The sequence below is a fragment of the Xenopus laevis genome, chromosome 9_10S (assembly GCF_017654675.1).
Source record: "Xenopus laevis strain J_2021 chromosome 9_10S, Xenopus_laevis_v10.1, whole genome shotgun sequence".
In the NCBI taxonomy this organism is placed as follows: Eukaryota; Metazoa; Chordata; class Amphibia; order Anura; family Pipidae; genus Xenopus; species Xenopus laevis.
This window is the reverse complement of record NC_054388.1, coordinates 80,928,255-81,000,343: the sequence shown is the minus strand read 5'-3', so window position 1 is coordinate 81,000,343 and position 72,089 is coordinate 80,928,255. Positions and strand designations below refer to the sequence as shown.

At 38.7% G+C, this 72,089-nt stretch overlaps 3 protein-coding genes across 3 annotated transcripts; 2 read left to right on the top strand and 1 right to left on the bottom strand.

Annotated features, from left to right (window-relative positions):
• The first annotated feature begins 1,026 nt into the window (after positions 1–1,026).
• On the top strand, positions 1,027–3,664 carry fzd5.S (frizzled class receptor 5 S homeolog). The gene is given in 2 exon segments (NM_001085748.1): positions 1,027–1,042; positions 1,336–3,664. A coding segment is annotated over 1 exon segment (1,680 nt). The 5' UTR covers positions 1,027–1,042; positions 1,336–1,489; the 3' UTR covers positions 3,170–3,664.
• A 16,497-nt stretch (positions 3,665–20,161) lies between these two features.
• Positions 20,162–58,723, bottom strand: ccnyl1.S (cyclin Y like 1 S homeolog). Its single transcript, NM_001094965.1, is given in 10 exon segments — positions 20,162–21,748; positions 23,070–23,232; positions 28,797–28,963; positions 31,800–31,919; positions 34,880–34,931; positions 35,685–35,720; positions 37,830–37,930; positions 40,213–40,247; positions 43,904–43,978; positions 58,434–58,723. Coding segments are annotated over 10 exon segments (1,020 nt in total). The 5' UTR covers positions 58,588–58,723; the 3' UTR covers positions 20,162–21,631.
• A 278-nt stretch (positions 58,724–59,001) lies between these two features.
• mettl21a.S (methyltransferase like 21A S homeolog) lies at positions 59,002–66,890 on the top strand. The gene is made up of 4 exons (XM_018239018.2): positions 59,002–59,238; positions 61,949–62,125; positions 63,846–63,957; positions 65,531–66,890. Exons 2-4 carry the CDS (start codon positions 61,979–61,981, stop codon positions 65,917–65,919), a joined length of 648 nt encoding a protein of 215 aa, XP_018094507.1. The 5' UTR covers positions 59,002–59,238; positions 61,949–61,978; the 3' UTR covers positions 65,920–66,890.
• Positions 66,891–72,089: the final 5,199 nt, after the last annotated feature.

Here is a 72,089-nt window from a genome sequence, read left to right as displayed (position 1 = left end):
GAATGTTGTGCAGATAAAGCATAACAGACGTTTGGTTATTTGTATGACAAAACAGTCACCATGAAAGGTGGAAGGAAGAAGATTGTTTATACACAGCTCATTAACTCTGTTTTTAAACACGCAGTTAATTACAGGGAAGTAGCAAGTTGAACAACAAAACAATTATCCGGAAACTGCTTTATAAATTAAAAAAAATATAGATAAGCAAATAATGTTTTTTTATTTTAAGCACAATAAATAGTGAGACGATATTATCAGTAAATATAGGGGCCCCAGGAGGTCCTGATAAATAAGTAACAGGCCAAGTTTTGGAATTTGGGTCCCTACTATAAATGATGTGCAGTATGGCAGCACTTATTGCAAGTCATATAAGCAAATATGCAAACAAAAATGATTTAACAGAGCATTCGTGTTTAAAAAAGACATGCAAGTATAGAGCTATAGTGTAAATAGTCCGGGAGACACGTCCTCCCCACATGCTACTGATAATCAATAAGGTCGGATATAAACAGAGAAGACAAGAGAACAGCAGTGTGGGCGTGGTTATGAGCCAGTGGGCAGGTACATCGCTTCTGATTGGACTATTAGGCCCGGGGGCAAGACTGGACTAGCGAATGGGCGAGGCGCGGATTTGAGCACAGGTAGAGGGATTATGAAAGTTCATTGGGAAGTGTCCGGGGTTGCGGAGTGGTTATTCTCGGTCTCCCTGGGACTCGCTAGTACATTGTTACAGGCGGTTGTGCTGATACAGGGAGGAATCAGCCGGGCGCCGGGTTACAGCGACGCATCCGCTGAAGGTCGACGTCTCCGCGATAGGGAACTGAATGGGAAAGGACAAGGGCTTTTGACGCACTTGTTGTCAGCGCTAAAGATGCTGCAGGTTGTGCTGCCGGGAACTTATCGCTAGACCTGAGTCACTTGCGCCGGACCTCTCATTCTCCACTCATTGTGCAACGCGCCTCCATGTGCTTAGCGCTAGTTCTACCTGCAGTTCTACCTGCTGACTCCACTGTCCAACATGACTGTCCCGCTGCTGCCTCAGGTACTTCATAAGCGCCGACTCACCCACCTTTCTGCTGCCTCCAGACTGGCGGAGGGATCCCCAGATTTGCTCCTTCCTTATTTATCATCATTATTATCATTATTATCCCTTGTTGCAGCTAAGGTGGAGTTGCAGTTGTCACCTCTTACATAATGAGTAGTTGACACCGAGGCTGCAATTACACAGAGCTTGCTGAATGATGCACTTTTACTAGCCAATAATTATCCACATTCTCATCAATAGCCACCAATCTACCACTGGTTTTGTTACTATTAACTCTACTTTTGTTCCAGAAGGGCCCCCGGAGCTGAGTATGGAGTGGGCTGATGGTTGTGTTTGGCTACAAAATGGGAAGAATAATAATCGTACGGAACGTGAGCTGTGTCTCCAGCCTGGATCTGCCTTAACGGGATATCAATGAGAGACCCTGCGTCCCCGCATCACATCATGGGCAGCTTCAGATCCGGCGTCTTTGCACTATCGTTTGTCGTTCTGCTTCTGGACTATTTTGCACCTGCACAAGCAGCGTCCAAAGCAATCGTCTGCCAAGAGATAACGGTGCCCATGTGCAAGGGCATCGGCTACAATCACACCTACATGCCAAACCAGTTTAATCACGACACGCAAGATGAAGCAGGAATGGAAGTGCACCAGTTTTGGCCTTTGGTTGTGATCCAGTGTTCACTTGATTTAAAGTTTTTCCTGTGTAGCATGTATACACCTATCTGCCTGCCCGACTATAGGAAGCCTCTCCCTCCCTGCAGATCGGTGTGTGAGAGAGCTAAAGCCGGATGTTCTCCTCTCATGAGAAAGTATGGATTTGCTTGGCCGGAGAGAATGAACTGTGACCGATTGCCAGAGCATGGTGACCCGGATACACTCTGCATGTACTATAACTGGACTGAGACCACCACCACTCTGCCACCCACACACCCGCCAAAAGTAAAAACACCTACTAGTGACTGTGATGGCGTCTGCAAATGCAGGGAACCTTTTGTGTCCATAACTAGAGAATCCCACCCGCTCTACAACAGAATCAAAACCGGGCAGGTACCTAACTGTGCTATGCCATGTTTCCAGCCCTACTTCACGCAGGATGAAAAGATGTTTGTGACTTTCTGGATTGGGCTGTGGTCCATTTTGTGTTTCATCTCAACCTTTACTACAGTGGCCACTTTTCTGATTGACATGGAGCGTTTTAGGTACCCAGAGCGTCCGATTATTTTCTTATCAGCTTGCTATCTGTTTGTGTCCATTGGCTACGTTGTCAGACTTATAGTGGGCCATGAAAACGTGGCCTGCAACAAAGATCACATTCACTATGAGACCACAGGACCTGCTCTGTGCACAATTGTCTTTTTACTGATCTATTTTTTTGGAATGGCCAGCTCTATCTGGTGGGTAATCTTAACATTCACGTGGTTCTTGGCTGCGGGCATGAAGTGGGGAAACGAGGCCATCGCTAGCTATTCTCAGTATTTTCACATGGCTGCTTGGTTGATACCCAGTGTTAAATCCATAGCTGTCCTAGCTTTAAGCTCAGTTGATGGAGACCCAGTGGCTGGGATCTGCTACGTTGGAAACCAAAACCTTGACAACCTTCGTGGTTTTGTGCTGGCTCCTTTAGTGGTGTATCTTTTTTCTGGCACCATGTTTCTCCTAGCTGGATTTGTCTCTCTCTTCAGAATCAGGAGTGTTATAAAACAAGGTGGCACCAAAACAGACAAACTGGAAAAACTGATGATCAGGATAGGTATCTTTTCTGTACTTTATACCGTGCCAGCTACCATTGTCGTTGCTTGTTATATATATGAGCAGCATTATAGAGAACATTGGGAAAAGACCCACAACTGCTCCTGTCCAGGGGATAAACAGAGGTACAGGCCTGATTATGCAGTCTTTATGCTCAAATACTTGATGTGCCTAGTGGTTGGAATAACCTCAGGTGTATGGATATGGTCTGGAAAAACTCTGGAATCCTGGAAAAGGTTCACAGGTAGATGTTGTAGGAACAGCAAACCCATTAATGCCTCGGCGTACAGTGAGGCCAGCAGAGCTCTAACACCAAGGACTGGCTTGTCAAACTTAACTTTGCCCCACAAGCAAGTGCCACTGTCCCACGTGTAAATGTTCTCTATTTACTTACCAACTCAGACACCGTGAAAACATCTCTTGTGCTTTCTGATTGTTTATTTGCAGCCACTGCTGTTCTCTGTGTGGTTTAACACATTCACATGTAGAATGGGGTAACATATTAGCACATATGGAAGATTCTACCATTGAAATTCCTTATTTCTGTAAGTCTTTATTGGACAAGAGGCTTGCAATCGTGTTGCCAGCCTCTCATAGTGGTGGTCTAATGCACATTCATGGGAGGGAATATGGACAACCCAACAATCCTGATATCTTGTTTATCAAGACGACAGGTTTAATCCAATCCAATTGACCATTTACATTTAGAATGTAAATATTTAACATTTTAAAATTCTGTTTCAGAATATGCTGTATATGTATTAATGCCAGTTTGCTATGGCAGTTTAATGTATCAGGGTGTATGGCTACTGTATGATTTTGAATGGGGAAATACATTTTTTATGACATTAAATGTTTCAAAAATGTACATACCTTACCTTAATTCTATGCATTGCCACCACTGAGGAAGATTCCATTAATCAAAACATTTAATGGAGAAACTTGAAGGTGCTTGTACTTAAGGGCACATTGTTTTTCTCTTCAATTTAAATTCTAGATTTGGGGGGGGGGAAATCCTCATTATTCTGCTGGTTTCTAAAACAATGGCCTGTATTTTTGTGTGATTATATGTAATTTGACTTCCCAGAGATATATAAGTGTTTTTGGTAAGAATACTAGGTTACAGCACTGGGAACTTCTGCAGGTGATTCAAGGGCTGATGGGAGTTGTAGTCAACAGAAGCAAAACGGCAGGCTGTATAAGGGACCAGTATAAGTCACAATCCTCCTTGTGTTTATCCATAACAATAAACAGTGCAACCATAATTCAGTAGTTGTAAATGTAGAGCACTTACAGGTTGTGTGGCTGGTGTATTAAGTAGCTTTACTGAATAAGGTCACGTTATTGTGAAAAAATGGCAAATATACAGCCAGTATGGTTTCTTTTGTTTTATCAGCCCAGACTAATCCTTTCTAGTTATTTGTTGTGCAAAACCCCTAAAGGAAAGGACTTTGATCTTCCCATTGCTTCACAAATAAAAACCTGAGGATATACATATTGTGTGTTCCACTGTGGAAAAATCAGTTTAAAAAAAGAAATGGTATGGAAAAAATATCTGTGTAGGATGTTGTGTGCCATTCAATAGGATTTGTAACCTATAACTGAATCTGGTAATGCAAATACTCATCTCGGGTCCTGCTCCTGTGTTTATTTTCCACTGCTCGTGTATACTGAAGGGGAAGGCTCTTTTTTTACACAAAGGAGACTTTTAATTTTGGTATTTTACACACACACAGTGTTTTGTTTGGTCGGACTTTGCCTCTTTTGTCGGCCAGACTTGTAGTGAAAGATTGAGGAGGCTGAACAATGAAGTCCATACCACTGTGCTGCACGGGGAAACTTTCTTAAAATGGCATCTTGCATGCGTTCCCTAATCACCCTCTTAACTCACTCGCTCCTCATCTGGTCACCTTGCTGGTGACAACATTCTGCTAAAAGAGAATTCATTGGAAGGATCAGTGAGCAGAGCTTTAGAGAGAGACCACTGGCAATATAGTATATATCAATTTACAGCCACTTTTGCAGAACATGCACTGTTTGTTTCACCAAACCTCAAGCCTTCTAAATGCTACATAACAACTAATTTGTCTTTGGGTGGAGGCTGGAAGTCTCTGTTCAACAGCAGCTATAACAACTTGCCTCTTATATGAGATGATTTTAAGTCTAACTACCTAACATCCCATACGTTTAATATATCTGATATTGCCCTGATGTGCCTGCTATGGCCAAATATAGTGAGGCTGCTCTGCAGATAAACAATGTTTGCACTGTCTGGAGTCTGATATAAGCTAATGGTAAATGTGGGGTTTTATTATTATTATTATTATTATTACTCAGATGCATTGCTCACTTGCAACACCAATAAGGAAGTGTAAAATTCCAGTTGTGTTATAAAAGTATATAATCGAATATCTCACAAATTAAATATCATAGATTAATATAGAAGCACCTCACATCTGTCTTTTACATAAAAAGCAATATATCTGACTATTTGGTTAATGCTCATAAATGTGTCGATGTTTCAACCAATGAATTCCGTTTACATGGATGTATTAAGTATACTGACCTACTGATAGCAAGGAAGGGCTGATCTAATGTGAACCCTTCGGTCACAGATCCCAGCATCCCCAGCTGTACCTTATAATAAGGTGATCTTTCTTTTCACTCTTTTTAAATTAGGAAAGATCTCATTATTTGATGTTGTTTTTCGTTGCTGCTCTTGATTGCTTTGGGAACCAGATAAGATTTCATAAGCCCTTTACTCCGTTTCTGTTTGAGAATGGCAAACAAGCTGCACTCATTGTGCAAGATTTATGACATTTTTATTTGACTGGCCAGATGAGTCAATCGCATGATGAAGTCACCAGTACACATGGCTTATTGCCTAGGATAAGAGCCGGCCATAAATGTGCAGTAACCCTGGTGTTAATGTACTGCCACATCATAGTATAACATTGCAGTCTGGTGCATGCTTGTGTGTACGTATATATGATGAATCTGTTTTGTTTGTCCTAAGCAAGGGGGAGTGTGGTCTCCACTGTGCACCTGCCCTACTTGTTTTTTTTTCTTTTCTCCCTGCATTGGTTTGATCCATCCATTTTGAAGGAAGCATTGGGTACAGCTAATGAAATTAGCAAATGAATGAATTCTAAATAAATACAGTAATGAGGAAATATACATTTGTTTTACACAAGATGTGCAAGCCTGTTACAAGATCTTCCAGAATGTAAGTTTAACCTAACGTCCGTCCAAGAAAGTTTTACTCAGCTCTGCTTTTATGTTCATGTCCCCTTTAGGCTTTTATCCAGAGACATTGGGCTGCTCCTACTTGAAAGGAATCTTTAGGAAACTGCTGCTATAATGCACTGCCATCAGATTTAGCTGTTAATCTCATACATATATAAAAGCATGCCTCATGTGAGCATAAGCCATACATCATCTGTATTAAGTAATATATACAGTAATGTATTTTAATTAGATTTGGGACAACCAAAGATACAGCAAATGAAAAATGGAACTGTTATTGAGCCAGAACCAAGTTGGACAATATACTTTTAAGGTCTCTTAATTTAGGCTACTTTATAGGGAAGAGGGGCTGCGTGTAAAAGGGTCCTAGTGCCAGGGGTGCTTCGCCAATGAGGCGAGTTGAGGATGTCGCCTCAGGCGGCAGCGCCCCAATAGGTACCAGGGGCAGCAAAAATGCTGCTCCTGGTACTTTAAGAGCGAATTTCTGGGGGAGGGGGGGCAGCAGCAACTGCTGCTGCCTCAGGCAGCGGAAGGGCCAGGATCGCCCCTGCCTAGTGCACATTCTATTTTTGTTCTCTTGTTCCTACGCCCATAAAACTATTGGAGCTTTGCAGCATTCCTCTTGGCTAAGTAGTGCTTTATGACTTTAATGTAGTCACGTAATAAGAAGCCAAAGCTGGACTGGACGAGGCAACAGAAATTAGGGATACACTGAATCCAGGATTCGGTTTGGGATCCAACCTTTTTTTTAGCAGGATTCATGAGTCAGAATCAATGAGATTCAATGAGTCAGAATCCTAATTTGGATATGTAAATTAGGGTCAGAAAGGGAAATCACGTGACTTTACATCACATATGCAAATTAGGATTCATTTCGGTATTCAGCTGAAATCTTTCACCGAATCCCAAATAGTGTATTCGGTGCATCCCTAACAGGAATAGAAACCCTGCGCTCTCCTATATGAACACAAGGTTAGTGCCATGATGCCAAGCAAGTACTTGTACTGACTGTGTGCCCACCTCCAAATAACCTCTCCTCTAAAATGCAAAATGTAATCTGCTCACTTATGAAAGAGTCAGAAAATATTCACATTTTATATATCTAAATTCATAGAATCCAGCAGGTTTCATTACAGTGGGCTGTTTTTCTACATTTGCTTTTAACTCTAAAGCAACTGTTCAGAAGAAATTGAATCAATTCTGGCAGAATGATTTAAACCAGCATATATGGGGGGGGGGTTACATTTACCAATTTTAAATGTTGTTTAAGGGGCAGATGTATTAAGAATTCAAATTTTTTAATTTTTTTTATGTCAAAACTCTCAAATTCGAATTGTGAATTATCCAAACTGGAATTTATTAGAGTTAAAAAAAACCTCACATGAATTTGAAATTCAACCGTTGATAAATGTGCCTCTAAATGTAATTACTTTCAATGCTCATATAAACCTTTTAATTTTAAAAGTCACTGCCTAGCTGCATTTCTAAATCATTTCACCAAACTGAAATGTAAAGCATATTCTTAATTGTAGGGCAGGGGTGTTGTCATGTCCAAAACATGTGTGTGCTCAGGGTCTCATTGCCACATTAAAAATAGAAATCTTTATTTTTTAAACTTTCCTGGATGCCGCAGCATAAAGCAAACCCCTCTTTTTATTATATATATATATATCCCCAGTCTGAGGCCTGCACCCCAGGTCTAGTGAAAAAGCAGTAACAATCCGGTGAAATCATTACTGAATTGAAAGTCAGTGCTGTCAAAATATCCTTTTAATGTTACTAAAGACATTTCATCGTGATTTATGTCAGATTGTTGATGAATGTCCCCAACACCAACAGATCTTGCAGTTTATAAGACAAGTAAATGTCTACCCAGAAGCCTGTAAATGTATCACCTGCTCTTATAAATAGCAAAATACTAGAGAACAGGGGAAAGGGTGTCATAACAAGCTCATACTGGTTATATGAATTTCATTTTATTACCTTGTCATACATTAGCCGTGTTCTTATGTGAGTGTTTTACCAGGTGAGAGTTCACTGGCGTCCATTGTATGTCAGTATAATAGAAGTCTATGTTGTGTGGGTTTTATTCCTTAGCAGAACTGCCAGCAATTACTGTGGGACGGCCTCTGTCCAACACGATCTTTCTTAGTTAGTTTACAGTGCAGCTATGGACAAGGCAAACAAACAAGCACATTTTTAAAAAAAATCTGATTTTGCACTTGACACCAAATCCGTAGAACAGGGCAAGTTGAAACAAAAATGAATAGAAAAGCTTGCTCCTGTGAGCAGCGCATGAACCTCATAGATAAAAACCTACACTGGAGCACAGTTTAAGTGTAATTACACTGGCGATGTCCAACTCATGCCCTAAAGGTGAACCATAACTACATGTAATCCTCGCTGGATATTGCTGGGAGCAACATTTAACTGCTGGAAAGCTGCTACTTTCAATCCTGCTCCTTACTTTACAGCCCCAACCATTTTACCTGTGAGCCACATTCACTTGTGAAAAGAGTTGGGGAGCAACACAAGCATGAAAAAGTCCCTGGGGTGCCAAATAAGGGCTGTGATTGGCTATTCGGTAACCCCTATGTGGACTGGCAACTTATAGTAGGTTCTGTTTGGTTTGGCAGTGCAACTGGTTTTTATTCAACCAAAACTTGCCAGGAATACAAAAATAAACACCTGCTTTGAGGCCACTGGAAGCAGCAGCCACAGGGTTGGTTAATAACATGTTACTTCTGAGTGATCGCTGTTTACAGCTACAATTATGTCAGATTAACATTTATATTTCCATTTAAATTGCTAATAAGGATCATAGCTGAGCTTGGCTGGTTTCTGGACCAGAAAATCCCTTGTTGAGCACTATGTCAAGGATATGACTAACATTAGGGGGCCCATTTACTTAGTTAGAGTGAAGGATAAGAATAAAAAAAACCACATTTTGAATGTTTTTTTTGGCTACTTCGACCATCGAATTGGCTACTTCGACCTCCGACTACAACTTCGAATTGAACGATTCGAAGTAAAAATCGATATTCGACCATTCGATAGTCGAAGTACTGTCTCTTTAAAAAAACCTTCGACCCCCTAGGTCCCCATAGGCTTAGCAATCTTTTTTTGGTCGAAGAAAAATCGTTCGATCAATGGATTAAAATCCTTCGAATCGAATGATTTGAAGGATTTAATTGTTCAATCGAACGAATTGCAGTAAATCCTTCGACTTCAATATTCGAAGTCGAAGGATTTCCTTTCGGCAGTCGAATATCGAGGGTTAATTAACCCTCGATATTCGACCATAAGTAAATTTGCCCCTTGCTGTTGATTGCATCATAAAGCACTGGCCATTATATTGGATAGTACATGTGATGACATCATCAGTCAGGGAGCCCAATAATCCTGTTGCATTTGGGGATGAGGATATTTGCAACGAACATCTGGGACGGTCTGGTCATTCCTTCAATATTTTGGCACAAGTATACTAATAATTCATTGTAAAAGCGCAGTGAAACAGCAACGAGCACTTAAAACAATTTTCCTCAGGCTGATAAATATTCTGACCCAAAAACATAACCACTTCCAATAACACTGTCCGTCACTGCAAAGAGGCACTAAAGGGAAACTACTACCTGAAAATATTTTGTTTATACTTATCCTCCGTTCTTGGAAATCGAATGCTTTGTATTATATTTTGTGTAAAGATAAAAGTTGAAAATTTTATTCATAGAAAATGTATGAAAGATTAGTTATTTATAAAGACAGGTGTTTATTTTTTGTTTCATTGTTGCTAATAATTGTAGAAAATAAATAATAAACATTAAAACAGCACTGAGCCATTGGGAATTCTCCTGCCTCTTCTTTTTTTTTACATCAGGGCAGCATTCTGTTATTGTCATGATATCGTTGCAGGTCTATGGGACCCGTTATCCACAATGCTATGGACCTGGGGTTTTTCAGATAAGGGATTTTTGTGTAATTTTGGATCACCATACAAGTCTATTGAAAACATCTTTATACATCTAATAAACCCAATAGGCTGGTTTTGCTTCCAATAAGGATTAAAATCTTAGACTTGTTATAATGCCCCACACATGAGCCCACTGTATAGTTTATGTTCCATATGTTAGAAAATGTATGGAGGAACCCAGTTACCAGAAAAAAAATTTAAGGACTTTTGCAGGCTATCACTCTGAAGTAAGGAAAAGATGCCAGCCTTTTTTGGGACTTAGAAACTTTTTCCACTAAAAATATGATGTAAGTAACAGAAGATTGAGGAAGATCTATGCACTCCAATGCACTCCACTTGGTCTGAGCTGGCGAAGGCAAGTCTGGCGAAAGAGTTAACGCTCAGTAAAATCCGCATCTTTGAATTTGTGGAGTAACGTCCATTCACCAGAGAGAAAATTCCCCTGGCGATAGAGTGGAAATGAGCGCTAGCGTCTGTCTTTTTCGCTATCAAAGTTACTCCTGCACCCGTTAGTAAATTGGCGAAGTGCCTAAAAGCGGTAACGCTGGCGAATCCATAACATCTTACATCAAATAAACATGACTGATATGCTAAAGAACTGCTAGCCAATGAGGGGCCAGTGGGCTGTAACCAGCCATCCAAGTTATTCTGTTCCACAAAGCACCCGTAATATTATTGTAATGTTTATGTTTTTTAAAATGCATTTTGCAATTAGACTTTAAAGTAGAAACTGACAGTCCTGCATAGTTTACAATCTATAACGTATTCTTTTCATGAGATGAAAGAGTTTATTTACACTAGTGTATGCACTAGTACCAGTAGAGCGAGTGTATGACCGTCTGCTATTTATCCCTCATTCCCTATTGTTGGGTTTGTCAGAACAGATTTGTATTCCATGTAAGAGAACAATGTGCCCTACATGTAGATACAGAGTGACGTATATTTAAATAAAGCGGCCCCACGGCAGGTGCAAATACAGCGTATGGCTACTGTAACCCAGAGGCATATACTGTTTAAGCAAGGATTTGTGGGTACAACACTGAAAAAGAAAACAAGTAGCTCTCCACAAAGAAACGTGATATTTTATTGTATCGTTGCTGTGGCATGAACCCACTTCAGTGTATGATATGTGCAGCAACATTAGTGGAATGAACCATATGTATCTGGCAAGTGAGGGGAACCTGTTGTATCTTTTGCAACATAAAACAACAGTCAGGCTGCTGGACACAGGGCTTTGTGGGCACAGGACGGTGGCTATTCATTTATCACTTCTTAAAGTCTTTGATTTGTACATAACGCATGAATGATACAGACTGGCTGCAATCTGTCCTGTAATGGACTGTATAATCCCTGGCTCCTGTGATTTATTACATACATTACATCACAGCTGCCCATTTTTTTGTTACTACAGGTATAGAATCCATTAACCAGAAAGATCAGAATCAAATAATTCACAATTCAGTTCTAACTCATGAGATGACGACAAGGTCACTTACTGTAAGTTGTAGCTACCGCAACTGTACTGAGCAAACTCCTAACAGTTCATTATAGGCTATATGGTCCAAATACTGTATAGTAAAGGCTATACTCTTGGATATTATAGCCCCTTTATGTAATTTATTGCAGAACTCCCTGGTGCATTCATTTATTCTTGGAACTTATGACCTCTCCAAAATGGGCATTTTTCTTAGCACCATCTTGTAGACTATAGATCTCATTGAAGGTATTTGTTACCATACATACCCCTTGCAATGAGTGTCAGTGCACCCGCCCAGATGAATTGTTCACAAGGAAAAACTTGAATTACTCTTTAATTACTGCCAGTTTAGATGTGGTGTGATTTGCATCAATATTTGCTACTGACTTGCCCCAAGCAAATCGGGCTCTAATGTGGTTTTTAATGCTACAGACCAGAAGTGACTCAATTGTTACACAGATCCTGCATAATGAAATAAAATTGTAAGCAACTTCCCAAAATGTACAGGTCAACTGTATAAGAAAAGGTAAATGATATTGGTAAATGCGCCACCTAGTGGCTACCCTTCCCCCATCTCCTATTTTGCTTTGTCAGGTGCACAGACTGTGCTGCATATATTATGCACTCCAGCTCCCCAGCTCTCTTCTTCATCATCATCTACTTACAGTATATAGCACTAGCAACTCATACAGGGCTTTCAGATAATGTTTCAACCGCACACCTTTAGTTCACTTCCACTGCGCTGGTGGTGCTGTCTCTCCGTTGACCCGGCTGGGTCCCTTAGCAACAGCAAACATAGAAATGGACACACACACACACACACACACTTTTCCTTTTATTTTGCTACTGTAACACCCACTTGGCCAACCCCCCTGGTGCCAAGGTCGTACCTGCTTACCAACTCGAGTCCTGTGTCCCCTTTGCAAGGTGAAAGGATACTGGGAATGCTTCTCTGGCAGGGCCTCCACCTAATGGGATCCAGGAATACACCTGGGGTGGCCCCATTAGGACAACAAATCAATCACACACTTTATTATATAACAAATATAACTTTTATGCAAATTTAAAGGGGAAGTAAAACTTTACATTTATATTAATAAAAATGCCCACTACCCTAGGAACCTGTAGCAGTCCAGTCCTGGTAATTCCTTGCCAGGAAAAGTCCCGCACTACTCCGTTTTGGCAGCCCAAGAGTCTCTATCCCTTGTCCCCAAAAGAGTACCAGTGTTAGGTATCGCTACCTGCCAACATACTTTCCCGCTGGAAAGTATGTGCTCCCATGTGGCAGGCCCAAACAGGAGATCGCTGGATCCTCATCCTTTCCTACCCCTTCCCTCAGGTAACACTCACCCCAAGGGAGTCACACAGATGGGTAGTCTCACACAGAGCTGACAGGCATCCGCAGCGATGGAATCTTTAACTGCAGGCTCTCCTTGCCGAGCATATCAAGGCTTAAATTCTTCGGGTATTTGCTCCCAACGCTGTCTATAGCGTGAACTCTCCCAACATCCATTACTGTACTGCAGCTCTCAACACTCTCCATAGTGTGAACACGAAAATCCAGCAATCCAAACTTCAACCCTCCTGGTTGAGCTTTCAGGCACTGGTGGATCCTGCCCAGCCTTGGCAGGCCTATCAAACTCTCTTTTAGCCTACATTTTGCCGGATAGGATTCTCCACAGTGAAACAAGGTTCAACAGCAAATCAGTAATGATGCAAGATCAAGATCCAAATCAAGATGGATGTGTGAGCACATGGCATTCTCCTTTTATATTGGTGCACAGTAGGAGGGGGACAGCCAATCACAGCCCTTAAGTCACATCGACCCCAAACACATTTTTTAAGCACATTCCTTCTATAGTTAGAGGAGGATAATGCACTGGTAGATTTTAGGTTTAATATAATATGTCTTCTTTAACACCTGCATTGCCATGCTAAATGCCTGATGTTTATTCAGATCATTTCATTGGCACAAGTTGAGGTTGGCCAGACAAGTGGAGGATCCCAGATGAAGGCTTTTGCACACAGGCATTGACTTGCTGCATGTTGGATTAACTCATTCACTCCTATCTGCTGAAATGTATAACATATTACATATTGTATGAACAAGATGGAGGAAAATATAAAGCACTCCTTTACACAAATATAGTTCATTTCTACAGTTGTACAATACAAGGATATTATAAATTAAGAGAGTTTTTTTTTTAGGGCCAGGAGATTGTGAGAGGGGTCTGGCCCGTCGGGGGCCCATTAGGGCCGGGGCTAGGGTTGCCACATTTTCTGAAAAAAAATACCAGCCTTCATATATATTTATCTTCTTTCCCTATTAATAACATTGGGATCGACCATCTGTTTTATCAGTCAGGCTGGTAAAATACCGGCCAGGTGGCAACCCTAGCCGGGGCCCACCGGGTTTTTTTCCCGGTGTCCCGCCGGGCCAGTCCGACCCTGCATGACCATATATAGGCACATGGTTGAATGCTGAGATCTTTATAAAGGTCATGGAACTCCAAGGTGACTTCTCACCTTTGATCTAACTTTTTGTATGTTATAGAATGGTCAGTTCTAAGCAACTTTCCAATTAGTCTCCATTATTAGTTTTTTTTTATTATTATAGTTTTTGAATTATTTGCCTTCTTCTCTTTCCAGCTTTCAAATAGGGGTCACTGACCCCATCTAAAACGCAAATGCAAGTACACATTTATTTTGCTACTTTTTTTATTACTCATCTTTCTAGTCAGGCCCTCTTTTAGTCATATTCCAGTCTCTCATTCAAATCAATGCGTGGTTGCTAGGGTAGCAACCCGATTGCTGAACTTGCTAACTGGAGAGCTGCTGAATAAAAAGCTGAATAACTCATAAACCAATAATAAAAAATAAAAACCAATTAAAGATTGTCTCGGAATATCCCTCTCTACATCATAATAAAAGGTGAACAACTCCTTTAAGTCTGCTAAAATATAATTTAAACATTTTGGCTCAAATAAGGTTAAATCATATCTTAGTTGGGATCAAGTACAAGCTCCTATTATTTCAGAGAAAAAGGATTAAAAATGTGAATTATTTCATTAAAATCTGTGTATGGGAGATGGCCTTCCTGTAATTCAGAACTCGAAATAATGGGTTTCTGGATAACGGATACTGTACCTGTATATTAGGCAAAGAAAGACAAAATTAACATTCTTTCTAAAAAAAATTGTATTGATTTTTAATGCTTTGCGTCCTAGTTTCATGCTACAGTGTTCCATTTTATTATAGAATCCTAAGAGAAACGATTGTCGGTGTGTTGACACTTTTGAATTTTCAGGCAGGTCTAATTAGCTTGTTACTTTCAGGTAGAAACGTGGGAATTATAGATGTATATGGAAGAGTTGGCTGTAAACAAACAACTGCTTTTATACTGTTTGTATTGATCTATTTGGTGAAGGGGTTGGTTTGGTGAGGGGCAGCTTTGGCTGTACTAGACAGATGTGCTAAGTAATTAACAGTTGCGCTCCAACCGCAACTTTGTATTGATCGAAGTGCATTTTTGCACATTTCCCCTCGAACCCGGTGTTGCCGAGTCAATCAGTCTCCTATACCTAACCTTAACTTAATGTTGCTCTCTAGACCTTGGTTTTAAGGATTTATTAAAAGTTAAGTTTTAATTTAATGAAGTCTTGGTATTTACGGATGGGAAGGTGCAGTTCTGTGGGTCAGTTCTTTTTTCTTTCTGCAATGACACAGCAGGTAACAGATAAACTCTTTAGTATAAAATGGGATTCTTCAGAACTTATCTGTGCTTGAATGGCTGCCCCCATGGCTATATATGGGTTTGTTTATATAAACTATAGTAGTGATTCTAAAGCAACACACATCAGTTTTACCATTGTGGGTCAACAATACGTTATATTCTCAATCTTTTAAGACTTTTTTTGGTGTTACTGTTCCCTTAAATGTGGAAACAATACTCCATGAGAAGGAAGGTAGAAAGAGCAGACAAAAGCAAGAGATGAGGTGAAGTGGCAGAACTAGCTGGGTAAATATCATCTCACTGCACAGGCCTGTGAACACATGGTTTACTGGGCTCCTCTGTCGCAAATATTGGGGTTTGCTGGTAATTACAATTAGGGATTCCTGCCCCTACTTGAAATGTGGCAGAAGAGGACCCATAAGTAGAGTAATGCTACAAATAAACACACTCAAGTAATTAAAATAGACTTTATTATGTTTTCATTTTAATAGAAACATGACAAAGCAAAACCAAATATTTCCCCATTAAGTCTGTAAAACAGAAGAAGTGTGTCTTCATTTGCAGCGGATAAACCAAAGTATCTTGTTATAAACGAGGCAGAATGTAAAGCTACGCCGGCTACTGAATGTAAACCATAAACAGATCTTTGTGTGAATATCCTTGTCATTTCTGTTCCTTTGCTTTATTTTGGACGATTTACGTGGCTTTCTGCATCGCTTCTTTTGGCCGTGGCAGGTTTAGGTTTCCCCCCATATCGCTCAAAACAAAACACCTTGAGGAACAACCAAGATATGGGCAACTTTTCTAGAGAAACCTGCTTCCCACTTTTTCACAAAGTGTCAGATTTTGGAAAGTCCAACTGTCGCTGCTGAATCACTTATGTACTTGTCTGCGACGTTTTTCATTTGAACGACAAATACACGTGTCCATTTTGCATTTGCCTGTGCTTCTTTCTATAGTTCCACAATATAATGTCAATGGTAAATAGCTGCATTTATTTAGCATTCAGCTGTGCTCGTGGGGTAAAAGATGCTCTTTTTACATGATAACTCTCAGGGCATCTGAAGATAAAACCGTCACAGTTAGTACTAAAAGATAGATTTTATGTTTGTGTGTGGACATCACATGATATGTATAGGAAATTCATCTTTAAACTACATGGGTGGCCCATTTATCAAAGGTTGAATTTTGAATGTATGTGAATTTTTTTTTTTTTTTTTAATTCGAATACACTCACAATTCGTCTGGGAGGTTATTTAAGAAAACATTTAAATGGCTAATATTCGATCGAAAATTCGAATCGTATTTGATGAATGTCAGGAGGGTTATTAACATCTCCAAATGGCTCAACGGTTAGGGTCAGGCCACACGAGCAGATTCAGGGAGATTTGTCGCCCCATCGACAAATCTCCTCTTCTTCGGGGCGACAATCTCCCCGAACTGCCTTCCCCCTGCTAAAATGAAAATCGCCTGGGGCAAGGCACACGCTTCGTTTTTCGAAGTCGCCTGAAGTTGCCTCATGAGGAAACTTCATAAAACGAAGCACCACGTCTGCCTTCACCCAGGCGATTTTCATTTTAGCCAGCGGAGGGCAGGGGGAAGGCAGTTCGGGGAGATTGTCGCCCTGAAGAAGAGGAGATTTGTCGACGGGGCGACTAATCTCCCCGAATCTGCTCCTGCGGCCTGACCCTTAGGTGGCGAATATTTGATTTTGAACGGTTCCCATGGTTAAGAGGTGATAAATCTCACATTTGAATTTTCATTTGACTAAAATTTGAATGTGTGCATTTTGAAACTTGAATTTACTATTCGACCCTTGATAAATCTGCCCCGACGTGTCACAGAGTGAGCTATAATATTAGAAAAGTTTTAATTGGTCTGCATTCTCTGTGCTTTTGAACAAGGCCTTTCAGTTCTGCCGGTCTCCATCTTTCGAAGTAAAATGCTCTCTGGTTTCTGATGCTACCGACTCTGTTCCATTCTCCTAATATTTGTATCTATCATTTCTGTACCGTGACCCTCGGTACAACTATTCCCATGAACTATATATATAAATGCATGTTGCATAAAACAGTCCATTATTAAACACTTTTTTTTAATGAAAAAATATTTCTTATAATACATGCAACTGGATTACTTCAGAATGAACCACCACCATCTGACATGTAGGACCCCCCACTGGCCCCATGCCGACTAACGGACTAGATTACACGACTATCTCTTGTGCTCCCACACTTCCCAAGACACTTGTACACACACGTTTACTCCTGCCTATATGGTGACTTTTTCCTCCCCATCTCCGACATGGCAGTTGCAGATGAAGCGTTGCTTGCTGCCTCTGCTGGTTGGATAGTTCCCGCAAACAATGATGGGGTCAGTCCACTCGTGTGCGTGGGGAACACATATAACAGCCACCAAATGTTAGAGTGCATGTTTAGAATTTTCTTATTGCAAAGGAGTAAAGTAAAAGATGGGAACTAAAAAATATCGACAAATTCTCACAACCCGTATAAGCCATTTAAATTCAAAACTGAAGTTACATAATATAAAAAACCCACAAAAATAAAATCTACAAACTGCCAGCAAGAGAGTTAAGCTGGCCATAGATGTTGAGATTTTTAAAAGATCCGATCCTCATTGTGAGACCACGATCTTCTCGGAACGATTGTACGAATCGACCATCAACTAAAAAGACCAATTTACCAGGAAAACAAAGGGGAGCTGCCTGCTTGGCCCTGCAAACATAGATAGATTGCACTGGGACCGACAAAGATTTTTTGACCTGGCCGATCAATTTCCTGTCAGATGTCGGCCGAAAAATCGTAAGATGTACGATCATTCCAATCCCACTAACTGCACGATAATTTTCGAAGGATTGGTCGGACTTCCCTAAAATCGGTCGTTCGCCAAGAAGAATCGTCGCGTCTATGGGGAGCTTAAAGGCTAAACGCCATGGGAAAATTTGAAGGATGGTGTCAGATTGACAAAACGCATCACATGGGTCAAAATAGAATGGGACGGACACAAAAATCTGATGGTAAACTACATGGAAATGTTTCCATCTGATGTGACACAACTGTCAGATGGGAACTCTGCATCTTCATCCAACGCAGTAAAATCTGATGGTGTCATACAGACTTTTTTTTTTAAATTGAGATACATTGACTGTTGGATGTTGATGCCTAAACCAACTACACCATCCGACATTAAATTCTATCTATAGGGGGATCAGGTATTGTATGATCCTATAAAGCTTCTGCTGTTGCGTTACAAGGTCAGATAAAATCTGACCCTCAAAAAAATCCCGCATGTAGTGTTACCCTAAAGGGGTTATTTATCAAACTCCACATATCTGAAATCCGGAAAATTCCGATTTTTCGGACCAAAAAAAAAGAAAACCAGAATTTTTCAGTCTGAAAAAAAATCCGAAAATCTGGCATCTCCCAGTGTCTGTGCTGATGATTTCACAACCAAAAAAAAATTAGTGGTTTTTTTCGGACTTCAATGATAAATAAGGTCCATTCGGGAATTCGGAGTTGCTTGGATTAGATATACCAAGATAAATTCAGAGCTTGATAAATGACCCCCTTACAGTTCATTTAAAGATCATGGATTCAGTTCAGCTGAATTCTAAATGATTTGGCTCAACGGGACTCTTGCACAAAGTGCATCCCTAGCATTAATGAATTGCTACACAACAAGTTGCAGTGTAACGTTACAATATAAATAATAAAGATTTTGTTGGTAATACTAAACAACTGTAACATCAGCATGTTTCCATGGATACAACCCTCAGACACTGGATGTGGAGCAAATATGGGCAAACTACATCAGGAGAGCGGCCGGGTCCTACACAGAGCTGATGGCTGCAGGGGCTTTTAATTCACAATCATCTGGGGGTAGGGTTGCCATCTTTTCTGGAAAAAAATACTGGCCTACCTCTATATTTATCTTTTTTCCCTATTAATAACATTGGGATCAACCATCATTTTTACCGGCCTGGTGGCAACCCTATCTGCGGGTCGCTTGTTGATCATACTGACCAAAGAGAGAATACACTATACACAGAGAATAGTACAATCCTTACACTTGTTTTACAAGGTCAGCAACAATGACAGTTGCCAGGGCTTCAATTTTGCTATGAGGTAGGGGAATTGGAGATGGTGCTTCTAAAATAACTAACGGAAGGTAAACAGAAATGAGACATTCTCTGCCAGCATTTCCAGTAGATAACCGAGAGGCCAGTGCTTGGAAGTTATCATTCATACGCCCACAATAGTGGACAGACAGTATTTTATGAAGACAGTATCAGTTTGAATAAAAGCAGTCGGATTCTCAGGCCTGCCCTATAATAATGAAGAGACTGCTTGTTATCTGCATGGCGTCTTTTAGGAAGGGATGCACCGAATCCACTATTTTGGATGAGGTCGAACCCCCCCGAATCCTTCTCGAAAGATTCGGCTGAATACCGAACCGAATCCTAATTTGCATATGTAAATTAGGGATGGGAACGGGAAAACATTTTTTACTTCCTTGTGACAAAAAGTCACGCGATTTCCCTCCCTGTCCCCTAATTTGCATATGTAGGGGTCCGAATCCTGCTGAAAAAGGCCAAATCCTGGCTGAATCCCAAGCTGAATCCTGGATTCGGTGCATCCCTACTTTTAGGTTACTCTATACAGTAAACTGCTCCAGTGGATAACGATCTTGGAAGTTGGGAGTTATGGCATCAACACATGTAGGCAACCTCGATACAAGAAAATCAGGTAGAGGCTATTCCACCTGTTTTGTCACCCACCCATTCTGCTACTCTAAATTCTCCCACGTGTTGTTGCTCTCAGAGCAGAACTAGTAGCCAGGGGGTGATGGATGCTCCCATTTCTTACACACCTGGCACCAGTGGAGCTATTGGGGTTTCAATGAATCAAATTATTAGGACTCTTCTTAGCAACAAAACACTTTTATTCATAGGGAAACTGCGGTGTTTTGATGGCATGTCGACGTTTCAGGGTGTTTCAAGAATTTCAGTTTATGCTTCTACAGTAATTTGAAGTGGTCCTAAAAAAAAAAAAATCAATCTTCCAGCTGTTGCAAGATAGCTAAAAGGTAAATTTAGGCAGATAGCTAGAAATGATGACATCCGCGCATACAGATAATTAGGAGACATAAAAAGGTATTGTATAATACCTACACCTCTAGTAACCAAGAGATAATAACTAGAGACTATTAGGGCAGAGACACATGTGGAGATTCGGGGAGATTAGTTGCCTGGCGACAAATCACATCTTCTTCTGGCGACTAATCTCCCCGAACAGCCTCCCCGTTGGCTAGAATCTAAATCGCCAGTGGGATGGCACTTGGATTGCTTCGTTTTCCAGAGTTGACTGAAGTCTCCTTGCGAGGCAACTTCGGAAAACGAAGCTATCCCAGTGCCATCCTGCTGGTGATTTAGGTTCTAGCTGGCGGGGAGATTAGTCGCCCGAAGAGACGATGTTGCCGGGCGACTTAATCTCCCCGAATCTACTCATCTGTCTCTGTCCTTAGAGCAGCAACTTTGCAAGCAATGCAAGAATCCATCTCAGTTTCCCATGCTTATATAGTGCACAGAGCACACAAATCATATTTCATCATACAGTGCCTTAGCCTTAAAATGCATATATTCATTGGGAGCACCAAGAATGACAGAGATACAGGCAGTTCCAGGTCATATTTAAAATAGAGAATAAAAACACATTCTGTCGCAGACACCTTGTTCCATGAAGACTGGAGACAGTTGAACTGTAGTGACTACAAGTGAATATTTCATAAATTCTATAAAAACAAATCGGCTGGCTTGGACACAGAGGACTTGTTTCTGTATTATTATTCATAATAACGCAACTTCATTTGCTCCAATACAATCACGTGCTGCTAGAAAAGGTCAATGTTAACGCTTTGGAGCATTTTGCCGGAATAAAAAAATCAAATAATAAAACAAGGCTATATACTATACTCACAGGATTAGTGTTTTAAAGATTCGAAAACTGTATACTACATAATGATAAAAAGTCTCCGTTCACAGCTATAGGCCTACACAGTAAGCAAACAAATGAAGGTGGTGGAAAGAAATGGTTTTCCCACGCTGCTGATGCACCAGTGGTTACATGTTTTATAAGTAGACTGTGCTGCTTACAACAGCCCCTCCTCAATATTCCCATAGCGTGTGCTCCTTAATCCTGAGGAAGGCCTTACTGCATTCATGCTTCTATTAACCGGGTGCCCATTTCCTCCCACAGCCCTCGTTGCTGGAAGACATATCACAGCCGGTGGGCAATAGTGAGTAGAAGAACGTGTGGGAAATTAACGGTTTCTGAATATCCACACGGCACACCATTTGGATCTTAGCTGCGTCTCGCTCCTGTACATAGTGCCTCAGGAGATAATGGCGTTAGAGCGCCGAATGCCCACTAGGTTATCAGCACTTATTGACCTTCTCATGGCAGCCTTAGATAGGTCTTTGTATTTATCCTCACAAAGTCTGGAGATAGCCTAGGAAAAATCATTCAAAGAAATGTTAACCATGAAAATATAAAAGATTTGAAAGACAAATTGTACATTCATGAATGCCTTCTGGAAGGTTTTCTGTTATAGTGGGAGCTCTTGGGGAAGGCTTTGTATTGATAAGAGAGGTGGGAGAAAAGCTGGGCACGTTATAAAAATGCCGGGTGGAGTGCCCAGCTATAACACTGACCTGAGCCGGAGTCATGCTAGCAGTTATGCAACATCCCCAATTTGTTACTGTAGAACTTAAACTGGAAGTCAGTCCTAGCGTGCAATATTTCAATCTGAGCCTTTTGCAGTTTAGCCATATTAAATAGGAATCCCCCAGATGGGGCATGAAATGCTTAAAGTGATACCGACACTCAAAAATATTAATCTACAAGGGGCAAATTTATCAAGGGTCGAAGTGAAAATTCGAATTAAAAAGATTTGAATTTTGAGCTATTTTTTGTGTACTTTAACTGGAGAATAGTCCAAATTCGATTCAAATTTGAAAACAAATGAGAAAATCTGAATATCGAAATTGATCATGTACAGTCTTCGAACATTCACCATCGAAAATCTGCCGAATTGCTGTTTTACGATTTGGAGTCAATTGGTGAACTTTTTAGTTTTTTTTTTTTTAAAAAAAACTTCAAATCAAATTCAATCAAATACGATGTTACTTTGATTCGAACGAAAACGGCCAATTCACCCGTTTAGATTTTTTTAATAAATATTGGTTGGTCTTTTTTTATTCGAATTTCCACGTTTTTTTTTTAATTCTAAATTCGACCCTTAATAAATCTGCCTCCAAAAGTTACATATAGGTCATGTTGATCGTTTTTTTGAGGATAGTTCTGCTTTTCTAAGTAATTATTACTTGACGTTCCTAAGCCGGACTGTTTTGCTAACATGACTGTCCCTTTCTCAACACATCAGTTAGAGTTTCTAATGCTAACAGACTCCTACAAATATGGCAGCCCCCTCATACAGGAACACGGGGGTAAGAAAGGTAATGTAAAAGCATCAGGCAAATACTTTTATGGCAAAATTATAAATAGCACTAAAAGATAATGTTATGATGGATGTAAAAAAAAAAAAATTATTATCCGGTGTCAGTATCTCTTTAAAGTGTGTCTTTTGTTCACTGGGCTCAATTTTGAATATGCGAGTTCAGATCTGATTCTCCTTGTCGTATCAGACTCATTTGTGGAGGATTCACATATACACAATTACTAGCAACACACAGAAATAGGAAAGCAGCAGGCAGAACATACACAACAGCCTGTGCTTGGTGATCTTTGCTTTAAAATGCTGTCAGTTTTACCTCTAGTTTCTGTGCCCTTTCATTGCTGAGGGGTTCCAGCAGAAAATGAAGGTTGTTATCATCTGCCAGAGAGCGAAGGTCAAAATAATATTTGGCATACACACTGGCGGTAACGTTAATGTTAAACTGCAGCAGCTCCAGGAAATGCCTCTCCATCTCATTCCTGAAATTAGAAAATTTCTTTAGTGGGGGTGGTAACATCAATATTACAAACCTACACTTTTCTAGTGTATTTTTCTTGTAACAGCCTAAAGTTTTCTAAAGAAAATAAGACCTGTGGCACATAGAGTGGATTAAAAATAATAATAAAATTAATTTCTAGTTTAAAGGAACAGTAACACCTAAAAAGGAAAGTGTTTCGAAGCAATGGCAATATAAAGTACTGGCTTAACTAATATGTTTGCTTCCGAAACTCTACTATAGTTTATATAAACAAGCTTCTGTGTAGCCATGGTGGCAGCCATTCAAGCTGAAAAAGGAGAAAAGGCACAGGATACACAGCAGATAACTGATAAGCTGTGTTGAGTACAATAGGTTAAGTTCATACACAGGAAGATAAACAGGGGTTAAATGCCACAGAAATCTCTCTCATAAAATAGGACTATTGTTGCCAAGAATGTTTATTAGTAGGTGCTGGATCAACAGATATAAGGGGTAATGTAATAAAAGTCAGTAACGGGAAAAACTGTTTGCGATAAAAGTAGGGATGCACCGAATCCAGGATTCGGTTCAGGATTCGGCCCTTTTCAGCAGGATTCGGATTCAGCCGAACCCTTGTGCCTGGCCGAACCGAATTTGAATATGTAAATTAGGGGCAGGTAGGGAAATCACGTGCCTTTTCATCACAAAAGAAGATTTTTTTCCACTTTTATGGATTAGGAATCGGCCGAATCTTTCACCAAGGATTCGGAGATTCCCAAATAGTGGATTTGGTGCATCCCTAGATAAAAGTTATGCCTTTGCGTGAATACATTTTCCTTTGTGCGAATTTAATCCATACGAAAAGGACAGAAGTACCTTAGAGTTCAATGGCCCCCAAGCTCCTCCCTCCTAAAGTGTTTTGCATCATACTATTTTTTCGTGCACCAAATAAATGTTTCATGCATAAAACTGCCTTATACGTGTATTATTACGTTCTTTATTAAGTGCAAGCAGTAACACTTGATAAGTATAAAACACCCAATATATTTGAGAACAGAAGTGCTGTATAAGTGTGTTTGCAACTCCCTACACCATTACAAAGTGCTCCCACATATCCCACCTTTGAAAAGCACAAGGTTTGGAGCAACTTCAGCCTTTATTTGATAGTAATCACTCACTTGATATTTTCATACATGGGAAAAGGAGCAACAAGGGCATATAGTGTAAACTGTATTATAAATCATAAAATAAGAATCATAGCCCAAGTGGCAAATCATTTATATACTACAGGTATGGGACCTGTTTATCCAGAATGTTCGGGACCTGGGGGTTCTGGATAATGGATCTTTCTGTAATTTGGATCTTCATACCTTAAAAGTCAACTATAAAATCATAATGGTATTATTAAAGAAAAATGGGAAGTCTATGCTGTACGTTCAAAAAGGGCAGCAGGGTGATAGGGACGTGCCCCAATTTCCAAGGCACAACAATACAATTAGATAAAATATATGTCCCTAAATACCCGTCATTCATTACAAATATAAAAGTTTTATTCAATTTTACATAAAATCAGATTCAAATGAGTACATACTGACCCCATATGACCCACCTTACGTGTTTCATACCCTCCGGTACTTAATCATAGGTCTTTGCGCCAGTAGCTCATTAATCCCGAAATTTAAAACCAGGGTAGTTCCATCCCATTTTGTGTAAAACCAATCAATTAGATTATCTCTCTTCTTTTAGATCATACTTTCCCGGGGTACTAGTACTACTCTCTATAAGATGTATAAACCATAACGGCTTCAATAACGTTGTTCTTATAGTATCATGTAAAGATTAACTACTAGTCTTAATCGTTAAAAAATCGTCAATTGTAATCTCTAATTAATCTCCCCGAACGCCTTCCCTCTGCCTTGTGCCGGCTATAATGAAAAGTTAGCCGGCACAAGACAGAGGGAGGGCGTTCGGGGAGATTAGTCGCCCCAAAGAAGAGGCGATTAGTTGGCAAGCGACTAAATCTCCCCGAATCGCCAGGTGTGCCCTTACCCTTAACCTCCTACCTGCGTAACCCACATATTGTTTGCAACATTTTAGACACATGATCAGCTATATACCACATGTGAAGTGTTACAGTTCATGTAGCTATTCATATTAAGTGTGACCACAGGTAATGCATCTACAGCTATCACACTTATAGTTACCCGTCACTGTCACTTTCTGGATAACAGGTTTTCGGATAATGGGTCCTATATCTGTACAATGTACAATGTACTTTTTGTGCTTACCTTTACCTATACTTTTCACTCAATAAAGGGAAATCTTCCCAGCAGTGTATATGAATAGAACAAAAATAGAACAAAAAAAAGCAGTACAAATATGAAACAGTCAATTTTACACCATTTGGAAATGGAAAGAGAACCTTACCCAAAGATTACATATATGTCAATATGGAAAAGATATAGACGTAGTCTCATCATAAAATAATTAGGATACCGAAAGAGATATATGATGGAGATGTAAAGCACTCTATTGTTGTAACCAATCAACAAGATCCAATCCATTTGTTGTTTGGGAGCAGCTCTATTAGTGCAGCTGTACAGACTGTCTCTCACAGGCATGAAGACTGGCTATAGCACAACAGATGAAAGGAGTAATACTTGCGCTTTATTATCTCCAATGAACCCGGCAACATTTTCACAAGATTGATAACAGGAAAGGTTTTATTATTATTACTGAAGTACAGACCTAGCAACAAAAGAGTGGACACATCACCAAGGCAACAAATGGATCAGTGGAGAGCTGCGGCCATTATCTCAGTGAGAAAGGGCTCTTGAAGCAATATAGACTCCGCTCATGATAAATAAATAGCACAGTGTGCAAGAAGGAATTCCCCTGCCCCCTTCCACACATACAGCAGACTTACATTTAAACCCTTTCTACAAAGATGTGCAATGATATCTGGGTTAGTCAGCAGCCGGCTTAACAAAAAGTTGTTTATAAAAAGGAAAAGCTTGCCAATAAAAATACCTTATGGTAAATTCTCAAGCAGATTCGTTGGACCATGCATGGATACAGGGACAGATCACCAGCTTTTATAGCTATACACTTTATACACTTTTGTTTCATTCCTCCCCTAAACTACGTCTCCTGTTGCCCCTGCTTCCTGAACCCCGAATGCAACAACCCCTAATATCATGTGCCATATTGGGGCTTTCCTCTATCTGTGATCCTTCCCTTCACACCCAAGTAAGTGACACAGTATTCACACTAGCTCACACTAATCTTTATACAGGTATGGGACCGGTTATCCAGAATATTTGGGAACTGGGGTTTTCTGGATAACGGATCTTTCCGTAATTTGGATCTTCATGCCTTAAGTCTACTAGAAAATCATGTAAACATTTAATAAACCCAATAGGCTGGATCAAATACAACCTACAATTTTATTATTACAGAGAAAAAGGAAATAATTTTTTAAAATTTGGATTATTTGATTATAATGGAGTCTATGGGAGACAACGTTTCCCTAATTCTGAGCTTTCTGGATAACCAGTTTTCAGATAATGGATTCCCATACCTGTAACACATTTATTTGGGGGGTGGGGAGCTTTTGCTCACAACAGAATGCACACAACTTGACAAGCGTATGAATGCTTTTGTTTTTTAGGGCTCTTACAGACGAGCGTTTTTAGCTGCGCTCCGGTTTCATGCGTTCAGCCGCAATGGGGCTTTACTCACACAGACGCATGTAAGCGCCGAACACAGGTTGGGATGCATGTTGCATTTTTCCTGCGTTCGGCGCTTACATACATTATTTTCATACGCACTGAAAATAATTCAGTGCGTCTACTCCTGCACTCCCTTGCGGCTGAACACATGAAACGGAACTCAGGGGAGCGCAGCTAAAAACGCTCGTCTGTAAGAGCCCTTAAGCATAACGCGTTTCTTGCACTAAAAAAGCTTTATTGCCTAGGGTGAACAACAAGAGTGCTCCTCACACCATTAATTAAATTATTTTTTTATTTTGATTATTTTAATTTCAGTTTATAACATTTTATCTTTGCACCCAAGAACTCTTGGGGACAATAATCTGCAAAGTGAACATTTTGAATTAGCTTGAGTGTGCATTTCCCCCCAAAACATAGATATATGGGTTTCTGGGAGTCGGCTTACTGTAAGGAACATTTTTTTGTGCCCTAAAACATAAATTATGCTCATCTCTGTTGAAGTGCTTTAAAAGACAGCATTGTTCTGCTGTGAAAAGTGTTTAGAAATATGAAATAAATCTGATTAAAATTACTTGTGGACACGCGATCATCATAGACTATAAATGCATAGAGTAGAATTTCTCAAGGGAATGTGCACCTGTATTTGAAAAAAAAAAAAAAAAAAGTTGCAATGCTAATTATTATATAGACATATGCAGCAATGAGCAACAACATTCTGCTAAAATGAACAGGCAGTTCCAAGATGAGGTGCAAGTCTATAGAAATGTAAATCAGCTGACCAGAACACTAATGAATGCACTCTGCTACTGCTTTTGTGCTTGCTCTTCTAATAGGTTTTAATTGCAGAAGGAAAAAATACCGTAATTGCACAATGTTAACTTTTATTCATTTTGTTAGAGCAAAATTGTACCCATTTTCAGTGAGAGGCTGATGAATTACAAGTGTGGAAATAGTTGTACAAAATTAAACGTCGATGGTAATTAAATGTAGGAAGGTCATCTAGAAGATTTCCTATGATCCTGCATGTTTTTCAGATTGCCTGCTCAATTAAACGAGCAAGTAATATTTCAAGTACGCTTTCATATATAAAATATTTTAATTATATAAATTACCCAATGTTGCTTATTTAGTGAGAATTACCGTGCCATCCTTCTTTGAGAATACAAAAGCTCATTTTGTAACACCTGCTGTGTTTTAAAACAAGCAACAATTGGCAAACAATTTAATTAATATCTCATATATGCAAAATTTGCACAAAATTCATAAAGGAAGCTACAGAGAGGGTTATTTAGCATTATTCAGCTTTATGAATCCATTATTGTAAATGTTCACATGATGCAGAGAGTGAAATTCTGAGACAGTTTGCAAATGGTTTTCATTTTTTTATTTGTGTTTAAGTTATTTAGCTTTTTCTTCAGCAGCTCTCCGGTTTGCATTTTAAGCAATTTGGTTGCTAGGGTTCAAATTAACCTAGCAACCAAAATGAATAGAAGAGGCCAGTATAGAAAGATGAATAATGAAATGTAGCAATAATAATACGTGTAGCCTTACAGAGCATTTGTTTTTAGATGGGGTCAGTGACTCTCATTTGAAAGCTGGAAAGAGCCATAAGAAGAAGGCAAATAATTCAAATACTACAAATAAGAAATAATGAGGACCAATTGAAAGTTGCTTAGAATTGGCCATTGTAGAACATACTAAAAAGTTAACCTGCATTAGAGAAACCACTCATTTGTCCTTTAAACTGGGTTACACTTGCTGGCCGAAGGATTAGCAAATCTAGGGAGAAATCTTTAGGTCTGCTGGAGATATTAGACAAATTATATTCCTATGGGTAACATAGAAAAACACTTACATGTCTTCAACCGTAATATCCTTCATGATCTGACAGTAATCAACATTCCACACAGCTTGATCATCCCAAACTTTAGAAGAAAGAAGAATGGCTCCCAAAACAATTTGTTTCCAGTTACTGGGACAAATGTCAATTTCTGCGTAGGTTAGAAGCCTTTCCAGGTAAACCTATGGGACAGAGATGCTAGATTTAATTAAGCACCTGCAAAATGTGAGCTGAACTCAGCGCTACACAGCGAATCTGTTTTCAACATATTGTTGTCATTATCATCTACTTCCTGCCTCTACTTCCAGTGTCATCCCGCTGGCGATTTAGATTCTAGCCGGCGAGAAAACAGTTCGGGGAAATTAGTCGCCAAAGGAAGAGACGATTTGTCGCCAGGCCACTAAATCTCCCCGAATCCCCTGGTGTGTCTCTGCCCTTATGTGTCAGAAAAGCATGCAGACATGTGGAAAAAAAGACAAATTCAAACTACTTGTATACAGTTCCCTGCTTGGAATTAAACCAAGATCAAAATAAAAAATTGAAATCGTATCTTGAAGCTGTCCAACATTTCAACCCTCTTAGGACCTTTATCAATAGGGACAAAATGCTGGTCATACACACGTGATTTCATACATTTTCACCTTGTGTCTCTATGTTGTAGTTGGAAGGAGTAGAGTCACTTACCTTATTTTCACAAATGTTTGCACAAATTCAGCTGACAAACGTCATCTGTCAGCTGAAGCTGCTACTCATAAAACTTTTTATGGTGACATCTGCTAAGATACTGTAATTTATGAAAAGACAGAGTGATAACTGGTGGCGTGTTCTCTCTCTCTCTAATGTGTGCTACTAGCAAGCAGCTTCATCCTCAATGGTGGGCATATCATTTGTAGGGACACAACAAAATGGATGTTTTTACTTATGTTTCTATTAGATTCACACAGGTAGCACTGCACATAGGGAGACAAATTTATAAACATTGGGCAAACTTGCACCTGGTCAGTTACCCATAGCAACCAATCAGTAAATAACTTTAGACTGCTGGTAGAACAATTAAATCAAACATATGTTGTCATGGGTTATTGTGCTGGTGCAAATGTGTCCAGTGTTTATAAATCAGCAGATACAATTGCAGGTCCTTTAATAAAAGACATGCAGGCTGGCAGCAACACATTTGAAGGTTCTTTCTCCATCAGAAGCCCACCTCACCAGAAGCTTAGGAGTGAAATATGTTTTTCCTGGCAACACAAATGCACGGATAATTCCCCACAGCCACAATTCAGTCTATTAGCTCTTTAACATTTGGAGTCCAAGTTGCAGTGGGGAGGTCACAAATAATCCAACCATGGTCAGTCCACAGCCAGCAGTCATACAACGGGGCCCAGGGTCTAGCCATTAACAGCTGCCAGTGTGAGGGCCTACATGCGATGCCTCATCCCTCCCGGCAGCAATCAGTCACTCACAATGAGCAGCCTCCTCAGTTATAAACATGGTCCTTCATGCACGCCTAAATATATTCCTCTTGCATCACCTCTAGACAGCAGTTGAGGGGAAAGTATGTGCACTGGCACAGAATCTCTGTGAACTGGCATTTAGAAAAGGGCCAAACCCAGCAGAGGTACATGACCCCTACTATTTTGCCCTAGCCATGTTCCTCTTCTGCTTACTCCTAGTACCCAATCATAAGTAGGAGATGTGCTGCAACATGAACCTTTTTATTTGTGGAGGTTTTGAAATTTTGTATAAAACCAAAAGCCTTGTACACTAAGACATATTGTGGGGTTTTCCCAACTGGGATCAGTGGTTAAGCAACTGGACTCATTGAATAATCCTGAAAATGTTGAAGACCTTTCACAACTAGATACTCTTATGAGTGTTTGGGACACCAGACTTCACTCAGTCTTGGCTTATATATTCTAGCTACAGTTATATATTGATTTGTGAGATTTGTGGAAAAATATATATTTAACATTCATTTCTTTATATAATGACAAATGTTATTTATTAATACATTTAGAAACATATAGCATGTTAGAAAAGTGGAATAATAAAGAACCTAAAGGGAGTGTTCACCTTTGAGTTCACTTTTATTATAATGTATGTATGTCTTTGGTTTATCATCATTTTAATTCGCCAGCTCTCAAGTTTGTTCAGCAATCTGGTTGCATGCATGCATTGATTTGAATAAGAGACTGAAATATGAATAGTAGGTGGGCCTATTTAGAAAGATAAACAAAAAAAGTAGAAATAACAATAAATGTGTAGCTCTATGGAGCATTTGTTTTTTGGTAGGGTCAGTGACCCCCCCCCCCCCTGAAAAAAGTCAGAAGTGGAAGGCAAAAAATTAAAAAATAAATAAATTAAAAAATTTATATATATATATATATATATATATATATATATATATATATATATATATATATATATATATAAAAATTATAAATATTGATGGCCAATTGAAAAGTTGCTTAAAACTATTATATAACATGCTAAAAGTTAATTCAAAAGAGGGTTAAAGTATAACCTTATATTTAACATATATCGATACTGTAACACCCATACTGAGGATTTATGAGGATTTTTTTCAGTAAATCCCATTGTAATGGTGCTGTCAGATCTCATAGTGGAATAAAAGTGGCACTTCCAGTTGCAGCAACTAAATAATCGACAAATCATATTAAGATTCAGAGGGCATTCTTTGACGCAACTGTGACCCAAACAGCTGGATAAAAAAAATATGAAAGCAATACCTGTTCATGTGGGTTTACTGTGACATAAGGAATAATTACATAAAGATACTCTATGGGCAGATTTAGCAAAATGTGAGTTTAGCTTAATAAGTTAAAACTCCCCCACATTCTGTCCATTCCTATGGGGTTTTTAAAACCGTGTTCATCTACTGGTTCCAATTTTCACCCACTGATAAATCTAAAAATCTCATCAGAATGAATTGAACATGGTTTTTACTACACATTGATAAATTTGCCCCTGTAAATAACAAAGGCCAGCAAAACTTACTAAAGTAACAATCGCACACTCAGCCGTTAGCTGTGCAGCACTGAAGAGAGTCCTCACAAATCGGTAGATGTGCTTATGATCTGGATCATGCTTACAATAATCATGAGCCACCTCTTCACGCTGTAAGAAAGAAAGCCGACATTTAAAACGTTATAAAAACCCCAGGAAAAAGCCTACTCGCAGATCCATACCCAACTCCAATATCTATCACGCAGTTGAGCCAAAGCTCAAATTGTATAATAGCGCTTCAGTCTATGAAGTATGGAAAATATTTTGAAAGCATGAAGTAGAAACAGAACACTTACAGCTCATTAAGCTTTTACAATCAGGAATAAGATACCAGCGTGGTTAAAGCTATCACAATCTGGTACAGCACCTTTCCTATTTTGAAATTCCAAGTACTACCTATATCCCCTGTCAACTAGTGCATTTGCTCAGCCTTTTCCTCAGCATGTGCAGAACATCAAGCCTTGTTAATGAAACTGAAATGAAGTTAACATAAACAGACATACTTTTATCTAAAATGTACATGAGTTCATGATGCAGGCTAAATGTTTCTCATCCGTGTTTGGATTCGAACAGGGGTGCCCAAAAAGTAGATTGAGATCTACCAGTAGACCCTTAGCTGGTGATCAATAGACACTGTCAACAAACAGCTTGTCTATATCATCCTCCTGTTTCATGCTTTCGGTCAAATATTCATTATGTTAAGGTAGTATAAGAAATAGTTTTGTTAAATATAGCAATATATATTTTCCCATAAATCAATATTTAAGTAATATTTCCCAAGGAACAGGATGCTAACCATGCTTTTATGCATGTAGATCATAATGGGGACATCACTAAAAGTAGACCTTGCATTAGTAAATTAGAGGGAACTTTGTAACAAGATAACCCGTTTTGGGTACATATGCAATAGCATTTATTATACTTATATATATATATACTTTAAAGCCTTTAGAGTGCTCCCACAACCCCCCTGTTTTGATATTGTATATTTAGCCAGGAGCTGTGGCATAGCTTCAGTGGTTGTAGCACCCCATACCCCCCCTTTAAACTAGTGGTGATCCTATGCTTTTAAAATTGGGCGTTTGTTTTGGGAATATCTCTCCTTTAAAAGCCTGATTGCTGGCTGGGGAGGATTTAGCCTTCAGTGAAAAAACAGCGTTCAACGGACATTGATTACAGGTAATGCTAAAATGCACATAAAATATAAAACAAGTTAGGGACCGCCATTCGGGGTTTACCTTGACGTGGTATGGTGGCTTATCAATTTTATGATCATAACTTTGTAACAAAATAACCCCTGTTTTGGGTACATATGCAATAGCATTTATTATACTTATATATATACTTTAAAGCCTTTAGAGTGCTCCCACAACCCCCCTGTTTTGATCTTGCATTAGTAAATATGGGTTCAATTTGGGCAATTTAATTTTTTTTTTGTTTAAATTACTTTCATTTTAGACCAATAAAAATGTTGATAAGAACAGGTCATTCCAGAAATACTAAAAGGTGACTTAAAAGATGAATTACCCTTCTAAGTCGATTGTAATAAAATCAGGTGTAGTGAAGGTACCTTAGAGATTGTAAGCTCCACTGGGTCAGGAACTGATGACAATAATGTAGAATATGTCTGCAAAAGGTTTTTATTAAGGATAATATTTAGCTTCATGTCTATTTTGTAGCCGCTAAAAGTAACTCATTGACCGTTGTTTTGGGGTTTTTGTTTTATTTTTTAGCAACAATGCCATTCTCTGTGGATTTCTGCAGATAAAAAGGCAGCAGATACATTAGATGGGGTTTAGCCCTTCTGCACTTTATACGCTTCCCAAAACTCCTGCTAAGTGTATCAGTACAAAAATAGCTGTATTGGGATGCAGATCCAGACTGTAATTTATTTCAGACTGACACCTAATGGTCAAATTCTAAACTGAACCGATGGTCTGAAATATAAAATTTGTATTTTTTCTACACAACGGTAACCACTAATCAGTAAGGGATAAACCCAGCCCAGGGTATTTTTGTAGGAGCTCATCCTCCGTGATCTTTAGAATTCTCTATCTCACTGGCCACTGATTAGTAATGATCTTGTCTTTTTAGGACTTTCGCCATACATATTTAGAGAATCCCATGTTTGAGTAGCTACTTACAAAAATAGATTTTGAAACACCCACTATACTAAAAAGGTCACCAATAAACCACTGAACTAGAAACTTATTTGAATTTATTTGTTTTACTGGAACTTTCATCATTTCCCTGATGAAAGTTCCAGTGTGGAACTGAAACGTTGGAACCAATAAAACCTACATTTTGTTTGCTGAAACCTTTGCCTCAAAACTTCCTTGGAGTGCTGTCAACTCACCTTGGTATCTATTTATATTCGGACTGGCACCCAGGTTATATATTTGACTAATTTTGTGCACTCTGCCTGCATGATAGATATATATATATATATATATATATATATATATATATATATATATATATATATATATATATATATTAAACAAGTTATCACCTCACCTTATTGGGTGCATGTGGGCAAGGTTTAATTTACATACTAAACTAGTTAGCACTAGCACTCTCAATATATAACCCCCTGTTTCGTTTAAAAAAAAAAAAAAAACTTTATATTTTGAGGAGGTGGCTCTCTCCTTAAATGCTCGCTCTCCCAACGCCCGCCTAATGGTGCCTTTGAAAGAGATCATGCTAAATAAAGAGAAAAGCGGGTTGGGCTTTCTCCCCCCAAAGATAACACTTTATTTTTTCACTTAGGATAGGACTGACTCATGGACACTGCCTTGACAGGGCGCATCAGCTTATGCATGCTTTGTACAAACTTTGTAACTAAAAGTGTCTTTTTTTAAGAAAGTTACAGTTCGTGTGTGTGTGTGTGTGTGTGTGTGTGTGTGTGTATATTTTATTACACAAGAGCCATGAATATCCTGTAAATTATATCCTTATAAATGCTGCTTAGTGATGTAATATCTGTCACATGCCTCAATGAAACTTGTGAATTATAATAAATAAATTATTAGAAGCCACCCAGGAGTTCCGTGACCTGTATGAATACTTACTGTTATCGGATGCAATTTTTCATCAAATATGTCCAAGGACCTATCAGAATCTCTGCAAATTATATAGGAATCAGTTAACTCAATGCCAAATTTGTTTCAATGCATATTTCAACAAATATTCAAGACTTAAAGGTTCAAGGACACATTCTGTAACAGTCCATGGGAAGTAACTGGGAAGTAAATACAGAACTATATGACAAAAAAACAAAATCAATAAAATTACAATTGTTTTTCATTTAGTCAAGTAGGTAATTTTATGCTGCTATCTTGATTTTATTAATCCCACTTATTATGTTTTTCTCCCACAAAGCAGATGGGAAAACATTATTTGAGCAATTTTCATTAATGTATCGTTGTATTCTGGTTTGATGGCCATTCAGAAGTTTCTCATCTCCATGTGAACCCTTTTGTAGGAGATGAATTGTGCACATAATAAGGGAGTGGTCAATCTATTGAGGTGCATGTTTAAAGTTATCAGTTGATTGTTATACATTAAAAATATGAACTATACTGAGGATTATATTATATGCATGCAGTGTATTTATAATTGTGGCCACTGGTATGCAATGGTCCCCATGTGTCAATTAAGCTTAGATCAGAGAGATATGAATTTCCACTTTGCCCTTTAATTTCATGTCAGAGCCTGATATAATGCTATCTCCTTCCATATTGGAGTGGTAAAAATAGTTATGACCCTGCCAAATAAAGTTGAGGGTATGGTGGGGATTAATAAAAGGAAGAGAAAGTCCATTATATTTCATTAGGCAGCTACAATGTAATCTAATAAAAGCAATTGTTGTCATACCTGTTCTTAATATGGTAGTATATTGCTAGGGTAACACTGCAAAGAAAAAATAATGTTATGACATATAGAAGTGTGTAAAACATGGCAAAATATTTCACATTACTATATATTGTATTTCTGAATATGCCCTCATTTTAAAACAACAAATCTATACATATAAGAACACTAAAGAGCCCTGCGACTTAATGTTCACAGTCTAGTATAGTAATAGTGGTTCCCAAAGTGTGATGCCAACAACCCTGGAGGGGCCTGTAGTTGTAGCTGGGGAATGCTAGTTAGTCCGAGGTTTGCGATCATAAATATCCACAGAAGCCCCACTTCCACGGTAAAGTTGAACGGCTATTTTCTACCCTAGATACTCTTGTTAAGTTTGACCTTAAAGGGGAACAATCGTGAAAATAAAAATGTAATATAATCTTCAGCATACTGAAATAAGAAACCTTTTAAATAAAAACTATAAAACTAAAAATCTGGCACCGCTTCTGAAAAAATCAAGTTCATCTTCACTATCCCTCTTTCAGCATCTGTTCCTCTTCTTTCTCTCTTCTTGCAGGAGTTGTCAGATAATCATTGACAGTTAGATCCGATATATATTATAGGGGGCTCATTTGCCTAGAAGATGTATTGGAGCTCACTTTATTAAAATCACCAGACATCATGACTCTCTACATGCAGGATTTGTGCAAAAGGCAGTTATTTTGTTAGATTTTGTTTGTACTGGAATCATGTAGGAAAGGAAGCCCCGCTAGAAGATATATTGTATTTAACCGTCAATGAATATCTGACAAACTTGGTAGAATCAGCTCCGTTTAACTCTATATTTGAGAAAAATGTTCCCAGTGCAGGTGCAGTTAATGGCCACCATCCATTCACATACTGTAAGATACTTGAAGCAGAGTACCGGTATATGTTAAAAATAAAAAAGGCTTTATTCGATACACATGGCAACGACATGCGTAACAGCAATGTTTCAGGCCCTGTTTGGCCTTTTTTCAAGCTTGGAAAAAGGCCAAACAGGGCCTGAAACGTCGCCGTTATCCAGATTGTTGCCATTTGTAAACTCACATGAATTCAAATTCGACCTTTAATAAATGTGCCTCTGAAATATTCAGAGAATCAGGAAAAATCTCTGTACACAAGGGACAAGGCAGGAAGCCAATTTTGAATGGCCGTGATCTTTATGCCCTCAAAGAACACTGCATTAAAAACAGATGAGATTCTGCCAAGATCCTAGTACATACAATGCGTGGTGAATATCATACTTGAGTAAAAGGAAAATAACAGAAGCATGAAAGAAATTCTGGAAATCTGAGTTTAGGCTAAAGAGCCAATTGCTGCTACATTATTTCTGTAATGTATGAAAAGAATAGCATAAGACAGGCAAACTATTTGTAATTGCAAATTCTAGTTGAAAAATCTTTAGGATAATGGAAAGAAAGGTAATGCTAAGCAACTTTCCAATATACATATTCTTTCAATATTTCTGCATACAGACATATTTTGCTCCTTGTTTGTATTAAGTGTCATGCAGCTTTTGAACATTTTGTCTCTCTCTCTGTTTAAGGAAATTTCCTGTGCCTGACACTTGCTTAAAGATATAGGATTATATTATAAAATAGTAGTTTTGGGGTGGTCCAACTTACAGAGATATATTGTCTATTATATGTGCGAAAATACTGCAGATTTGGAAAGCACCATGTCTGCAAATACCAACACAAACCTTTCTATTCAAGTGATAGACCTCTTAGTCTATATTGTGGAATATTCGTCTTTATTTGGGACTGGCACCCAGGTTTAATACTTACCCTATATATATATATAGATAGATAAGATAGATAGATTCTATAGATAGATTCGATAGATAGATAGATAGATTCGATAGATAGATAGATAGATTCGATAGATAGATAGATAGATTCGATAGATAGATAGATTCGATAGATAGATAGATTCGATAGATAGATAGATTCGATAGATAGATAGATTCGATAGATAGATAGATTCGATAGATAGATAATATAGATAGATAATATAGATAGATTATATAGATAGATATAGATATATATAAAGTTTTTTTTAAATTTAAAAATGGAAGGACCTTCTGTACAATTTTGATTCGCCACCTGCAAGTTTTCAGTTACTTACCATTTAATTGTGCTTCTGAGATTAGGCTGACTGACTGTGCTGTCATCTAAAAATATTGTGGAGCAGGAACTGTACTTCTTGGTAAGCTGCCCAGGAGATATCTATTGAAGAAGAGAGAGAGAAAGATACTTTGAAAAAAATTGGGAATTCATTAAACATGACCCATATTCAGTTTTTTTTCTAGATGGTTTGAGCACGGATAAGCCAGGATAGTACTTTAATATATGTTTGACCCTGGATCACCCAGAATACTGATTAATATATGTTCATCTCAAATTTTGTAAGGAAAACGCCACAATTATTTAACCTATACAATTTGCAGCACAGGTGTGCAAAAAAGTCAATGCCATTTGATTTTCTTATGTGTCCATGTAAGAAAATCAATGCCCTTATTCTTGAAAGGGTTTGTTCAACGTCAAACACCTTTTCCAGTTCAGCTTTTTTCAGATAGTTTCAAAAAAAATAAAGACTTTTTCCATTTACTTATTTTTTGTGACCATTTTTCTAATCTTGTTTAAAGTTTAATTTTTTTTAACTTTTTATGTAGTTCTGAACCAGCTTTGTGAGGGGGGGGGTCACCAATGCTATAAATTGTTCTAATTAATACATTTCTTATCTTTGGCCCTGCTGAGCAGAATCCCTGAGTTTCATTAATGGCAGCTGTTCGAATTGATACAATAGTTGCTAATACTCCACAGATGCTGCTGAGATGTGTGTAAACTATTGCAAATTGTATCAGTTCAGAATCTGCACCTGGATTATTCAACTGCCAGACTGAAACGCAAGAGACAAAAACAAACTTAAATTTAAAATAATAAAATCTGAAAACAACTGAACTGAAAAATTTTTTTTTTACGGTGAACAACCCCATTCAATGTAATAATGATACGGAGACACCTGGTGGCGCCAAAGTACATTTAAAACAATTGATATTACAGTACATAAGAAGGTGAAAAATTAAACTTTAACTTCAAGATTAGAAAAATAGTCACAAACAGTAAGGAATTGGAAAAAGTCTTTATTTTTGCAATTATTTGTAAACAACTGAAAAAGGTGGAAAGGGTGTTTTAAAATTTTTAGCAAAATTTACCATGACAACTAGTCTTTGTTTAGCGCCATTTTCTTGCACTGTGGGTAATTAGGAGCTGGGTCACTTGTACAAAAATAGGTTTGTTCCTAGTTAAGACCATTTCATGTCACTGGCACTTGTCTCAAGTAGAAAGCTTTGTGAGTGAAGTATTTTTTTTTAATGTATTTGATTTATTTATGTATAAGGAATGCACCAAATCCAGAAATCTACGCACTTTTTGCAAGTTTCAATTCAGACTCTTCATGGTTTAGATTCAATTTAGCTGAACATTTGGAGGCTTATTTATTGAAGGTGGGTTTAGAGGTTTTTGAAACCACAAATAAACTCCCAAACTCTAAAACCAGGAGTCACTGAATTTATTAAAAGATCTGAATTAAAATAATGTGAATGAAATAAAACGCACTAAATGATGTGCCAAAAATTTGCATTTTCCTGACTATTACATAGTTAGTTACATAGTTAAATCTGAAAGCCTCTAAAAGTCCAATTTAATTAAAAGCGGTCTAATATTATCAGCGCAGCTCCCATTGACTTCTATAGCACCTCGACGACTTTTACTTGGCAAAGTTTGATAATAAAGTGTTTAAATTTCACTTAATAAATAATCTAAAAAGAGAATTCCCACTGCTTTCAATGATACCCTCAATTATTGCCAACATTTGTTCTGATTCATAGAATTACCATGAACTAATGCACTAGGGCAGGAATGATATAAAATCTTCAACCATTTCCAAAAAACTGACCAGTTTCAAATACTGGCAGCTTCCAATTGTTATCTACCTTATAGATAAAATATAATGGCACTTCTCACTGTTTGTCAAATAATTCTTATGAACAGTAGCTTTACTATTGCCATTGTCAGGTTTTGAAAGCCCATTAAATCTGAAGCTTGGTCAAAGGGTTGGGATGGTGCAGCTAGTTATTTTTATAGACACTGACAGTTTTGCATTTTTTATTGTTAGAATCCCTTTATTAACATGCTAATAGCTTCAACCTCTTAGATCCCTTATGATGCTTTACAAACTGTCACTTTTTTTCATTTTCATATATGTTATATACCAGAAGAGTACTGATAACATTGAAATAGAAGCATTGCGAGTAGTAGCGTATGTTGGTTGTTTATTTTGGAGGGTAAAAAATGAAAAATTTACAATATATTGTAAAACTAGAATACAGTCCTGCTTCTCATGGACTCCGACATAATTATTGAAATCGAGGTAATAAAAGAGTGACAGATTTTATATCACCTGGTAGTCATTACGACTGATAAGGGATTGGATTAGGTTTACTTACATGATTTATGTGATTACTCTTCCTCTTTTCTCTCACTGTAAAAGGAAAAAATAGAAATATGGTCACTGAAATGCAAATAAGCAGTTTCACACAAAGTTCCACTGAACATGGTAAATCAAATAAATAAACATATAATGACAAAAACAAATTCTGTATTTAGATTAACATCCAAATATATAAATTTGAGTCCCAGGAAGATTAGGTATTCCCAAAGTCCAGCAAATCTTAGGCTCTCCTCTGCCTGATCAAAATTCTTTTCTTTAAAACCAGATTGCTGTGTTCCTCCAGAAACAAAGTTTCACGAGGACGGGGAAAACAGAAAAGATTATATAGTGTAGTATCTCAGTGTTACAGTATCTCACGCTTTTTGAGTTAAGTGCCTTAATTATTTAACACCTTGTCAAAAAATACTCCACAACTCTCAATTAACCTATCTATACGTGTTGCCTATTTATAGTGTGGTTACATTTAACACATACTTCAATTGTCAAAAGTCCCCAAATGTAAAACTTCTTTAGACACGTAACTCGTGAATGGGTAAAAGGGAAAATAGCATCAAACTGCTGAATTCCTAATGTCTAGTGGTATAGAATACTCACAAGACGTGAGTTGAAATAGGCATAAATAAATGCGAGCTCCTTTCCGTACTTGAACTCCTCCTTCGTTACTTTTGTGAAGAGAAAAACAGAGTGCAGAAACGCTTAAAAACTTTTTAAGAAATAAATAAGACACACTCACAAACGAGTTCTTGATAAATCGCATAAAAAGTTTCAGTGTAAGTCCCCAATGTCGTTATGGCTCCTCGGCGTCCCTCAGAGCTCAATCCGTCTTGCCAAAGGTTGCTTCTGCAACTCACAAGTGTGGTCTCGCCAACGCGTTTTACCTGAATTGCTCAAGGAAGAAGTCTTTCAGGCAAAATGCGTTAGCAAGACCACACTTGTGAGTTGCAGAAGCACCCTTTGGCAAGGATTGAGCTCCGAGGGATGCCGAGGAGCCATAGCGACATTGGGGTCTTACACTGAAACTTTTTATGCGATTTATCAAGAACTCGTTTGTGAGTGTGTTTTATAATTTATTTATTAAAACTTTTTTAAGCATTTCTGCACACGCAGAATTATTAATTACACAAAGTGCCACCCCGATGGTGATTTTTCATTATAGCCAGCGGGACGGTAGGGGAAGGCAGTCAGGGAGATGGTCAGGGAGATGGTCGAAGAAAAGGCGATTTGTCTCCGGGGCGACTAATCTCCCCGAATCTGCCCGAGTGTCCTTACCCAAAAGGCTAGATAAATGACTGTAGTCATTTAGGCTAGAGTTTTTGGTCTCCACTGGCTCCCATGGCTGTGCATCAGCCTGGGTGCAAAGTCACATAGAGCAGTTTTTGGCATGAAAACACAAATATACAAGGTTTGAGAGGGAATTACTTCAGTCAACTATCTAGCCATAAATCTGCACTAATAGATAACATTTCTATACAACATGAAACCACACAAAGAGTGCTGCACAGACCGTAAAAAAAACTTGAATCTCATCTTTCCCATATGTGCCAAACAATTGCAGAACAACTACAGCAATGATAACAGCAAAGAGCATTGTTTTGCTTTGTCTGTAAAAATTATAGATGAAGGAACTGTGTGTCTATCAAGAAGCAGATATTCATTATGAATTCCTAACAAAATAGGCTGTTCAATGTATGGGCTTCTGCAATGGCAGTACAGAAAATATACCAGAGAAATACTGTTCTATCCAATGTCAAATTTAGAAAAGGTCATATTTAGCAATAGAAATGTTACCGCATTGCGGTTATCTTTAAACAGCGATAACATATGGGATAGTCCAGTCCTTGATAAAACAGGGCAAGACTAACTTCGCAGAGCAACAAAAAAAAAAAATTCCATGTCTAGCATACGTTTAAACTCAACTGACGAATGATTTAACCTTCTTGGTTCCATATAAGGTTTGCCCTTCATTTGCATTACATTTCAGCATTTTAAACACTGTGATATTTTATTTTAGAGTTATTTCCTGGGGGGAACCTTATGTTTATGTCCAGAAAGCAGGAGACTTTAATAATTAAGGAGGCATGCCAGGTCCGGCTTAAAGTGATACTGACACTAAAAAATTATTCTTCAAAATATTAAATCTAAATTAAAATTTACCTATAGCTGATGTTGATCATTTTTCACCGATAGGCCTGCTTTTGTAAGTAATTGTTAGTTGAAGTTACTAAACCTGACTGTTTTGCCAACTGGACTGTCCCTCCTCAGCCTGTCAGTTAGAGATTCTAATGCTAACCGACTATTGAAGCTCAAATATGGCAGCCCCCTCAGAGAGGAACATAGGGGATCAGATGGGTAGTGTAAAAGCATCTGCAAATACTTTTATTGCAAAACATCTTCCACCCTAGGAAAGCCTTGGCTGAGGAGAATGTATCAATTTTGACAGACAACCAGGTAGCCACTCTGCAGATCTGATCCAATGAGGCAGAGTGAAGAGGCTCTCATGATGGAAGTCTTGGAGGCTGCCTGGCCTTGACGAGGACCAGATGACAGAACAAACAAAGATTGACAGCAAGAGAAGGATTTTGATCGTTCTAGATAGCAACAGCGTGCTCGGACTACACCCAGACTGTGAAGCAGTCTTTCCTTGTCGTTCTTAGGATCCGGACACAGAGATAGTACTACAGTCTTCTGATTTACATGGAAGGAAGGCACTACCTTGGATAGAAAGGATGAAACCATGCATAGTACTGCCTTATCCTTGAGGAAAATCAGAAACAAGGGTTTAAAATACAGTGCACTCACCCTTCTGGTCAATAAAATTGCCACTAGAAAAAAACACCTTCCATGTGAGCCATGAGTTAAGATATTGAGTGGTTCGAATAGTGGCTCCAACAGAGCCTTGAGAAACAGATTGAGATCCCACCCTGTCACCATGTGTGCTTGCTGCAAACCACTGAATAAAATAGCAAGGGTTTACCCTGCTAGTATTACCTGTGTGCCAGTGAATTTCCTTTTGATTTGGGAATCATGTGTGCCACAGATACTTGAACTTTTAAGGAGCCGAGCTTTAGGCCTAATTGAAGACTATACTGCAAGTATGCAGAATGCTGCTTTTAAGGAACAACAAATCTGACTCCTTGCATCAGATAAGATAGGAATGCAAAACTCTATGATAGGATCTGGATGACATGGGTTTGCATGCCCTCAGCATTGTGGAAATTACCTCTTCAGCTAGCTAGCTACTCCAAATGGATGCTTCAACAGCCATCCTATCAAAGTGGGGGTTGGAGTTCTAGATCTGCATGTAGAAGGACCTAGCAAAGAGTCAATGGCTAACTTCAAAGGTAACACATGGACAAGTTATTGGGCATTATTAACAGATATACATTACAAATTGGTATGAATATCATTTTTGTATATGTAATGCAGTCGTCTAAGGGTGAACAAGCCTTGAATTTACAAAAACTTATATTAACATATAGTGGAAAGTTATTGTTTATTATTGGGTGGACATCTCCTTTATTAAATGCAGAATATTAACCTAATATGAGTATCTTTTCTATTCTATTTTCAGACTGGTGTGTGGGAAAGTTGTAAATATGCAGGAGATGCACAGAGAAACTTGAGTAACATTTCAATAGGGAACACCTGGGCAACAACGCCATCTTGAAAAACATATAGAAACTCACCATCAGTCTGGGATTTGCAAAGGAAAATTGTGCTTGTTTGTGCATCGTCAGATGGGTTACGCTCATTGCTGAGATCTGCAAAGGTCCAAAAAAAATAAAATAAAAAAAGAAGTGAACTTAAAATACAATTGTGTTTTATTAGCATTTCCAGTTATATTAAATAATAATTAAAGATTAATTAAAGTTTAAAACAGGATTCATCACTGTGGGGGGAAAGCTTATTCACAAAATAGAATGACCGTATCAGTAAAACAGTGGAGGTTGATCAATTTCAACTACATACATACAAGTAAAACCTGCAACATAATGTGATGTGGATCAACCACACAATGTTATTGAATTTTTGTATACAGGTATAGGTTCTATTTTCTGGGAACCCAGGGCTTTCTAGATATCTTTTTACTAAAATATATTTAAACATTAAATAAAACCAATGGGATTGTTTTGCCACAAATATGGATTTATGCTGCTTACAAGTACTGTTTTATTATTACACCTGTTACTCAATATGCTCAGGGCTTCCAATAAGGAATGATTATATCCTAGTTTGGGTCAAGTACGAGGTACAGTTTTATTATTAAAAAGAAAAACAGGATTAATTGAGTTTATGGGAGGTGGCCTTTCCATAATTTGGAGCTGTCTGGATAACAGGTACTGGATAACAGATCCCATACCAGTACAGAGAAAAATAAAATCTTTTTAAAAAAAATAATTATTTGCTTTAAATAGATTCTAATGATAAAATTGTCACACTGTACCTCAAATCCCCCTTGATGTAACATGGCATTTTTTGACCCCCCTTGGGGTTTATGCCCTCTTGCTTAGCAACTATCAGCATATAGCATGAGAGAACTCCTGCTTTGGGAAAGAGTTGGATGCAACTATTTCAGAACATATGCCTATGTGAGCAGAAAATCCAGCCCAGTGCAATATCTTCAATGTTGTGAGGCAATTATCCTCTTTTTCAGCTGATTGGGGGGGGGGGGGGTTTGATGTATTTTTAAGCAATTATGTCCATGGAAATTTCAGGCATGCAGGATTCCTCATATGACACTTACTTACCGCAGAACGAGCTAGTGGATTTAGCAGTAGGTGCATTAACTATTAACAGGAATGCATGGCAGCCAGGGTTGGACTGGGGCATTGGGGCACACCAGGGCTGCACAACGAAAAGCCCTCCTGGCAGTCCCCAGAGTGCAATTATATGGCATTTCCTTGACTTACTGCCGTTTCCTTGACTTATTGGTGTTTCTGCTAGAAAACGCAAATAATGGCGTCTTGTGGCAGATGTTGGCTCGCAAGAACCCTGTGGGAATTGCTATAGTGCGTATTCCATTATTTTCAATAGGGCTTCATTTTGTGTGCATTTAATTAAAGGGGATCTCCAGCTTCTAAGTCAAAATTTGATAAAGAGGCCGACATAACACAGAAACCAGTATTATACCCATCACAGTTACCCGTCTATTCAAAAAGTATAAATAAATGCCATTTTCTAATCTAAAATCCAGCTGGTTAACAGTTCTTCTCTTTCTGCATCAGGGAAGGAGGGACTAAACACTGATGTTACAGATTGTGACAACTACTCCACAGCTGACAGACAGCATGCAGGAACTACATAACCCGCAATGCATTGCACTGTGATGTTCATTTCCTTATTAAAGTCACATGTGCAGGGAATTGTGGGGTTTGGAGGATGCAGGCTGAGGACAGATGGCTGCTGATACAAAGGTAGAAAAGGATACCAAACACGAAGGCAGGTGTAACTTGATGTAACGTTTCTGCTAGTTTGTTGCTGATACAAAAGAACAGTAGTCAGCCAGCTCAGCAAAGTAGTCCGCAGGAGAGCTGGGGCCTAGGCTTAGGGAACTATTCCCTAAGCCTACAAATCATGAAAAGTCTGCATATTTTTTAATAGATGTATATTGCAAAGTTGCTTGAAATTATGTTTACTTTTCAAAAAGCTTAAGTTATGTTTGTGTGGAATTTCCCTTTAAGAAAGCAAAAAAAATTAAAAAACAGCATAAACTTGCACATATATACCTCTGGCCTATGGATTGTTGTTCTTTAATAACTGGGCTAAAAGTACCCAGTAAGACAGAAGTGTCAGACCTCAAGCACTGCTAGACGGTTCCCACTTAAAGGGGTTTTTCACCTTTCAGTTAACTTTTAGTATGATGTAGAGACCAATATGCTGAGATAATTTGAAATTGGTTTTAATTTTTTATTATTAGAAAGATGAGCAATAAAAAGTAGCACTAACAATAAATGTGTAGCCTGGAAAGTTTCTTAGAATTATTCATTCTATAACATACTAAGGGGCCCATTTACTTAGTTCGAGTGAAGGAATAGAGGAAAAAAAGTTCGAATTTCGAATGGTCGAATATGGCTACTTCGACCTTTGACTACTACCTTCGAATCAAATGATTCAAACTAAAAATCGTTCAACTATTCGACCATTCGATAGTCAAAGTACTGTCTCTTTAAAAATTCTTCGACCCCCTAGTTCGCCACCTAAAACCTACCGAGGCCAATGTTAGCCTATGGGGAAGGTCCCCATAGGCTTCCTAACAATTTCCTGATCAAAGGAATATCCTTTGATCAATGGATTAAAATCCTTCGAATCGTTCGATTCGAAGGATTTAATCGTTAGATCGAACGATTATTCCTTCGATCGTAGGAATAGCGCAAAATCCTTAGACTTCGATGTCGAAGGATTTTACTTCAACGGCCGAATATCGAGGGTTAATTAACCCTCTATATTCGACCCTAGGTAAATGTGCCCCTAAAAGTTAACTTAAAGGTGAACCACCGCTTTAAGTCAATGAGAGATGATAGGGTAAAGATGAGAAAATGTGTGTTATCAAACTAAATATTGTAAGTCTGCTGACCCTGTCAGCCATCTTTCTGAACCTTGCTTAACAATGGCTATAGAAGCTCCCCAATAACCATTGTAAGTGCAATACATGATAAAAGACCAATAAATTCTGCTGCCGGTGTAGGAAAAAATATCTTCAGTAACTGCTACTGATTTATAGCCCTGGTTAAATATAGTGCTTCTGGATTGCACCTATCAATGTCTGCTCAATATAGTGATGAGCTTCATGCTATAAATGCCTGCTCCAACATTAGAAGGATTGATTTATACAGCCAGCTCAGTTCAGGGTTCCGATATGTCTGTTTCCCGATCTGTGAATTCATATTTATTATAGATTGTCAGTGATCTTGGTAATACGTACTAAAGAACACTAGAACACTAGGATAAACTGAAAAAAGACACAACTTTGTCACCTTCTCAAATTCATGCATAAGTTAAAAGAAAAAAAACACCTTTTCACCATTTTTTTCAGATTTTACCGAAGGAACCCGACTTTACTTTTGACGTATTGGACCTTTTGCTTTTACAAGCTATGGCTCAACAGAAATCACAGGCATGAATATTTATAGATAATGCACTGCGAATTAATATACAATAGCAATCACCAAGCCTTGTGGCTTAGCCACAAATTTGTAGAATTGAAGAATGCAATGGAAAAACCAGTCACCAGTCCAAGTAAAGTTACTCATGACTTCTAAATTCATCACCTAATGCCCAAATCAGATTATACTACCAATTCCTGGAATATAGGTAAACAATGACTATCAACGGCCCCATTATTGATTTGTTTCAGAAGGTTCACCAAGAGAATCGTAAATACAAGTTTAAAGTTATGATTTTTTAAAGAATGCATAAAGATTCACTAAGATCAGTATTTGTGGGTATAAAAAGTGGATGAGCAGGATATTGCAATAGTGATTTAAATGTAGAAGAGTGTGACTGTCTAGGAGTATGGGTATGTGTCTAAGAAAGAATAAATATCTGACAGAAATTTAAACCAAGAAAAAAAAAATCAAGGGAAGGGTAACATGAATTAAAAGAACCCTAAAAGCACTTCTGAATGCAAGAGATGCGGGGACAAGCCTTCTAAAACCAGAAAAATATTTACATGCTTCAAGCTACACACATAGTAATGCCTTGAAACCAAATTTGAGAATAGAATAAGGAATTATAGGCAGAGTGAGTCTTTGTAGTCAATTATCGATCCAGAACCTTTAGTTTAATAGAACTGACAGCCAAATAAGGAGCCATAACTAAAAACTTACAGAGCAGCCTCATGCTACACTGAATAGATGTTCTCCAAGTCAATTGTGCAGCAGATGCAAATATGGGGAAGGGGAATTATAGTGAAAGGTGCCGTGTTCCCAACTTTTGTCTTTAATCTGACTACTTGTGACACTTTGTAAGAAAATACAGCCAAGCAGTCCAATAAACGGTACATTTGAACGAAGGTGGATCTTTAGGGTAAAACTCCGCGGGCGATTTTACCTGTTATACCTTCCGCTCCGACACAATGAGATTAATCGCAGGCGTCACGTCGGATGTGCTGAATCTAATGTAAGTAATACAAATGTTGCACGCAGAAGCGGATTACATCTGACACGACTGTAGGATGAAGACGCAACATGCAGCGTTCGCATTGGGCAGTTGTGTCGGAAGCAATCAGCTTCTACGTGCGACATTTGCATTACTTACATTAGATTCAGTGCATCCGACGTGACGCCTGCAATTAGTCTCACAGCGTCGGAACAGAAGGTATTGCAGGTAAAATCGCCCGTGGCTTGTGGGTTTGCCATTGTTGTAGAAAATCAGTAGCAGATGAGGTCAGTCATTTATTTTGTAGAATCCCTTAATTTAGAATTATCTTCCAGATTTATTTTCATCATGGGTAAAAAATCCATCAGGGTGTTTGGTTATCTTATGGCAGAATTCAACCTGCTACAGCACGGAGCAAGCTCAGCAATCAGCATCTGTATTTTTGCTCTACTGCAGATCCATTCAAATGTTGCTTCTCAGGGCTGAAGGACAAAGGAATGCTGCTATATTGATAAAGCAGCAGCACTAGGGCAAGTCAAGTCACAAGGGCCCGCTCAGATTACCTCTTCTATAATAATGTCCTCTAATGGATTTGAATGTGATCTTGCTGCCTTTTTGTTAAACCACTGACAACACCTAATATAAGAAAACTTAATTTATAAGGCATGCATACTGTTGAGAATCAGTGCATAACATACATTGCTTGCAAAAGGCTGTAATTAGGCAATATAATGTCTTTTCAACCACCTGCCAGGGCCAGTTTTTCAGGAACTGAAACAAGACTTGATGAATCCTTGTACTTTTAAATGTGCCTTGCCTTTCACAACTTGTGCCACCTTGTTGTCAAAGCTTACAACAACCAATCAATGGTGGTCCCTGATTGGTTGTTGTAAGTGTTCTTTGATTGGTCACAACACCTAAAAAAGATGTGCAGGGGTGTGTCCATTAGCCGATGAGTAAGTGCCCCAACACAGCATGGCTATGCATCAACTTGTTTATATAAACTATAGTAGAGTTTCTGAAGCAAACACACCAGTTTTACCAGTGCAGGGCAACTGTACATTATATTTTCAATACTCTAAAACACTTTCTATTTGTTGGTGTTACTGCTCCTTTAAACTTTACTTCTCCTACCCATAATTGCTCCTCTCTGAAATACCAAAAGTGATATTTTCACTTTCATTTTTCAGGCAATTAGGACAGAAAATGACAAAACATTAGATATTAAGCTTTTGCAATACAAACTGTATTTGTTAAACTTATGTTGAACTCAGGCATATATCGACTATGTACCATGGTATTTAATCCTCAGTATAATCTTCTTGCAGTTGACATTTAGAACGGTGAAAAAACTGTGATAAAGTTTCAAAATCCTGTGATAGTCATGTGAGCCCAAGAGGCATTGTGTGGGGGGGAAAAAAAGGAGAAAAGTTAGCAGCCACTCGTATCTAACAGGCAATATAAACTACTTTGTCAATGCCAGCCAAATTAATAGGGATTACACTGAAATGTTGCTTGATGAAATAGTAGTGGGGGTGGTCATTGAGGACCTCCTGACCCCTACCCCTTAAATGGAGATGCTACATACATTACTGAATTTCCCACAAATCAATTTAAGACTAATAACAGGCAGCCAGTCACAAAGCACAGTGCTATACTGCAATGGTTTCACAACCAAGCCCCTCATTGAAAAGGAACATGGTCCTTACTTGCAGATTTAGTTGGAAGCACATTGGCAAATTTATGGGGCCATACGTGTATCAGGATTACTCAGATTTGGCCTAGCATGTGGGTGCTTTAATCAAGCCCAAAACTGCGTGTTGACGGCCAAATGAGTGGACCTTCTGAAGTCTACATAACTTAGTTTTATATAATTATTATATTATTAAGAATAATAAATAATAATACTTATTTTAGAATTACTTCAAGATTTAATTATACAGGTATGGAACCTGTTATCCAAAATGCTCAGGACCTGGGGGTTTCCCAATAATGAATTTTTCCATAATTTGGATCTTCATAGCTTAACTGTACTATAAAATAATGCAAACATTAAATAAACCCAATAGGATGGGTAAGGATCAATTACATCTTTGGATCAAGTTCAATGTACTATTGCATTTTTGCAGAGAAAAAGAAAATTATTTTTAACCATTTGGATTTTTTGATTGTAATGGAGTTTATGGGAGACAGCCTTTAGGTAATTTGGAGCTTTCTGGATAATGGGTTTCTGGATAACAGATCCCATACCTGTATTGAAATGAAATGTTATAATGCATTCAAAAAAAAAAACAACCATGGACATTGTATCCATGCCATCCAACTGGTAATATCAGAGAAGTGTGTCTTTTAGGATAAAAAAAAAAGAGAAGAAATCACAAACAAAAACTTAACTAGCAACTCAATAGTACACAGTAGACAAGACAGAGTTGTACGTACCAACAACCTTCTTATACACTTGCAACATGAAAGTAAAACTTTAACATTGCAGGCATTTATCTGTGAAATGTAGGGTTTTAGGCTAATGGGGTATTACCATGCATTTCTGGGTTGACCAAAGCTACTAAATGTTCAAGAGAAGAAACACCTGGAATCATTGTGCACCACTTTATTATCCAGAAAACTAAGAAATTGTTTGTTTTTTAAATTACAAAAGGCCAAGAGCAGATTCAGGTCTGACCAGGCACTCTGCACTTTTTCATTAACCGTGGTTTTGTTTTCCTTCAGATAAGGGTTCCATGCATCCTTTTTCTTAGTAAAAATGGCCATGCACGTGTGTGATAATCAGAGACTTGCTTTACTAAATACACATTCAATCAAAAGCTGCTATTTCAGTTGTCATTTTCCTTTAAATTGGATTGAGGGTTAATTTCAACCAGACTGGAAATATGGATGTCCAATCGAAGGAAAAATACCAGTATAGAATAAAGTTCTGGATTCTACATCTCAGTCTCACACGGGGGGTCCAGATGCCCATATTCCACTTTTTATATGTGGGTGACAGGCCCGCTTTAGGCAAAAACAGGGTTGTATTGTGTGAATAATTTTCTTTAAATAGAATGACTTATTGTGGCGACCTCAATACCCCCCTCATACAGAGAATTAAATTGTTGCAGATATTCTCTGCTGTACAAGGCACCATTGTATTTTTTGTTAAAAAGACAGATCCGAACCAAGCAACTGTAATTAATACCACTACAGTAGTGAAGTTATCTATAGTATTTTATTAAAAGATAATGTCAAACTAAGAGATCCAATCATGTTCAATAAAGGAATATCCCTTCAAAAATGTAACATTCATAAATTTGTTAATAGTGGGGAGAAACAAATGCATAAAAATATAATTAAATCATGTCACTGAGCCAGTGATTTACAGTGATTTACTTCTGTGCTGAAAGACACAAAAAGGGCTATCACTGTGCATGGGGATTAGCCGGATGGGCCAAAACTCACAGGTTTGGGCTGACCAATTACCCCCTCAGGCAGTTCAAAGGCTGTCATCACCACCAAACCAGTTGCTGGCCAATCTCTTCACCCTGTCCCAACCCCACTAGCAGTGTTTGTTTATATACTTGTTCATGCCATGCCATCTCCAGTGGTGTCAGAGATGGGGTGAATGCAACATAGTTACATAAATAGTTGCGGTGGGCAAAAAGATGCAAATTGCATCTTTGCATTCATTTTCAGCAAGTAAAAAATTGTGACTATGTAAAAACGTGCAAAGTAAGGTGGAAGAGATAAGAAAGTTAGAAGAGCTTACTCATATTCTGCATATTGAAAGCCCTAAATATTGTAGAATATGGTCCCCTTGGTTAGCCTACGTAAAAAAGTTAGGTAAAGGGTAATTATTAGACGCAAACTCAGATCTTAATGAAAGTTTATATCAGATAACAACCTAATAGCGAGCAGATTATAGCAAAAACTTGTTGTTAGTGTTTGCCTATTTCAATCCTATGTTGGTATTATCTGTACTTGCATGAAAGTGTATCCCTCCCCTCTTTTCCTTCTGTATCCCCCCCCCGCATAAAAATATAAAAATTATAAAAAATAAAAAAAACAACGGTCAACCTGCATTAATACAGAGCATACACATGCTCTTAACTTCTACTGCATCTGTTCAAACTTCATGAGTCATTATTACATTTTTTTTTGATTACAATAACATATTGCACAAAACAAATCATGATCACAAAAAAAAGTTGCCATTAGAGGGGGGGTTCCACAATTTTGACTATATACCACTGAGATTATTAATAAACCTTGCCCAAATACATATATTTGCTATTATATATGAGGGCAGCCACCTCAAGCAGTGTTTCATACAAATAGGGTCCACTATAATTTTATAAAATAAGAAGTTAAAGAAAAATATCAAAATTAATATTTTGCTTAATTAAAAATTAATAATGTGTTTCTTTTCCTGGTTATAAATATACTATTTTATTTCAGAAAGGATTTCATTCCATAGTTATGTAGAGAGAAGAGGCATTTGATCACACCTTCCTGTAATGAACTTAAACCATTGTATTATACACAGCTTATCTTTACCTGATATGTAAGAGTGTGCCCCTTGACACATTTCTGCCCAATAGTGCCAGTTTATTTATATACAATGTAGTAAAGCATCTGAAGGAAACACACAAAATGCTTTATTGCATATATATTGCACTTACTGCTCCAGCCCAGAGGTTCAATAGCTCTGTAACAGTTACAGGCCTTCAAAGTTTTCCCCAGGACCTCCCCATTTTGGATCTTGTTAAAGGGATACTGTCATGGAGAAATTATTTTTTTCAAAACACATCAGTTAATAGTGCTGTTCCAGCAGAATTCTGCACTGAAATCTGTTTCTCAAAAGAGCAAACAGATTTTTTTATATTTAATTTTGAACTCTGACATGGGGCTAGACATATCCATTTCCCAGCTGCCCCCAGTCATGTGACTTGTGCTCTGATAAACTTCAGTCACTCGTTACTGTTGTACTGCAAGTTGGAGTGATATCATCCCCCTCCCTTTCCCCCCCCCCCCAGCAGTCTAACAACAGATTTATATTGTAGAGTGAATTATTTGCAGTGTAAACAGTGTAATTTAGAAATAAAAATACATCATAAAAATCATGACAGAATCCCTTTAAAGTATTTTAGTCTGCCTGTGAAACTACACATGCTCAATGTGCTCTGTGTAGCCATAATGTAGCTAATATCGAAAGAAATTATCAAAACATTAGCAGAAAGTGAGCTTACATCTGTCAGAGTAGCTGACAATATGGGGTAGTTATTATTAATAAATTCATACGTGTTTCCATGTAATGTGAATCTGAATTAGTAATGAATTGTGAATTTTAAAGGACAAGTAAAGCTGTGTAGCATTTCTAGATACATTTTTGTTATGTTTTGGGGTTCTGTGACCAAGGCAAACACAGACCTTTAGCAGTGAAGATCAGTCCCTCTGATAAGTCCCCAGCAGCTCTAATCTGCTTTTCTTATTTGCAGCATGCGCTCTGGGCTGCTATAAGTCACCTATGCTTGAGTGACCAACTCACAATACACTATATGTATAAATAGATTTTAAAACACAAAGCTGATTAGTAATTAATAGAGATTCACATTACATGTCAGCTCTGAAACCAATCAGTATCAACATTCAATAATTAGACCTATAGCACCAGCTTTAGTAATAGGAAAGCCTAATTTTCTGCTTGATTTGCAATTACCCATGTACCTTCTCAGCAGCTGCCCATGGTACATGGAGCATGTGAGTGTTACTTAAAACTATAAAACAAAATCCAAGAGGGTAAGCTCCTGAAAAAATGCTGAAGGTCTGGATCATTACTGTTATACAGATGCTGAACCTTTAGGCTGGTGCATAAAGCTTAGCATATAAATCTATGTCTAAGTGAGTGGATAACATACAGGCACAAATTGGAGGGTAAAGGTGCACAAGGGGACAGTAACACATGTACTGTTGCACTGCACTGGTAAAACGGATCTGTTTGCTTCAGAAAAACTACTATAGTTTATATTAACAAGCTGCTGTGTAGCAATGGTGGAAATTGGAAATGCTATATGGCACAGGTTAAATAGTGGATAACAGATAACACTATTATGTTCTACATAGCTTATTTGCTATCTGTTGTGGAATCTGAGCCTTTTCTCATTTGAATGATTGCCCCCATTGCTACACAGCAGCATAGTAGTGTTACTGAAGCAAACACACCAGTTTTACCAGTTCAGGGCAACACTACATTATATTTTTATTACTCTAAACCACTTTTATTTTTTGATGTTACTGTCACTTTAAATGGGTGGTTCACCTTTACTTTTAGTATGTGATAAAATGGCTAAGTCTAAGAAACATTTCAATTGGCCTTCATTTTTTCTTTTGTATAATGTGCCTTCTTCTCCTTCTTCTGACTCTACCCAGCTTTCAAAATCTAAAAACAAATTCTCTGTAAGGCTACAAATGTATTGTTATTACTGCTTGTTATTAGTCATATTTCTATTCAGGGCCAAGGCTTAATTTGGGAGATTGCAGAGGGTGTGAACGGTGTAAAAAGACGGTGGCTCTGATAGGAATGGAAGAGACAGCCTGGAATGTATAGTGAGACAACAGACAAGTGAAGAAATGCGATGACGGCAGAGGAGTGAAGGGCTTTGAAAGTTAGCAGAAGGATTTTATAGGATATCCTTTGCTTAGCAGGCAGCCATGCTGATGATTTTACTTGGGACAAAACAGGTTCACTCTTAAGAGAGAGCAGAATTCTAGCAGCAGCAGGGCTGCTCCTGGTGAGAGAGAATGTTGAGCGGCCAGTTAGCAGGGTAGGCAAAAGAGACGCCTTCTGTAACTTTCTGTTTTTTAAAACTATAAAAACAAACTATAGCACTCATTGCACTAGTGATGCAGCCCCCCTTTGACCTGCTCCAACACTAATGTTTTAAGAGAGGAGCAGGAGAGGAGGGGTGGCATTGGTGCTGCTGCTGCCTGAGAATCAGGATCGTCCCTGAGCAGCAGAGTTTAAAACTGCAGGGGAGAGAGATGGGAGTCACTCAGACTTGATCAAGGGCCCGGTGCTGGCCTAAAACATGGACTATATGCCAATGCAATTTTAGCTAATCTTTTCCCTGTTACCCACATTTTTTTAATACATTTGTAGGAATCTTAATGCACTGATCAATGGTAGTTGGACATGGGAGTACATGCAGTTTTAAAAGTATGGGATCTGGGACTTTCCAGGACTTTTAAACACTAAAAAAAAAAACAAATAGGATTACATTTAATTAGCAAGAATTCAAGTTAGCTTAGTTACCATCAAGTACAAGGTAGGGTGTTATTAAAGACGAAAATACAACATTGTGAAATGTTGATGCTTCAAAAATATGTAATTTTAAAAACCAATTATAAAATCGACTTGTGTGTATCTACCGCACACTGTGGAAAATGCATGGTATCCCAGAGCTTGACCAAAAAACATAGGAACCCCCATAACAAATATTATTGACCCCTGCTTACATGAATCACTGTACAGTAGAACCCAGATATAACAGTTTCCAGGGAACTGCATGAAAGTGTAAATTCCAGGAAATTGTTAAATCAGAGAAAGAAAAAATGGGGACCAATACGAATCAGGGTCAATTCTGGGAAACAATAATATTCAGGGATGTAAAATTGGTTCTATGGTATTATGTTCCATGACCTGTATAAAAACACTCGGCCTTTGGCCTCGTGTTTTTATATGGTCATGAAACTCCGAGGTAACTTGTAATATCCTTATGTTTTACAAGAGGGGGTACTTTATTCACTATATAAATAGTGATTAGTGATGCCCTTAGTTATAAACTGGAGAGTAGCAATCTCATGTTTGTAACTTTAAATAAAGTACCCCCACTTGAAAAAAAAAAAAAGAAGAATATTAGAAGTTATCTCAGAGTTTGGAAATCCTTAAAATTTTGCAGTGGTGCTAATGGGAAGGAATAACCTTGCTTTGCCATTTGGAGCATGCACAGTTTGCAAACTGACAAATTGGCACCCCTGGCAGTTTTAAGGTTTCATATTCAAATATAGTGTTTCCTTAAGGCCAGCTCAAAAGTGTCTTAAATGTATTCCTAATGCTTCCATTTTCTACATAATAAACAAAATGCAAGTTAACATTCCCCATTCTAGTCAATGTGAGCTACAGAAGAAAATTTCTGACATTACAAAGTGCTATAGCTCTAAGGCATGGAACACATCCAGTTGAAACAATCGGCTACTACACAGTCAAACGTCTGCAGTTTATGCGTCTTCAGCCATGCACACCTTTAGACTTGATCAGACAGTTTGGGTAACTGTTCTGCCCAACAATCTTGGCATGTTTATCAGCTTGGGGGGGTCAGTTTCAACAAGCCACCCGATGAGCCTATTGGATGGCAGTTGATCTAACCAAAGTTAAAAAAGGTTATCTTGTCAATTAGGGGAATGTAATAAGTCAGCAATGTGAAAAGTTATGCCTTTGCAAGAACAAATTTTGCTTTGCGTGAATTTAATATAGCTTTTGCAAAGCCGGAAAATGTTTAGCAAAAAGACCGTTTGCAAAACTTTATAGTTTGCGCCAATGCGCAGTAAATGTAATAAAACTTCTTACCGAAAAAGTCGTTATGCTTGCTCCAAAAGATTCAGGAACAATATTACATTGAGAGATGTGGATTTTTAATTGGTGCGAACTGTTTTTCTATTTGCGACTTTAATTACCTTGCCCGTGTTTTATCACAAAGAGAATTACACAGAAGTAGATAAAGCAAGCAGCTGACAGTTTCTGCCATCGCTGTAACATGGCCAGTCATATGGTATTGGACCATTAACCTTGTCAGATAGCTTGAAGAGTCCGTCTCTGTCAACAGACAATTTCTTTATACAGGTATCTGTTATCCAGAATGCTCGAGATCTGGGGTTTTCCGGATAACGGATCTTTCCATAATTTGGGTCTTCATGCCTTATGTCTACTAGAAATTCATTTAAACATTAAATAAACCAAATAGGGTTCCAATAAGGATTAATTATATCTTAGTCGGGATCAAGTACAAGCGACTGTTTTATTATTACAGAGAAAAAGGAAATCATTTTTTTAAAATTTGGATTATTTGGATAAAATGGAGTCTATGGGAGACAGCCATTCCGTAATTCTGAGCTTTCTGGATATCGGGTTTCCAGATAAGGGATCCTATACCTGTATTAGCAAACGTTCTTGCCTTACACTTATTATTTCAGTAAAGCCTAAATGGACCATTGACAGTGTACATAAGAAAGAAAAAGTAACAGAATCTTACTGCCATTACAAGTAACGCAAGTGCAGATCTGAACCAATGTAACAAATCATAGGCACCACCCAGATAGTGTTTAAGTTAAAACAGCACTAAGACAAGGGCGGCCAAGGAGCTAAAGGTAGAGTCCTGCGCAGGTCCATTTTTTGTGACCCGTAGCCGACACATACCCGCAACCTGCAATCCGCAACCCGGACGCGCATTCTTACCCGCTTGGACCCGCTACCCGACCTGATCCGCAAGTACCATATACGCAACCCGGACCCGCTGACCATCAATCATTGTACACCGGAAGTGACATCATCGGAAGTAGCCGTGGTTAGAAAAAAAGGAGTAAAACAGGAAGTGCTGTCATTGTAAACAGGAAGGGACGTCATCGGAAGCAGAAATGACCAGTGGCCCAACCCGCGACCCCGCAGAACCGCCGACCCGCGTCTATACCCGCACCCGTAACTTCTATCCGCAACCCACAGGTTTTTGCGGGTAACCCGCAGGTAATCGACCCGCTGCAGGACTCTAGCTAAAGGGTTTAGTGAACTGCTGTAGAGACACATGAACACATATGTTTGCAAAGGAAATCTGTGTTTTTGGCGACTTGTGTCCGAATCAGTGAGCGTCTCTGGAAATGACCAATTGCAAAGTAGCGTTTTTAGATTCCTATAGGCAGTGCAGTGGCAGTAGAAGTTGTAGCTGATGGAAATGCATGATCCATGGCTATATTATGGTGGGCAGGGCATTCCCCACTATGCTCCCATTTGGAAGGAGTCTCAGTGTCAGCCAAGTGTCGGTGCAAATGAATGTGCTCGAGTAAATGGGGTACACTCACCAATTGGCAACTCCCAGACGCTCATGTGCTGCACATCACCATCCTGCGGCTCACCTTGCGCCTGGTACGGCTCCCCACTCTCTGTCACTTCACGGTCCCGCCCCTCTTTCGGGCTGGAGTCCGGGGACACGCAACAGGTCACGGTATTCCCCATGGAACCGAGCTCGGGAACTAACGATAACCTGTGCAGCGTCTCCTTTCACTACGGAAACATGGAGACGCTCCAAGGCTGGTCTACGGCTATGGAGGAAAGCCGCTAGGATTGCCAGAGTATTCCCTGCATCCTTTCCTCGTTTCCTAAGGAGGCCGGTCCTACGGGAGCTTGAAGGAGGGCACGAACACGTGACGCAATTCCCACCTCCCCAGATGACGTACCTTACGACCCACCCACTTTAGGTGTTTTTGCGATTACACCAATCACAGGCTCATTGGATGAACTCCCTCTTCGCTTGATTGGACAGTCCGCGGCCTAATCAAAACGAGCCAATCTGAGAGGGCGTGAAGAGGAATTCAACAAACTGCAAATCAAAACTCTAGAAGTGACGTGGAATCCTTACTGTACTGTGCAATTCCCAGCATGCTTTGGAACGCGTTGGCTTCCTGTGAAACATTCAGAGGGGTAGCGTACGGTTCTCGGCGATTTAGCGTTGACTGTATGGCTGATTTAGTTCTTTACTAACCTGAGCGACCAGACTCGCGCATTCCTTAGTTTAAGACTTTTTGGTTTCCCAGAATAACTTTACTATTACTGAGCAAAACGGACACATTTCTATTTCCGGAAAGGTCCTTGCTTTTTCAAAACGAGGTAAGAACCGCAGACAGGAAGGTTTGAGGCGAAGAGTTTTTTTGTTTGTTTGTTTAAATTAAAGGGGAACTATCGCGAAAATGAAAATGGAATATAAGCTTCCTCATACCGAAGTAAGAAACTTTCTAAATATAATCAATTAAATATTCTGCATTGTTTCTGAAATAATCAAGTTTATCTTTACTATTCCTCTCTCAGCATCTGTTTCTCTTCATTCTGTCTTCATGCAGCAGCTGGGTGTCAGACGAATGATCCAGTATTTCTTTTTTGGGGGGGGGGGGGGGGCTTCCTTTCCTAGCAGATGAATTAGAGCTCACTCAAATAACTGATTCTAGTACAAACAAAATCCAACAAAAACTTGCCTTTTGCACGAATTCTGCATGTAGAGAGATGATTTCTGGTGATTTTAATAGAGAAATAAATCTTCTAGGTAAAAGGAGCCCCCCTATAAGATATATTGGATCATTCATCTGACGCCCAACTCGTGAACGAGGACCGAATGAGGAGAAACAGATGCTGAGAGAGGAATAGTGAAGATAAACAGAATTTTAATTGATTGTATTTAGAAAGTTTCTTATTTCAGTATGATGAAGCATCACAATAGTTCTCCTTTAAACTTTATTGTAAACGCATCATGTCGCCTTGTGATTCCAATGTAGACATTGAGACGTCCTATATAACTGCTGTAACTTTGCGGTGTAGAATTCATGCTTCTCAGACTTCGCTGCACTGCCAAGTGTTGACTAAAGCATGTCAGTTACACGGCACTCCTTTTAAAGGGGTTGTTTGCCTTTAAATTAATCTGTAGTAATATGTAGAGAGTGATGTTCTGTGACAATTTGTTACTGGTTCTCTTTTTCTATTCAAAAATAGGGAAGAAGGTGGTGCTCCAGAATAAATTGTAAATGACTCGACAAATAGTAATGTGGTCCGGGTGCTCCAGACCCCCAGCTTTAGGGAGCGGTACGGCAACAGATAAATGGAAAGAGCAGGGCACTCAAACGGATCCACGGGACCAAGGAAAATAGTTAAAAAAAAATATATTTGATTTATACAAAGTCAAAAGTGTATATTTGCATCTCCATCCGCCCTACACGTTTCGCACCCAGTCAGGGCACTTAGTAATGAACTCTCGTGACTAAGTAATTTCAAATATTTTACCATACAAGGAATAGAACAGATTAGAACAGTTATTAGAGGAGGGGATCTTTTGACGAAACTGCGTAAAAGGGAAGTATACTGGATTTTTCCCTTGCAAACCAGGCTGCCACTTCCATCAAATTATCCTTTTGATGTAGCTTGTGATATATATTTGTATTTACTATTTTTGCGACTTTTTATATTGTGAATTTGTATTTATCCGTAACATAGATTGTATAATTACTAGATCATCTGGTAACAACTAAAAAACTGAGCCAACAGCCCTGGTTCTAATGGATGATATATACAACATATTTGTTACATTGTGATAGGTTTGAATGCTTTGGAATAATTAGTTAAAGCTATATGAATACGAGAGGGCCTGAATAGAAAATGAAGTAACTATACATTTGCGGCCTTACAGAGCATTTAGTTTTAGATGGGGTCAGTGACCCTCATTTGAAAGCTGGAAACAGCCAGAAGAAAGCGGCACATAATTCAAAAACTATAAAAAAGCAAAAATGAAGGCCAATTGGAAAGTTGCTTAGAATTAGCCATTCTATGGTATACTAGAAGTTAACTTAAAGGTGAACAACCCCTTAACTGTCTCCTTTGCCTCTATCGGTAATGAAACAGAAGTGCTTAAAGCAATGGCATGGAAGAAAAATTTTGGCTACTTAGTGGACAATAACATTATTTTGCCTTTCTTTGCATTTTTTTGCTCTCTCAGAATCCTCTTCAGAATCTCTGTTCCTCTAACTTGCACTGTGGGATATAAAATTATCAAAGCAGCTTATTCAGGATTTATGGTTTACAATCTTTTAAAAGAACAATAACACAAAAAATAAAGTATTTTATAGTAATGAAAATATAATGTAGTGTTGTACTGCAATGTTAAAACTAACGTTTGTGTCAGAAACTCTAAAATAGTTTATATAAACAAGCTGCTGTGTAGCCAGTGCCATTTCTGAGGAAGGAGCCGTCTGATGCTCCTGTAATGCCGCCCCCTCGCCTGCTTACCTTTCCAGGGTAGGCAGAAATGCTAGTGTGGAGAGCACAATTACGATCTCTCGCACTAGTAAAGCCGAATTTTCGGTTCAAAAACCGGAAATTCGTCTCTTAATGCACCAGGAGTGGCATTTTTCTCGCCCCTGGAAACCTATCTGGCGCTGCCGCCTAAAGCGAGTTATTCAACTCGCCTTATCTGCGGAGCGCCTCTGTGTGTAGCCATGGTGGCAGCCATTCAAAGCTGAAAAAGGTCACAGGATATACAACTGATAAGCTCTGTAGTATACAATGGGATTGTTCAGAACGTATCTGTTATCCATTGAGTATCCTGTGCTTGAATGGCTGCCCCTATGGCTACATATAAGCTTGTTTATATAAATTATAGTTGCGTTTCTGAAGCAAACACACCAGTTTTACCAGTGCAGCACATCATTACAGTATATTGTCATTCCTTTAAAACGCTTTCAGTTTTTGGTGTTACTGTTCCTTTAAGGTCAGATCTGGGCTGTAAAGCAGCTGTTTGGATATGCCTATGACTCTTTTATTTGTTTGTCATATACAGGTCAAAAAGATTTTGTGTGGCCCTAGTGACATGGCACTGGTGCCTTATAGTGACAGCGGAGTTCAAAGTCTGAAGAGATTTCATGATTCCAGTGCATCCTTTAACTTTGTGAACCACAACATCGAGATCAAGCAGGACTGGAAACAGCTGGGCGTTGCAGCAGTTGTCTGGGATGCTGTGTGTATTCCTCTAAATTGTGTTAAGCTTGCTTTAGGCACAAAGGGTTAATGAAGTCAATTCGGCATTCTCTAAATGTCACAAATCCATGTTGCACTGAATTTACCCAGTTATGCTATTGGAAATAATTTGTGCCTTCATTGCTAAGTGTTGAGGTACAAAGCAGTTAACTTTTTTTTAAAGACTCTGTATTCAATACACTGGTGCTTAATAAGTTATTGTCCACTGCTACTCTAGTCTGCTTGGCATATCTAATGCAGAGTCTGTCTGTGCAACCTCACGGCTGCTGTCTGGCTCTGTGCTTGTAGGGATGCACCGAATCCACTATTTTGGAGTGGGTGGGAAGGGGAAAACGTTTTTTACTTCCTTGTTTTGTGACAAAAAGTCAAGTGATTTCCTTCCCCGCTCTAATTTGCATATGCAAATTAGGATTCGGGTTTGGTTGAGCCTGGCAGAAGATTTCGGCCGAATCCTGCTGAAAAAGGCCGAATCCTGGATTCGGTGCATCCCTAGTAAAATGTAAACTCACTTTCTTATAAATTAATGAAAAATATCTATTGTGCAACTATTCAATCTTATCGAACTGTTTTAAGGAAGGGGCTGCCAAGTGCTTGCTGCATTCTGCAGTTTGAAAATCAGCTGCCATCTTAGCTCCTGCTATATGGGTTGTTTTTTTAAAGGGATACTTCGCCTTTAAATGAACTTTTAGTACAATGTTGGCAATGATATCTTGAGATTATCTGCAAGTAGTCGAAATTCACTTTTTTTGAGGTTTGAAATAATTAAATTCTCTGGCAATTTTCCAGTGTAGTTTCAATAAGAAATCTGGATCAACTTAGACAAGTCCCTATATAGCATACTTCCCAACTGTCCCAATTTTCGCGGGACAGTTTTGACAGCTCAGCCCGCAGTCTCGGGTTTGTTAGTGAAATGTCCCGACTTTATCTTTGCTCTCCTGCACTGAACAGCCAGAAGAAGATACAAAGTTTCTAGCTTAATTGGCTTTTGGCAGAGAGCCCAGAATAGATACTTTTGTAACAATGTAAGATAAGCAGGTCTCTTGGGAGAACTTAGACTCACAGCTTAAAGGGCCATTCACCTTCATAAGCAAAACTGTAATAACACATTAAAAAACACAGAAATGTGTTCACACTTTCATAACCTGCCAAATTTTGTCAAATGGACATGGTAATTAGGGGGTGTGGCCACAAAAATGGGCGTGGTCAAAAAATTCACGTGGCAAATCTTTTTGTCCCTTTTTCAATTTCTAAAATGTTGGGAGGTATGATATAGTACTATGGACAAATAGAAAACTGACAATAGATGTCTTTTGAAATTTGCTGAACCAAACAAAAAAAGGGGGGAACTCCAAGGAAGAAATATAACATGTTCAATACCGATATACCGGTAGCAATTTTTCTACATGCTGTATGCATGAATGTGTTCATTTATAAACCTTTTTAAAAACTGGTGGGTAGCAAATTGCAGCTGTAAAAAGCCACAATGGGGGATCATCATTTTTACAAAGCACTTATAAGTGTCTGCTGTTTTTTTACACCAAAATTTTATGCTAAAATGAATGCTCTGATACATTGCAAATTGTAGTATATTTCATCAGTGTTCACCCATTTGTATTTAGACCTCACATTTTTATTTAGAACACTGCTTTAGGAAAACATTTCTTCCTTTCTTTGTGTTTCATTCTTTTATGTTGTTGCAGGCCTTGGTCCTTTGCATGTATCTGGAATCTGGAGGTGTCCATTTAAAAAACAGCTCTGTGATCGAGCTTGGTGCCGGTACAGGTCTTGTAGGGATAGTGGCTACATTGTTAGGTAAGTTTGGTTGAAACACAGTAAGGAGGTTATATATCAAAGCCTGAATTTATCTCAATATTTTCTGCTACAGACTCGCTTATTTATTATTACATATTCCCGAAAATTTCCTTTGTGGGAAAAAATCTAATCTTCACGATTTTTTTTGGATTTTTTCATCCGGTTTTCACAAATTTTCTGTAATTTTCACCCTAAAACTCAGAAAACTTCAGGGTATTGCACGAAACCCAGTACACCATCAAGAAATCATTGGGACTTCTCTTATTAACTTATATGCAACCTCAACTGAGGTACCGGATTTTCAGATTCAGACTTTTCCATCCTCAGGGTTTAATAAATTGCGAAAAATTCGTGATTTTTCAAAAGTCTGATTTTATATTAAAAAAAATCACGATTTCTTTTGTGATTTTTGCATTCGGAGTTTAGTAAATAACCCCCTAAGTTTAGAAGGTTAGACATAATTTGTGGGAATCTAAAAAGCGGTCAATATGCCTTTTGCCACATGCACACTTCACTACAACAATGTTATTTCCTTCTTTGATTCCAGAACAAATCAGTAATATTTAACGGGGAACCAGTGTGCCCTAAATCAAAATGCCAATGCATGTTGTCTCATAACCATGGCATGTCTTGCTTGTGTCCCCAAACAGACCTTAAACTTATAGGAGAGCTAAACCCTAAAAATGAATATGGCTAAAAATGCCATATTTTATATACGGAGTATATTGCACCAGCCTAAAGTTTCAGCTTGTCAATAGCAGCAATGATCCAGGACTTCAAACTACTTGTCACAGGGGGTCACCATCTTGGAAAGTGTCTGTGACACTCACATGCTCAGTGGGCTCTGAGCAGCTGTTGAGAAGCTAAGCTTAGGGGTAGTTGCAAATTATCAAGCAGAAAATTAGGTTTGTCTGTAGTATAAGCTGATGCTACAGGGCTGATTATTAAATTCTGATGCTAATTGCACTGATTTCTGTGCTGCCATGTAGTAATTGTCTGTATTAATTAATAATCAGCCTTATATCGTGACATTTCTATTCTATTTGTATTGTATATTGTGAGTGGGTCCCTAAGGTCAGTAAGTGACACCACACAGAGCATGTGCAGTGAATCAGCAGAAAAGAAGATGGGGAGCTACTGGGGCATCTTCGAAGACACAGATCTTCCCTGCTAAATGGCTGTGGTTACCTTGGGCTGGTACTGAAGCCAAAAACATAATGTACAACATTTCTAGCTACTTCTTTAGTTAAGCTTTAGTTCTCCTTTAAAGGGGACCACTGCACCCTAATCGAATGCAGACTAGCCTCAGGATTATTGGGGGTTATTTATAAACACTGGGCAAATTTGCACATTGGCAGCAACCCATGGTTGAGGAAAAGATCGCTAGCTTTGGGGAAAGAACTAAAATCTAATTTGCTGTACCCCTCATATTCAGGGTTAATGGATAAAGTATGTATGGTAATAAATATATAATAATTCTGTAATTCATTAGTAAACGTGGTAAATGTAAATAAGCATGACGATGTAGAATTTGTATAGGCCATTCTGTACACTTTCTTTACCTTTGCTACAGGTGCTCAAGTTACTATCACAGACCGAGACCTTGCACTGGAATTTCTTAGGGTGAATGTGAGAGATAACATTCCTAAAGACAATCTGCACAAAGTGTCTGTCAGAGCGCTGAACTGGGGCCACTCATTGGAAGATTTTTCCACGTATGATTTCATATTGGGAGCCGATATCATTTATTTGGAGGAAACATTTCCAGACCTGTTGAAAACATTCCTTCACTTGAGCTCACAGCAGTCGGTCATTCTGTTGTCCTGTCGACTCCGCTACCAGCGAGACCGGGACTTCCTGGACATGATGAAGCAACATTTTGATATAGCCGAAGTTTATTATGACAAAAATACCGATGTGCATATATTCAGAGCTCAGCTTAAGCAAAGAAAAGAGCTTTAAAAAAAAACAAAAAAACTACAGAATTATTTACAATGGTATGTTTGTTTTCCAGTTGTTCAAATCTTTTCCTCCAGTTTTCAGATGTAGCTGTCATAACATGCATTTTTTTAAAGAAGAAGTAAAGGTTAAAACTAAGTAAAGGCGGCCATGCACAGGCAGATTAAAGCTGGCGATATCAGTCCTTTAGACTGATTCGGCATCTTATCTGCCCATGTGTGGGGGCTCCTGACGGGTCCAACCAATCAATATCAGGCCAGATATCGATCGGTCAAGTTTGATTTTTCGTACGATCCAGTACCGCATCGGCTACTTGATGCGGTCCTGCGACCCATCAGAGCGCATGGCCCCTATTGTGTTTTTAATATGCTGAATAAACTTCAACTGTTTTAACGTACCTATTTGGCTTCCACTGGTGCTCCGTCCTCTACGAATTCTGCTTAAACTACTGGCTGTGGGGGATCGCGGCCCGCGTGTAGCACACTGGAATGCAGCTCAGTCTGTAAATGCTCCCACTATAAGTTTTCGTTTCTGTGACCCGTCAGAGCCCATTCTTCGTATCGTAATCCGATCGTTCGGCCCCAGGGCCGAACATTCGGATTCATTCGATATCACCCAGCCGTTAGTGGGCATATCGGGTCAAGATACGCTTGTTTGTCGACCTTGCCAAACGAGCGGATCTTATAGTGTATTGCCACCTTTAGCCTAAGAAAGGTCTATTGTGTATACATGGGATTCTGTATCTGACTTCTTTCTTTCAGCCAGGTCATGGGTTTGAGCTCCTCTTCCTCCTCCCCTCCCTGCTGTAATCTGAGCCCAGAGCTATGAACGAGCAGGGAGAGACTCAGGCAGGAATTGATGTCACACCAAGCTAATATGGCAGCTGCTATCCTAAACAAACAGACAGAGCTTCAAGAGCTGTTAACTCAGATAATGTAAAGCATTCTACAGAATAAATAAAGCGTTCTATCTTGCACTATTGTTGCTAATCTATTGGCAATAAAATGCCTCCGTTTTTCTCACCCTTTAAAGGCAAGTGTTATTATTAATTAAGCGGCATCACAGTACACTTCATTAAACCAGCAGTTTTGTGTGTTCATCCATACCTTAGTTCATATAAAACCAGATGGCAGAAGGACGGGTTAATAACTAGGGTCGCAGTTGGAATCGGTAGTATCTGATATCTTGCTTCTGATGTCCCCTCATTTTGAATTTTGGTCCTATGTTAATATAATCACTGGAAGTGTTCTGTTGTTTAAAGGAAAACTACACCCCCCAAACAATGTAAGTCTCTATAAAAAGATATTGCATAAAACAGCTCATATGTAAAATCCTGCTTCATGTAAATAAACCATTTTCATAATAATATACTTTTCTAGTAGTATGTGCCATTGGGTAATCATAAATAGAAAATTGCCATTTTAAAAAATAAGGGCCGCCCCCTGGGATCATAGGATTCACTGTGATGTGTACAAACATACAAACAAACCATATATTTTAGGTCACATGAGCCAATTAACAGACAGAGTTGTGTCTTTTGCTTCCACACTTCTTCCCGTTACAGTTAGAGCTGCAGTATTTCTGGTCAGGTGATCTCTGAGACAGCACAGAGACCATCACAAAATGGTGGCTCAAGGCAAGAGATGTAAAAGGGCAATATTTACTTAAATATATATTCCAGTTTGGTAAGATTCTTTAATATAAATTGTAGTAATAGACGGCACCAGTCATTGGTTTGTTGTCTTAAAATGCCTTTATTGGGACATAGACTCTGACCCCAAACACCCGGCAACGTTTCAGACCTCTCACGGTCTTTTCTCAAGCCACTCAGACAGCACCTGTGCTCTGTTTTTTATACAATGTATCACAGTGACCCCTAGTGACATTTTCCATAATTACAATGTTTCACATTTACAAATTGCCATAATTGTCAAGTTATATAAATCAAAAAAGGCGTGTATCTCTGTACCTTTGTGCAAAAAGTCCAGTATTCCTTAAAGTGTCCAATATTTTAGATGTGCAAAAGTTATGCTGTAAACAAAGGGGAACATAATAATTACCCCTTCAATAAAATACATATTAAAATTTTATTATTCATTTTAATATGTATTTTATTGAAGGGGTAATTATTATGTTCCCCTTTGTTTACAGCATAACTTTTGCACATCTAAAATATTGGACACTTTAAGGAATACTGGACTTTTTGCACAAAGGTACAGAGATACAAGCCTTTTTGATTTATATAACTTGACACAATTATGGCGATTTGTAAATGTGAAACATTGTAATTATGGAAAATGTCACTAGGGGTCACTGTGATACATTGTATAAAAAACAGAGCACAGGTGCTGTCTGAGTGGCTTGAGAAAAGACCGTGAGAGGTCTGAAACGTTGCCGGGTGTTTGGGGTCAGAGTCTATGTCCCAATAAAGGCATTTTAAGACAACAAACCAATGACTGGTGCCGTCTATTACTACAATTTGAATTGATGAACGGATTGAGGTTGGGAACCGTACTTTGGAGGTGAGGGTGCTGACTGTGAAAATTGTGAAAAAGATTCTTTAATATGCCACTTAATATGATATGAACTATCTGTTGCTTAAGTGTTCATTTTGGGGGTATAGTTTTCCTTTAAGGGGAGACATTACCTTGTGCTTTCAAATGGAGGAACACATTGTTTCTTGAAAAATAAATATATGTTGGGATCAATACCCTGGAACATGTCTTGGGAACTAACTGATTAAAGGGGATCTAAAGTCGCTTCATTAAAAATTTATATTTCCGCCTGTGTTTTTAATTGAAAATTAAATGTGCAATAAGCTTAAATGTTATCATTTGTTTACCGTAGCAGAGCTCTTCTCTGTTCAACGTCTGCTGCCAGCTGCCTAGGGGGCGTGTAGCTTTGTGATAGAAATTCGACTTCTTCCTGCCCGACTGACAGCTCCGTCTTACTCACATGATCTATGACGCATAGGTAGAAACAGTGGCGTCTTGAACAGAAACAGATCACTGAGATCAAGGAGCTGTGACCAGACCTAGCGAAGGTATTTATTTGGTGACCGGAATACTCCTCTAATATAAAAATGGGCTGATTGTGCCTTTATTTTCTCAAGTATAACACATTCGATATTCACATCTATATGAGGCAGGCGCAAATATTTATTTTTAATGAAACAACTTTAGATTCCCTTTAGTTCTTAGGGCAAGGCCAGACGTGGTGTTTTTGCTGCATTTTTACGTTGCGTTTTTTAAAAAGAACAGCCAGGCGTAAATACGCAACTGAAACCACATGCCACTGTCAACATTTGTTTTTCATGCGTTTTTCATCACGTAGGATTCTTTTCCCAACATGCACTTCTCATTGTTCTCATTGAGAATTTGGACGCCATATTTACGCTGCGTATTTACGTAAAGTGTGGTTTCAAACGTGCAGATCCTATAGAGTCTATTGATTTGGTAGTTTGACGTATTGGCGTTTCTGCTAAAAAACGCCATACTGGCGTCCTGTGGCCGATTTCAGCATGCAAGCGCCCTGTGAGAATTGCCATAGTGCTTTTTACATTAGTATCAGTGGTAGTGCAGTTTATGCGTATTTACGCCTGGCTGTTCATTTTTAAAAATGCTGCAAAAACGCCACGTCTGGCCTTGCCCTTAGAATACAGACTGCACCATTCGCCTGTTAGAGGCAAAAATGTGCATACTGAAGCGCTTTTTTCCCTATCTCTCGCTCAGCTCTCAATTCACTTTGGTTGAATGTGAGGTGAACGCATATACTACAGGCGTCTGTAAACAAGACTGCCTACTACATTTTAATTGGTTGGTGGGCGGGACTTGCAGAAGAGACAGGAGGGCCAAGCAGAGGAGACGGCCACGGGCCGTGTAGGTTTGGACAGCTGATGAAGTGAGCAGATTTGTGGGGTAATTGAATGTGCTGCCAGGTAATTGGATGACAACTTAATACAGGCTCATTTAAAAAAAAAAACCATACCTCCCAACTGTCCCTTTTTCGGAGGGACAGTCCCTCTTTTGACAGCTCAACCCGCAGTCCCTCATTTGTACTGGATTTTGTCCCTCTTTTCTCTGCACTGAACAGCCAGAAAAAGAAACAAAGTTTCTCACTTAATTGGCTTTTAGTAGAGAGCCAAGAACAGCCAACAGGTGCAAATAAGACACAAAAACACAGTTTAGATAAGGAGAAATATTTTCAAACTTTCATAACCTGCCAAATTTTGTAAAACAAACATGGTAATTAGGGGGTGTGGTCAAAAATTGCTGCGCTACGTGCAGAAAAAAAAAATTTGTCCCTCTTTTTACTTCCAAAATGTTGGGAGGTATGAATGCATTCCCATTTGAAATATGCTTATATTCATTTGACAAAGGCAAAGGGTGATTAATATTTTTGACGATACAAACCCCTTTAATTTGATTCACTCAAATATGAGAGTCCTGCATAGTTTCTATAACAAAGCACTAATAGGCATTAAAAGTTAGGCAATTCCTGAATCTACGGAGAAAGAAAGTCAGCCATCCTGCATCTCCAACACTGGTCTCTGGGACTCCACCCTATCCTAGTAGTGATGTGTGGGTTGGTTTGATACCTGTGTGTTTTCCCGATACTCGCGGGTGGGTTCAGTATGAATGCTTCCTTCCACTCCCCCTGCTCTCGACCTTCCTGTATTTGTCTCTTGTTCCGGCAGAGCCTTTTTATAGGTGCATGCCTGCCCCTCCCCTTCATGATGTCAGAGATGAATGGGTCAGGCACAGGCCAAGGGCGGGTTAGGGTCAGGTGTGGATATGGAGCGGACGGGTTAGGGTAGGTGCAGGTCGAATTTTTTTTGACCTGCACATCACTACATCCTAGGTATGTATATATATATCTCACATTTAGTGGCAGACTCCTGTACGTATCAATATGCAGTTTAAGACATTGTCTCAAGCGATCCCAGGGCTTGGAGGAACATATTGGAGTTGTCAACATCTACAGAAATATTTATTATGCTGTGTAAAACGTTATTCGCAGAAGAAATGGTGTAAAAGAAATGGCAAGTTTATCAACGTGAGTGTAATTTTACGCCAATAGATGTCGTTATTTTACATTGCTTCTGGCGGAAAAATTGTGTAAAAAAATGTTCGCCTTTTTTTACACGCCCATGTGTGGTGCATTATCCCGCCATTTTTTTTAACAGCATAATATAAATGCCCCCTAGTCTGGTCCAACATCTGCAAAGCGATGAACTGACATGCTGACATCCATCACATATAGGGGCAATAAGGTTTCACCAGAAAAATCACTGGAGCTTATTAGGCCAGATAAAAGCCATGACTAGTGACGGGCAAATCTGACCTGTTTCGCTTCACCGAAAATTCACAAAACTGTAAAAATTCACTGAAATACATCGGTCTATGGGCGACAACATTGACACACTACAAATTGCGAGGTAATTTTTTTTTTCACCCATTAGTCTATGGGCGCCAATGTTGTGGCGAAAAAATTCGCTCATCAATAGCCATGACTATGTCTGGAGAATGTTAGGCAATGTTAAGAATTATGTGGAGGAATGTAATTTTGTCATTGTTCATTTTTCCCCCTCAAAGATAAAAGTGGGAGACTTGTCCACGGCTGTAACATTAATTACATTTCACAGGGTATTAGGTTGAGGCTCAGGGTAGAACATTCTTTTAGATTGTTAGTAAACTGTTTTTAGTTAAGAGGGAACAGCATGAAGTGCTCAGTCCGGTACAGTAAGAGATGTGGATGTGTGTGCCAGCCCCAATTGCCTGATTACAGCAACTGTCAGGGCTAAACTACATGGGAAATCAGATTTTGTGGGTGAGATTTTATCATGATCTTGCCACACCACGTGATTTTGTTGGATCCTATAAAATCCTGATCCCCATAGATATGATGCAAAGCCAGATCAGATAAAGTCAGATGGTGTGGTTTGTCTACATCTGACAGTCGCTGTATTCCAATGAGAAAAAAAACTGTCAGATACCATCAAATGTTATCTCATTGGATGAAATGAGTGTTTGCCCCCAAAAGGTATGTCATGTTGGATGTCAAATCTTCCACATAGTTTACTAATTACATCAGTCCCACTATATTTTGATCCATGTAACTGCATTCAACTTCTAGAATGCAATCTGTCGATCCAACACCATCCTTGCCGGTGT

Bases quoted from the DNA above. Each gene is read 5' to 3' on its own strand.
- mettl21a.S (XM_018239018.2), top strand. From the start codon at position 61,979: ATGGCACTGGTGCCTTATAGTGACAGCGGAGTTCAAAGTCTGAAGAGA. The intron at 62,126-63,845 runs GTGTGTATTCCT...ATGTTGTTGCAG, and splicing joins CAGCAGTTGTCTGGGATGCT to GCCTTGGTCCTTTGCATGTA. The intron at 63,958-65,530 runs GTAAGTTTGGTT...CCTTTGCTACAG, and splicing joins GATAGTGGCTACATTGTTAG to GTGCTCAAGTTACTATCACA.